This window comes from Lemur catta, chromosome 3 (assembly GCF_020740605.2).
Source record: "Lemur catta isolate mLemCat1 chromosome 3, mLemCat1.pri, whole genome shotgun sequence".
In the NCBI taxonomy this organism is placed as follows: domain Eukaryota; kingdom Metazoa; phylum Chordata; class Mammalia; order Primates; family Lemuridae; genus Lemur; species Lemur catta.
This window is the reverse complement of record NC_059130.1, coordinates 68,228,693-68,300,781: the sequence shown is the minus strand read 5'-3', so window position 1 is coordinate 68,300,781 and position 72,089 is coordinate 68,228,693. Positions and strand designations below refer to the sequence as shown.

At 38.0% G+C, this 72,089-nt stretch overlaps 1 protein-coding gene across 1 annotated transcript; it reads left to right on the top strand.

The window, feature by feature from the left end:
• Positions 1 to 32,128: 32,128 nt before the first annotated feature.
• Positions 32,129 to 58,201, top strand: LHX8 (LIM homeobox 8). The gene is made up of 9 exons (XM_045546425.1): positions 32,129 to 32,635; positions 34,359 to 34,445; positions 34,795 to 34,956; positions 38,669 to 38,790; positions 40,815 to 41,035; positions 41,547 to 41,650; positions 46,348 to 46,443; positions 52,573 to 52,756; positions 57,490 to 58,201. The coding sequence occupies exons 2-9, from the start codon at positions 34,371 to 34,373 to the stop codon at positions 57,564 to 57,566; spliced, it is 1,041 nt and encodes a 346-aa protein (XP_045402381.1). The 5' UTR covers positions 32,129 to 32,635; positions 34,359 to 34,370; the 3' UTR covers positions 57,567 to 58,201.
• The last annotated feature ends 13,888 nt before the right edge of the window (positions 58,202 to 72,089 follow it).

Sequence of the window (72,089 nt, the reverse complement as noted above, 5' to 3'; positions counted from 1 at the left end):
TTTTACCTCTCCTGTGGTCCAGAAGCAGCAGTACTGAGCTATAAATCTGGCCTCAGTAGGATAGTATCCCAGAAAGCTGGCATAGTAAACTTGAGTACACCAACTTCCAGCTTCAAGTCTGTTCATTTACCTCAAACCATGCACCAACCTATCTCAGAATGATTGAAGTCAACATAGTATGATCAGCAAACAATCCTAGAACTTCACATCAGAAATGAGGCATAAAGAGTTGCTACTTTTTTATTATAAAATATTAAGAATTAAAAGGCTTAAAGTGATCATGAGAAATGATGTTATAATGACAATGGTGACTAGTTATTGAACTCCTACATGCATCATTTACCATTGTAGGCACTATAACTACATTATCAATAAGAATCCTATAAGGAAAATATTAGTACAAACCCTCTCTCCCATTTGTATATAAAGAAACTGTTTAATGAGTCACCCAAGGTCATCCAGGTTGTGAGTGGTAGAGTTTAGATTCCAGTTCAGATCTGCCTGATGTCAAATCAGTGCTCTTTCCATTTATAATATACAGTACCCTCTTACTGAGATCTACATAAATTATTCTTTCAAAAGATAACATTTCAAATAACTTATAACATAAACAAGTTATTGAAGTGTCTACTATCTCTTGGTCATCATCAATATAGTCTTTTTTTTATAACAACAGCCTCCATAAGACAAAAACATTTAATTAAATTTACCAAATGGATTCATAAGTTCTATCTTCAGAATTTTAGTAAGTAATGTCAACTTAGAGTACTTAATAAATATTAGTGATTATTACAAATACCTAAATTAAAAAGTACCAAAAGAACTAATGAGGTTTGGTAAACTCCTAAAGGATTTTTTTCAGGCCTAAAGATTTTTGAACCTTAATTTCAAGTCTGTTATAAATATTTTTAAGCTGCATATTGCAGGGATGTATCTATTCACTATCTTTTTATCTTTATTCTTAATCTCTTAAAATTATAGGACTCTTAAATATAGTTGACCTCAAGGACAGTTGAAATTCTCAGCCCATAACAGTTTCTTATTGGATTTAAATGATGTCTTTTTCTTAAAATTTCTTAAACTACAGATTTATATATTTTATTGACTGAGCCTGAGTAATAGTTCAAGAGAGAAACCTACTAGAAATTACATTTAAAACTACTACAACAGTGGAGAAGAAGTAATAATACAAGTGAATTTTCAGGTCATAGAATCAGTTTGACTAAAATGTTAGAAGAAATCTATTCCTCGTTGTCCAATTAATTACATAGACTTTAATACTTGATGTGTCAAGGGCAGAAAAATACAAAAACCTAGCCTAGAGGGATTGAGCCTTCTTCTTTTTCTAGCCCCCTTTAAGTTATTTCTGGGAGTCCATTATACCCTAGATTTTGTTTGAGTTTTTCTCAGTATCCTTCATTCAGTACATTTCTAAGTCTTTTCTTGATAATAATTTTAGTCCCCTGTCTGCCTTCTCTTGGCAACAGCTGACCTGGCTGCAAGCCCAAAACGTGGTAAATGACAAATCACTACCAGATGAAGCTGCAAGTTTTACACAGAGTATTTCCTCCAGGCTCAGAACACTTTGAGGCCCAATAAAATTACTGGAGTGATTCAGAATCACAGGGAGATTTTTTTTATGGAAATCCTCAGGTTCTGCTAAATGACAAAGCACTAATGTCTCATTAATTTTCAAAATCAGAAAATAGAAAATAAGTTGCCAAGGGACAGGAAATATTATAATAGTGGCTAGAAAGAAAGTTATTAAACAAATGATGTCATGATAAATTCTCTGCTTTTATTTTCCTAGTAGTTTTTTTTAATTTAAAAAAATTGTTATAAAAATTATGTATAATTTTCATTAAAATATTAGAAATCAGACACCTCAAAGAAAAATTACATACTCTCACCATTAAAATGTCTGACTATGCCCTTTTTTTAAAGTTTTTAAGTTTTGTTACTTTTAGTTTTAAATATTTGTGACTATACAGTATTTGTATATGATGTTCTAATCAAAAAATAATAATGCTCTACTTTTTAAAACATCATTATTTGGGTTTATGGATGGGTTTTTAAGAGTATATGTGTAATAATTTTTCTAGTACCTAATGAATTAAAAAACAAAGAGAAATAGAAAATTCAGTTCCATACCTAAGTACACAATAAAAACAAACCAACCCAATGGAATCATAAAGAAAATTACTTTAGTAACCCTGCCCAATATTTATAATGTGTAATTTTTCACCTCGTAGGAGTGTTAAGAATCTACCTTTCTTAGTCTTCAACTGTAAATATTAGATTTTTTAAATCTTACTTTATCCCACATGCTATATATCTCATTTTGAAAAACAGTTGAAAAACCACCTCCTAAATATATGTGGTATTATTTGGGGGGAACATTTATGACATATTGAATGGTTATGTATACAAGTAGAAAACGTATAAAGTCTACCAAATTAAAACTGAACATCTGTAAAATGCTTTGCAAAAGAATGTAAAAGAGTTATAAATCAATTTGTGGGTGTTTAAAACAATGTACCTTTGCCCTGCACTTCGCAGATTTGATTCATTATCAGGCTTACTGATGCTTACATAGATATAAACTTCAGCAAATTTCAAGGAGCCAAATTTCTCCACAATTCCCTTCCTACCAAGGTATCCCCATTAAATTTTGGTAGAGTGCAAGATCTTGTGATTAAAAGACCTGGTTTTTAACACTTTGCTCCTTACTAATTATACACATTTCAGCATGTTGCTAATCATAAACCTTAATTTCCATAACATGAAAAATGGAAATTTGATATTGACTATTTGATGCTGGCTATATAAGAAGCTTACTTTTAGTATCAAAAATCAAAGTGAGGCCATATATAGGTAAACTGTCTTTTTAAACAGTAGAGCACTCCGTAAGAAAATATTATTCCTGAAAATGCCCTCTCTGGCCAGCCAATATTTATATTGCACCTTCTCTTCCCTTTTTACTTTCCCTTTGATATACAAATTAATCCAAAATATTAACCTTCTAGATCTTAGAGCTCAATTCCATTATGTGCTAATAAGAGACCTACAGCACTACTTGAGAAATATAGATGCGTTTCTTAGGGCTTTCTAAGAACCCTATTTCCACCATGTTGTCTAATTTATTACTAAATTTCCCCTTGGGAATTAAGACTTTGACAAAGGTTTTGGCAAACTGACGACTTCCACATTTTCCCTGAAACTTCAACTCAGCCAAAGCAGATGTGAATTTGAAATGAATAAACTTTTTTCTTACAGCAAGAGGAGCACATGCAAAGGAGTTACTGATATTAAAAAAGAGGAAGGCGGTATGTAAAATAAAATACTAAAGTTTATCGTATTATTAGTAAAAGAAAAATAATCTAGAAATACTATACAACTCCCACCCCCTACTCCTTTCCCTACCCCAAAAACAGTACCATTTGGCTGTGAGACTGACTTCTGGAAGTTGTTTGGTTTTTTTCTTAGGTAAAAGTCTGAAGGAGTTTCAGGGTTTATTATCATTTTTTAAATGTACTCAAGATGAACAAGCCAAGGACTATCCTAAACACAGAAATATCAACCCTCAGCCATGATCTACTATATTCACTGGATAAAGTGGGATACATTGGTGGTGGGACGAGCATTGTTTTGAAGGGACAATTTTTTTTTTTTTTTTTTTTGAGACAGAATCTCACTCTGTTGCCCAGGCTAGAGTGCTGTGGTGTCAGCCTAGTTCACAGCAACCTCAAACTCCTGGGCTCTTTTGAAATTTTGCCCAGTGTAGTAGCATCAAGAGAATTTAACTACATTGATTTATGAGAGTAATGTAACAAGAATAAAATGAAAATGAAGTGAACTTTTAAAATTAGTTAAGAAAATGACTGGAGCACCATTCTTTTCTGTCACTATGGATTATTACTCATTTAAACTGCAAATTTACAATGAATTTTCTATTCCTAAGAAAAACAAAACATAACAGAAAATTACTACTCCATGACTGAGATAAACTCCCTTAACGTGGAGCTTCCCAATTTGCAAAGTACTCTTCCCAGCTTCTCCCTGTCTTTCTCCCTGCCCTGAAACCACTGCCTGAGTTAGGGCCACCCAAAGCTGACACTGAATGAATTCCAGGCAAATTGCCTAGCAAGCCTGATTTTTCTTCCGGTACAGAGTAGTACAGTAAATACTTATAAAAACTAAAGCAGCATCATCCACAGGCTCTGAGAGTTTAAGGTTGATAACCCTCAAAAACAAAATTTCAGTGAGCTGAAGATGGAAGTAAAAGAAACTTCAGAGGGTCATGTCTAGACGACACCTTCCTGTCTCAGGGAATTGCTTGCAACCTCCGCTCCGATGCAGACGAGCGAGGAGGAGAGCCTGTCAAACTTCATTGACCACAGGTAGTGATACAGGGTAATTTCTTCTGATAATGTCACCCAAAAAGGAAATCCTACAGACTAAACCGATTAAGACCTCAAGGGAAATATCATATGAACAAAATTGTTTTTTGTTTTTAGGGGGTTGTTGGGAGGAGAATAGGGTTCTGAACAGGATTATTTTTAATTGACTTGGGCCTTTTCGAGGGAAAGAAAACAGAACTAAATTTGAGAAAAAATTGTTGTGATGTGTAACAAATATGCCTTTTTACAAGTTTCCTCTATTAGATATTTACAAACTCATAAGTCCTTGGTTCCCCACAATCAGAAACCATGTGCCTTTTCAAGAGGAACACAACCATTTCTATAAAAAGAAAAAAATCTGGTTTCGGTAACTTGAGTAGTTTATATTTTAGTGTATGTTTCTGAGATAGAAGGATATGGTTTGTGATTAGCTGAAGTGATTTTATGTGAATGTATATTTAGTATGAAAATATATATTTATAGCATCTATTCATCTATAAACAGTGTGACTAAAGAAGAAATAAGCAGAAATTTAGTTCTCATAATTTCAAGTTAAGATATCTTATGTGAGTAGATGTCTTGTACTTACTGTACATTTATATTTTTATTTGAAATGAATTTTTAAATGAAGACAAAAACTTTATTTTGTGTTTTAAATTATTTTCTTTTCTTTTTGTCCAAATCTCTTTTAAATCACCTTTTTATTTCAGATATTATGGGGGCACAAACATTTTGGTTATATATAATGCCTTTGCTTTGCCAAAGTCAGGGTTACAAGTGTGCCCTTCTCCCGTATCATACAGTGCACACCGCACCCATTAGTTGTGAGTTTACCCATGCCCACCGCCCCCTCCCACCTGACCGGCACCCAGTGAATATTACTTGCACATCAGCACCTTAGTGTTGATCAGTTAATACCAATTTGGTGGCGAGTACCTGTGGTGCTTGTTTTTCCATTCTTGTGATACCTCATTTGGAAGGATGGGCTCAAACTCTATCCAGGATAATATAAGCAGTGCTAGTTCACCATTGTTTTTTGTAGTTGAGTAGTATTCCATGGTATACATATACCACATTTTATTAATCCACTCATGTATTGATGGGCACTTGGGTTGTTTCCACATCTTTGCAATTGTGAATTGTGCTGCAATAAACATTCGAGTGCAGATGTCTTTATTACAGAACGTCTTTTGTTCCTTTGGGTAGATGCCTAGTAGTGAGATTGCTGGATCAAATGGTATTTCTATTTTTAGCTCTTTGAGATATCTCCAAATTACTTTCTACAGGGGTGGTACTAATTTGCAGTCCCACCAGCAGTGTAAGAGTGTTCCTATCTCTCCACATCCAGGCCAGCATTTGTTGTTTGGGGACTTTTTGATAGAGGCCATTCTCACTGGAGTTAGGTGATATCTCATTGTAGTTTTGATGTGGCATTTCCTTAATGATTAGAGATGTTGAGCACTTTTTTATATGTTTGCTGGCCATTAGTCTGTCTTCTTTTGAAAAGTTTTGGTTCATGTCCTTTGCCCACTTTTTGATGGGGTTGTTTGATTTTTTATGTTAATTTTCTTAAGTTCTATAGATTCTTGTTATCAGCCCTTTATTGGATGTGTAGCATGAAAACATTTTCTCCCATTCTATAGGTTGTCTATTCACTCTAATGATAGTTTCCTTGGCTGTGCAGAAGCTTTTTAATTTGATCAAGTCCCATTTATTTATTTTTATTGCTGCTGTGATTGCTTCGGGGGTCTTCTTCATAAATTCTTTGCCTAGGCCGATGTCTACAAGACTTTTCCCAACATTTTGTTCTAGAATTCTTAAGGTTTCACACCTTAGGTTTAAGTCTGTTAAAATGTTCATACTACCTAAAGTGATCTACAGAATTAATGCAATCCCTGTCAAAATACCACCATCATTCTTTACAGATCTAGAAAAAATAATTCTATGTTTTGTATGGAACAAGAGAAGACCTTGTATAGCCAAAGGAATCTTAAGCAAAAAGAACAAATCAGTCTACCAGACTTCAAGCTTTACTACAAGGCTATAATAACCAAAACAGCATGGTACTGGCACAAGAACAGAGACATAGGCCTTTGGAACAAGACTGAGAACCCAGATATAAAACCATCCTCATATTGTCATCTAATCTTTGACAAAGCAGGCAAAAAACACATTAGGGAAAAGAATCCCTATTCAATAAATGGTGCTGGGAAAACTGGATAACCACATGCAGAAGATTCAAACTGGATCCCCACCTCTCGCCTCTCACAAAAATCAACTCACAATGGATAAATCACCTTTTAAAATGTACAAATGTTTTAGTTCTTTATAATGACCAATCAATTAGTGGGCTGATTTATTTTTAAGTACCTGTGTATATTAATAGAGTGTGCTTGACATCCCAGGACAATACATCTGGTAATTTATAGCCATATGAATGTGAACAGGCTGTGAGAGGTTGTCTTGCCAGTCATACCTAGCAGGTTATATAGGTGAAAATAACTGTTCTTTGTTAAGAACATCTAAATTTTTCAGCTAGGTAGCTAGCTTCAACCTACATATGTTAGTGAGGTAGGTCTATCTATCTAGTTGCCAGGTTGTATCCCAGGGTATGCTGCATTGTTGGAAAACAGACTTTGCTGTACCCTTTTTCTCACTCAGTTTGACACCTCAGTAGGCACCCTTACTGATACCTTCATATGTCATTCTGGGATAGTGAAACAGCCACCCTCTACACCTTCCCCCATGAGACGGCAACCTGCTTTCACGCACTTTCCTGCAAAATAAGACTCATGTGAATAGTCATGACTATTTTAAAAAGTTATCCATGATACTCTGGAACTTAGATTTTGTAAGCAGCAGGAAACCATACTGCCAGCCACATTTGCTAACCTTTTTGATTTGGTTTTCTGTTCTTCTGAGCAATTGAACAACGTGAGTCAGGTATCAAAACCCTAACAGTTATTTATTACTACTGAAATTACATGCATCTACAAGAAAACCTCCCTAATTTAGGTTAAGAGAAAAGAGCAATTGCCACTGGTAAAAATCTCATTTGAAACATAAAAAACTGTTATTACTTTTCAAGTTATTACTTAAGTTATAAGTAAGGTATGCTTTATATATTAAGTTATTACCTTAAACGAACAAATTTTGCCTAGAAGAAATCTTTAGAAAACTTGCTTGTTAAAAGTTTCAACACTTATGTTTTTCTGATTATAAAAGTAATTAGAGAGGCATTGTGATAAATTTGAGAAATATAAAAACATTTTAAAAATAAAATAAAAATCACCTATCACCAACATTTTGACACACTTAATTCTATTCTTGTTTTCCATATAGTATATTGCACGTAGTTGAGGTCACACGTTATATATGACATGTTTTTTAATTAGTTACATTATAATTTTTTTACTTAAGTCTCTTCAGAAAAATAATTTTAACAACTATATAACTCTCTATTCTAAAAATATATCTTAATAATTCACTTATTTTGGATATCTTGTTTGCTCCAAATAACTTGCTACTAACAACAAAAAAAATTGTATGCATTCCTTTTGCACAAAATTTGAGGCAATGAGCAGAAACTTTTAGGTCCCTCCTCCGTGATTTAAAAATAAGGTAATGCTGTTTGATTAGTAGTGGTAAACCAAAAAAACAGCAGGAAAAAAAATACCCTTAACTTTCCTCCTTGTGTAACCACATTCTGTCATGTTACCTTCCAGTGTTTTTTCTTTCATATTTGAAATTACTTTGTATATATAATTTTGTATCCAGCTTTTCTCATCTAACATATTAGAAGAATTTTATTGTCATATGACATTAAGATTATTTATACTATTTATTATTATTATTCTTTTAATGGCTCATTAGTAATTATTAATTAGTATATTAGGTTCCATCATTTGAGTAAAGCATAATTTACTTAATCACATCCCTGGACACTTAGGTGGTTTACAATTTTTCCTTGTTATAAATAAGATTGTGCCAAACATCTTTGAGTGTAAACCTTAGTGAGAATTTTATATTATTTCCTTTGCATAGATTACTAAAAAAGGAAATACTATATTATAAACAACTTAAAGCCTTTTTGCTTGATTGTTATAAGCTATACCAGTTTCTACTCACAGCAAGAATGTAAATTACCTTCACCATCACCAGCATTACATGTCTTTTAGGCTTTGCTAATCTGATTTGTGAAAAAAATAATCTCATTACTCATTTGTATTTTTTCAGATACTATTGAAGTATGGGATGGTCATGCTTTTTCCTCATTTATTTATGAGATTTGCTATTTTTCTTAATAAGTTGTATGAGCTTTTTATAGAACAAGGTTATCAATTCTTTCTCACATTTATTGCAAATTTATTTTGTGTTAGAAAGTTTTTTAAGTAATATACAAGACCAATTTTATTTAACATATCATAGTTTATATATAAATGATATGTCAAAAACAGTCCCTGGAATATTTTAAATGTTACTAAAATAATATTGCATAAATTATTCATGAATATTCATTCTCTCTAAAGAAAGAATAATTCCATTTAAATGATTGCCCACTCTAAATTAGCAGAGCTTAAGTTAATAAGGATTTTCTGAAAGTAGATTAGATACCCTACCTATCTTTTGTCACTTTAAAGACTGGGGATGACTATAAAATGATAACAATAATTTACATTCTTTTTCTGACAGAAAAGCATGTGCATATATAGAGATACTACTGGATATGACACTCCTATAGGAATTTCTTTTTTTTTTTTTTTTTTTTTTTTTTTTTTGAGACAGAGTCTCACTTTGTTACCCGGGCTAGAGTGAGTGCCGTGGCATCAGCCTAGCTCACAGCAACCTCAAACTCCTGGGCTTAAGCGATCCTACTGCCTCAGCCTCCCGAGTAGCTGGGACTACAGGCATGAGCCACCATGCCCGGCTAATTTTTTTGTATATATATTTTTAGTTGGTCAGATAATTTCTTTCTATTTTTAGTAGAGACGAGGTCTCACTCTTGCTCAGGCTGGTCTCGAACTCCTGACCTCGAGCGATCCACTCGCCTCGGCCTCCCAGAGCTAGGATTACAGGCGTGAGCCACCGCGCCCGGCCGTATAGGAATTTCTATAGCTCTACAGCCTATTGAGTATAAAAATATTTCCAGATGATAAGAAACAATGTGTAGCATCAACTTCAGGTCCCCTACAGCATCCTTAATTATGAAAGAGTACAATAAGCAAACAAATTTTCATATAATGTATTTCTTAAAGTAGAAAAAACTAAACCAATTTGCAAGACTCTTCATTACATTAATATAGAAAATATATTTCATAAAAATACTATTTCACTTGAATTCACTTAAAATTATAAAAGTTATTATTTTAATCATAGATATGGATATCAGGTCAATATAAGTATTCATTATGAACAAACAAAACTCTTAAAGTTTTTCTAGCTCCACAAATCCTTTTGAATACTTACTTTTAATTATATTATATATTTAAAAAATTATTTTGTAAATTATAAAAGGCTATAAAGTTATTATTCATGCTATTTTATTTCGATGCTTTGGGAGGTTAGCATTTGAGTAAGTTATATTTAAGAAATCTACTTGAGGAAGTTTTAATCATTTATAAGTAAAATATATTAATTTCAATTTACTAGCAACCAGCTGATCAATATATAACAATTTCTACATGGGCAGCACTACCACCAATAAATGTTTCACTCTCATAGAAGTTTAATCAAGCATATATATTAGAATGCATTACATAAAACTTTGCCAAAGAGAACTGATTATTTTCAGGAATAAAGCAATTCCAAACTACTTAGATCTTTTTTACAGTTGAAAAATATATGATACAAATTAAAGCTGATCCAGATATTCTCCATCAGTAATAAATAAGAGGTGAAGAAATGGTGAAAGGTCAGTCATATGTAACCTAACTTCAAGATATGACTTTTCCTAATTTCTTCATTAGAAAACTTCCATGTTGTTCCTTTACAAACATGCTCTATATTAACATTTTGCTGGCTGAAAGCAGGGCCATATTTCTCATTAGCAATGAAATCAACAATATGCATTTTAAGAACATACCTTTTTTCCATGAGATCCAACAAAATGAAGAAATAATCTTTTGTTATTTAAAAATGTAACCTATTCCATATGAGGTTTTTATTTGTATGTTTAATATTTCAATTTTACGATGAATATATATACCATATTTATAGTTATAAAAAATAAAACAATAATTTTTAATTGGCCTCAACATTTTTTCTGATTTGCCTTTATGGAAAAAAAAAGTTTACTTAACACAGCACCACATTTACATCTATTAGGGAGAAAAAAGGTTAGTAGTCTTAAAAATGAAACCATGAAGTCATCATATCTACCATTATAATTAATTAAATCAAATAGTTCACATGTAACAACTATTTCTGGTTCAACACACTTTTTTAAAATAATTACTATAACTAGGGATCCATGTATGGCTTTCTTTTCAAGCATCTTCAGCTAAGTACCTCATGGTCATTCCTGTCCTTTTCTCCATTCAAAGTCAGTCAAACATAAAACAAATCTACCTTGATTCACATACAAGAGCTTTGTGCCTAATGATTTGGACATCACGAGACTACTGGCACCATGCCTTTGACAAAACAGATGGAATGCAGCTACGAAAATAAAACTGAATCTTCCAACTCTGAATGTACTATTACTTTGTGTAAACATAACTCATTATTTTAAATTATAAAATGTAACAATATAGCTAGTGCTGGCATATCTTATAAAATGCAAAATAAAAAATAATCTAGGCTCTTTATTGTAGCGTCTTTGTTGTTTGATTGAACACATCAATTATTTCAAACCGCTTTTCTCAAGATTTTTTTTTTCCCCCTTTGGCCTTGACATTGGCTTTAAATATTTTGGAACATATTTATTTTCTTATTTGTGGTCACACAGAGGAATTCATATAAAATTGCCTAAACTGTAATCCTAAATTTTAATGCCCAGATGTTTATAATGACCCATAATCTTAATAAATATGTATTGATATTCTGTTAGCCAGATATTGGTATAATTAATAATCAGAAATGTTAACTATATTTATAATTCACCTATATGTTAAATATTATCTAATATTATCAAACTTAATTATGATTATTTAAGTATATTTGTTTATGAGGAATAAACCTACATATTCTAATGCCTTTTAAAAGATAAAGTAGTACTTCAATTTTCATTCCTTTAAAAAGAGTTTAAATTTAAAAGCATGATTTTCTTAACACAAAGACTATTTAGTATGTAGATTCTAAGGAGGGAAATATTATTATCTCAATAATAGAAATTAATCTTTGCTGCCTAAATGCTGTATTTCCCTCCGTTGTGATAGGAGGTTAACATGGACAATCAAGATGTTGGAAAAACAACAAAAACCACTGAAACCCCTTGCTATTTTACCCTGAATAGAGGTTTACTTTACAAATACTTTATAAAAATTACGAATAAAAATGTACTTGGGATAAAGAGTCTATTAAAATCTACCCTATTTATACTTTAATTCTAATCACTTTTTTACATTCATAGATAATTTCAGGATATAATACTGACCAATCTTCTAAAAATACTCTAATAACATATTTTCCACAACACGGGTGTTTTTAAAAAAATTTTCCAAATGGAATAAATATCAACCCTTTATTTGTGTAACTTAAATGAAAAGTTGAGTATTTTCACTATAATTTTAATCATTCATAAATCTGTACTTAGCATTTATCTTTGATAATTTAAAACAAGATATTTTATCAAGTGTTATTTTAAACATTTTCTTGCTTTCTAAAGAGGACAGTAGGAAAGAAATACCCTAAAATTGGAGATGTTTTACTTACAATTTAAATCTTGCTGAGATTTTTGGCTTGGTGTTCTCTTAAAATAAAAAATAGCCCCATTTAACAATAGATACAATAGCAAGGTAGCTAAAATAAGTTATACTTGAATATTAAGAGTGTTTTAACTTTATTTCCCCTTTCACTCAGGTTCCTAGAAATCATTTTCAAAGACAAAATGCTGATTTAACTATACTATCTTAGGTAGAACTAACAGTAATTCTAATAATTTGGCTAAAAGAAAAATAATAATGGCACTTGACCCATTATATTTTCATTGAACTTTAAAGATATGAACTATTAGATATGAAGTAGTTAGCTGTGAATATTTTAAATTTATCAAATACAATATTTACTTGTAAATTTCTTGATTTGAAATAAAGTATTTTTCTATACTTAAAGTTTAAAGTTACTAGGAGGGAAAAATACTAGAGTTCTACCCTAAAAAGATCGCCAGTGACCATGTTTAAAACTGCATGTTCTGTTCTATAACAGCTTACTATAAAAACCACCAGTATTCTAGAAAGTCTCTAGAATTATTAATACTAATACATGTCCTTTTGGTCAATTATCTACTGGCACAACAAGTGTTGACCAGCAGAGAGCCTAAGCAAGAGAGGTTGCCAACTGGTAAGCTTTACATGAGCAAATTGTGAAAAGAATCTGAGCCCAAAAAAGGTACCAGGAAAGTCTCCCACCCTAATTGTGTGCCCTAGAGCTCCTTCCCCTTTTTAAAGGAGAACTACAGACTTTCCCACTTAACTTTCCCATTAGATTTTCAAAACCAGAGTCTAAGCCAAAAAGAAGTAAACATCTGAAGATATGAGAGGTTTATTGTAAAGTTTTTTAAATGCACCCCCACCAACAATGAAAATAGTGAAAAAGCTCTAGATAAATGGCATATATAAAAGGAAGTCTCAACTAGCAGAGCTGAAACATGACTAGTTCTGCATTTCTGGCTGGCAAATATCAATGATACATACTTATCCCCTGGATTTCATCATTTTCAAAAGCTCTCAATTTGAAGTTTTAATTTCCTCTTGGTTCTGTTTAGAGTAGATGAACATTTTAACAGACTTCACAAAAATAAAAGATAAATGTGCTTCACTTTAAAACACAGATTTTCATAATTTTTCTCTTTATAATATCAAAATTTATTAACACATCAATATTTATTTTTAAATATTCTCTATTTCTTAAGAGCCAGGAAAAAAGTAACCCATGAGGAGTATTTGTCCCATGTAAATCCACAAATTGGAAAATATCATAAGCAAAACAAGTAAACAGTAATTCAATTTAGAGAAAGAAGACAATATACAAAGGCAAATTCTCAAAAATATTTAGAAGACAGTTTAAAGTTTAGCTAAAAAGAAAATCTCAATCCTTTATTGGACACTCTGAATTAATGACTCAGTAACATACTCAATTGCCCAAAAATATTTTGAAAAGTAAAAAATGGTGGAATTAGTGATTTGAAGTAAAACTTGGAAGTATAAAATACTTTCCTAAAAATGAAAGCTTCAGTTACATCATGACAAGTAAGCCAGTTTGATTATTTATTTTTCTCTAAACTACCAAATTAGCTAGTAGCTAGAAATAATTGACAGATATGGGAAACCTCTTTGTAAAACAGTTTTGTAAATAGCTTGTTTGTGCTGAAAGTGAGATAGGTAATAAATACTTAAGAATAAGCATTCTGAGATGTACAACTGACTCTGAAGCCAGCAACTTCTAAATAGTGTTTATTTGCCTTGGAGTTTTTGTTTTAATTCTTGCTGTCCTGTAGACTATCAAGTCTTTTATGTTGTTTTTTAAATTAAAACTATAATCATCAGCCCTATAGGGTCATAGTCTATAAGAGAAAAGTAAAATCTCTTTTTTTCCCCTCTGTATTTTTCTCATCCTTCCAGGATCTGATCATGAATTTATTTAATTATGCAAAAAATATTTATTGAGCACCCACAACAAATAAGAGATAAGAAATAATATGTTTTAATAGACTTCACCTTATAAAAAAATCAAAAAGATTTATTTAAATTAAAAAGTTTAGAAGAGGATATATGGTAAAAATATTTAGTTTATCTTGGTTTTGTTCTTATTTCTTTTGTTTTTTAATTATTTGTTTTATTTGAAACTTTGGAGAATTTACCTATGTCTATTTTCAGGGTTGAATTAAGTTCTACATCCTTAAACAATCAGACTTAATAGTAACCTTGAAGAATAGAAACAAAGAAGCATTCTAAAATTTATTTTGAAGAATATAAGAAATTAGTTTGGAGAGAAAAGATGAAAAATAGTATTATTCTACATTAGAGAACTGGTTTGTAAGTATTTTTGTATTATCTATTCCCATCTGTGGGAAAAATTAATTGTAGAATGGTTGCTTAATGTCTATCTCAGCCACCTGCCTATAAGCATCAAGGGATGAGGAAGGACTGTGTTTGTTCTGTTCATCAGAGCATTTCCCCAGTGCCTGTCATGGTGCTTAGTACGTAGCAGGCACTCAATAAATATAACTGAATGAATATTCACAGGCCATTTTCTCCATTATCTTGCCATCAGAATAAAGGGTCTACTGCTGCTCTCCTTATCAATCAAGTTGTCAAACTCTATATGTTTTTAAAAAACAATTATGTCTATCGATTCCCCAATTTGGAAAGAACATCATTAAAGCCACAGCTTTTTCCTTCTCCACAAAAGGTTTTTAGACTTCCTTTTCCTAAAGTCTTGGCTGTGAAGGGCAGACCAACAATTAGCACAAATTTGTTGGGAGATACATAGTTAACCTCTGTAGGTACATTACCTTTTAGTTTAAGCAGTTTCTTTTTTTTTTTAATTTCAGAATATTACAGGGGTACAAATGTTTAGGTTACATATATTGCCTTTGCCCCACTGGAGTCCAAGCTACAAGCATGTCCATTCCCTAACAGTGTGCACCATATCCATTAGGTGTGAATATACCCATCCCCTCTTCCCCCCTCCCACCTGCCCGACATTGCAGTTTCTGACCCATTTGCCATTCTGCCAGAACTTCCCAATGTGTTTTCTTTATGTAGCAAATCTTTCTGGGCCTCATCTCATAAACAGTTCTAATCCCAGGGTTCCACACTATCTACCAAAAGTGAACAATTAGATAGTAATTAGAATAGAATAGAAACCACTATCAGACTTCCTCATTATGGTCCCTAAGTGCAAATGAGCCCTTATTACTGTGGCTTTTTGTTTGTGTTTAGAATGTCTGTCACAATTCATGCTCTAGAAATTCATAGCTTATCTAACATTTATTACTTTACATTTTTAAAAATATCTTGATACATTATCTCATTTGATCATTACAATGACCCTATGACTTAGTTAAAGAAGTCATTATTATCTGCATTTTCCAAATAAAAAGTAGGCCTGGAAAGGTCACAAGGCTAGTAAGTAGTAGAGCTGACTCATATTATTTTTAAAGATGACTTAATGCAAGGATCACAAATTAGTAATCTTCCTAAGTGTCTTGACACTCAGTTTTTTAAAACCAAAATTAATTTAAATGTGCATAAGCAAGGTATGTCACAGGTGCACCATTCCCTATTTTATTTTATTAGGCCCCTTCCCACATTTATATTATTATCTGATCATTAAAATTATTTGTACTGAGATCCCATCAAATGCAACAGTCATTCATTTGCTCATCCATACATTCATTCACCAAACACAGTGCAGTCACTATTTGAGGCACTGAGAATCTCAAATTCCATAAGACATGGTCACGGCGGCCCTCAAAAAGTTTTTAAGCTAGTGAAGGAATTAGGTATGCCCATTTGAGCAACAAAGTAGAAGACAAAGGGATACACAAAATGCCATCCAAGCACAAAGGTCAGATATTTAAATAAATCATAATGTGAGGATCAGATCATGGAAAGTATTGTATATGGCTCGTATAAGTCTCCATTACCGCTCTCACTGTGGTTTTCAAATGGCATTACAGAGTGTAGCCTTCAAAGTTTAAAATCTGGGTCCTTATTAACATTCTGTCATATGGAACGATAACTATAGACTTAGCTTCAGGTTAAGCTCAATTCATTACAGATTTATGCTAAACATTAGTAACTGCGTTTTGGAGGAGAACCTAAGGCTATAATTCCACCATAGATTTAAGAATTTTTAAAATAGATTTTCAATATATAATAAAAAGGTAGATAAGAGAGATGCCTTATTTCTGATCAACCAAGAAAATTATATTCTATTTTATAGGTCAATTAAAGCCACTTCAAATGTTTTATTTAGCCATATGTGTACCATTGGTTCTACATATACATGCTTTTGTTATTTCAAACTCAGTGAATGTGTAAAGCCACATAACCAAAATTTACCTAAAAGGAACATATCAATTTTTCTATGTATTGCCTAATACTTACTAAGCCTCTGGATATAGAAAAACTGAATTATATATTTTAAACTATTTGTTGATTTGTTAAAGGGAATCTGGCTCAACAACAACATGAAAACTGTTTGGATGTCATATATCTTGGAGTTTTCACCAAAAACCTTAATTCAGTCCAAGAATGTCAAAACTGCCAAAAACTGTAGTAGTTTTGTATTTAAATCTTTAAATTCTTGGCCTCAAGAATCAGTATGTATAGGAAAAGAGCTGATGAAGGACCAATTGTTCTCGGCTATACACCTTGGACCATTCTCAGTATATCATTTAAGATGCTCTTGGCTGAACAAAAAAAAAAATCTAATTCAAGATAGTTTAAATCACAGAGGTAATGTAGAGGTACAGGTTAACAGAGGCTCCTCCGTTTCTCGTTCATTTTCTCAGCTTTGACCTCCTTCCTCCATGTGTCAGTTTCATCCATGGGCATTTCCTTCCTGGCCACAAGATGGCTACATTTGCTACATTCTCCCTAGTTTATGTCTGGGGAAAATACAGACTGTCCAACATCCTGAGAAGCAAACAAACATCCTGAGAAGCAAACAAAACTCCTGAGGATCATTTTGAACAGACAATCTTGCTTCATTCATTCTTTCAGCAATTATTTGTTAGGTACTATTCTTAGCACTGGGAATACAGCCATGAAAAAAACAGAGTTCCAATCTGTATGGAGCTTCAGTTCCTATAACCATTCCTGAATCAATCACAGTGAGATAGAGGATTGATTTACCTCCATTGATTTACCTCTTGGACCTAGGGTTAGGATCAATCCCAACTAAACCACATGGCTACAATAGTACAAGGAATAGAATGGATGTTTTTGCAGCAACTGCAATGGTTATTACTGTCATCTGTCAGTGTTTTGGCGATGGGTATTGATAATCAACTAGATTAACTTATATACAAATCTATATGAGCTTTTAAAAGATGTATATACAGAAGTATTTTACATGGAAATAAACTATATCTTGGAGAACAGATGTAATCCCCTGCAACTGTAAAATGGGCCACAGATGCTGGCCACAGATAGAACGATGGGACTTCTGTTCTACCCAGCTGCTCTGAAATGCCAACCACCCCCAAAAAATTACCCTTGCCAATATTTTTACCACCATAGTTAATATCAGGGAATATGGTAGGAACTTTTTAAAAACCATATATTTTTGGAAAGTAAAATATCATCACATTCCAGACCAAGACTACAGGGTATTCCTGTTCCCTTTAGTCTCTTCCATGCCCAGAGCCTTCACCTGTGATTTTAATACCACTACTTTGCAAATAGTCACTAAGGAGGCCTAAATAGAGGATGGCCATTTCAGTCCAAATCCATTATGACTGCCAGAAAACAAACAACATGCATGTAGTACTCGTAATGAGTGAGACATCTCCTTGAAAGAAAGGACACAAAATAGAATATATTGAGCTTATTAACAAATGACCTATGGATCATGTTACCACTTTATAGCTCTGCCTCAACAGCATGAATAGTGGGGTTTATTTAACACCAAACTCTAAGGCTGAATCACCAAAAATAAGACAGAGATACAGTATTAGGAGAATCACACTCGGAGGGCCTATAGTAGGCATGAACTAAATACCCAAGCAAATTCCCAATTCAATAAATAAGAGTTCTCAAAGAAAAATCACCTCCAGCTTAAGTGAAAATGCTCAGGAAGCATTTAAGGTAGTCTTTAAAAGTTGAAGGAGGAGAATTAGAAGAATTAAGGAGGGCTGTTTGAGAATATGAAAACATTTTGATTGGTTGGAGTAAGCAGATTATCAACAGCCGCAATTAGCCAACTCTAACAAATGTTTGAAAAATTCAGAATTGCCAGATTTAAAAATAAAAAAAATCTTTGTAATTTCAATAATTTTGTGGAGTAGGTTTGCTTTAGGAACTGAGAGTCATTGTTTTGCTCTTATTTTCCAAGCTTTGAAGAATAACATTAGATATACTTCTCATTTTGTTAGACCTGGATTCATACTCTGAGCTGGAGTCAATTTACCTTCTCTTCAGACAATTTTGATTAACTTTGAAGGAAAAACTCCTGCTAGTCTAGAGACCAGAATTCAGCCTCAACTTCATTTCAGCAAATAAACTATGACATGATGGTACTCTAAAAACAGAGATATAAAATGTGAAGAAAAATTTATTTCTGGAAGACTATCATAAATAAGATTTCAAAGCTGGTTTGAGAAAAGTTCTTGAAAATCTGTGAACAGTGGTTTATCCCTAAAAGCTAGAAAAATTTTCAAAGGGTAATCATAACTTACAATTATGACCCTTATCTTCCAAAACAATGCAAAAACTGGGGCTCAGAAAGTTAAGTGATTTCTGCAAGGTCATCGCTCAGCTAAAAACTGAAGGGACTGAAACTGAAACCCAGGTCAGCAGAATCCAACTCTAAACAGCTTTTTCACTTCAGTATTCTGACTTTCTAAGAAGCAAGAAGTTGAGGACAACAGAATCAGAAATGAAATGTATGACAACAGGGAATAGGAATCAATTGATCCTGTAGACAGATCTGTGATTATGGTGAGGTAAAATGAGACTCAATATTCTCTAAGAGGAAAGCACAATATGCACTTATTCAAAGAACCATGGTTAAACAAGAGACAATTAAAAATGCAATGTTTCTTCAAAGGCAAAACTTATTCAATTAATTCAATCAAATGATTGCTCTTTTCTCTCCTGGTATTTAATATCAATGTAAAAAGGAGAAAATTATACTTTGATCTCTAAAATTATTTGAGATAGTAACTAAACTTTGCTGTAATTCTTTTAAGTGCTAAAAAATCTTAACATCTAAATTTTTTATTCTAAATTCCCAAAATTTTCCATAAACAAAAAATTTCAACTTTTTAAAAAATCTGCTAAGCAGTTTATCTTCAGTTTTTTTGTGGGAAAAATAAACTCAGCCTCGCAGTTTTAGGAAAATTAATCCCCAAAGCTAGTAAATATATGGTACAAAAAACAGCAAATATTGACTTCAATCATCTATTGCCTTGAATGATAGTTTTGGCGGAATCTCCTCCTCTCCCTCAATCATCTATAAAAGTTTTCTGTAATAAAAGTATAAAATTATTTTGTAGGACAGTGAGAGGAAAAAGGTGAGAGGAAAAGAGCTGTTTCATGTTTTAAAATTTAATAAATAAAAAAATTATCTAGCCCCAGTACTGCAACCAATCACTACTCTTTCAACAGATTCTACAACAGACTAAAGGAATAATTTTGATACAAGATTCAGCACAACTGAGCAGATGTTCCAGGAACAGCAAATTAATGCTGTCCCCTTCCATACCTGAAAAGAGGACAAAAATATAGATTATTTCAAAATCCATAAATTAATGTCCAGTAGCCTTCTAGGGGAAGTTTGCTTTTGCTCCATACAAATGACAACCTTGAAAAATTGTAAAACATATACAAAGTGTTGTGATGAGATCATCTTATACTTTACTAAGTCAAAGCACAGGCAGTAGATAAAAATCATTAAAGAATTGTAGGGATGAGCTAGTTGTATTTTTGTCAGTTTTCTTAATGGATCAGGAATTTTTTGAGAGCAAGGACCACCCATCTTCTTTGTATCTCCAGCACCTGGTTCATGGCAGGTGCTCAACACATGCTTGATGACTTGAACTCACAAAGATGTACATAGTTTTCTTTCAATAATCATTGACATTAGTTTTGAGACTCCCTTTTTATACTGATGAAACTGCAAAAAAAAATTTTAAGAAAATGGATCTAGTTAGTTATTCTTCCAATCCCAGGTTTTATAAGAGCATAACCATGAACTAAATGTGTGTAGGAAAAGGCATTAGACCTTAAAGAGGTACATAGAAAATTGGTTTAGAATTCCAGATTGACTAAATCAGGTTTGTTATTTTATCCATTAAATAGTCTAAGCAGATTAATTGAAACCAGACATGTGAAGATCCATGAGGTTTGCTTTTTAGTAACATTAGTTATTTAAAAGGAAAGTTATAGGTTACATTTCAACACATCCAAATTAAGAATTTAAGGAAAATATATATCTTGATAAATAATTTTTTTAAAGTATATATAGGCAGAAATGTTATAAGATTCATTCCCTTTCTATAATCAGCTTTACCACACAGTAACAAGGTATTCAATTCCAAATACCTTGCATGAATAATGTCAATTATCCACATCATCATGGATACATTTTATTTAGAAATTAAATATGAGAAAATAAAGATTTGTTTTCCTACAAAAACAAACAGAAAAAATGACTATACATACCTAAGTAGTTATTTAATGGACACACCTTTAATCACAACATCTGATTACAGAGCAATAAAAGCAGTCTGTCCAGGTAACAACTGAAAGAATATGACAAACTGTTTTGGCTAGATCTCAGAAGAAAATTCTTTGCCAGTTGAAGAATACTGATTTCTAGAAACAGATGTCAGAAGCTTATTAATCTAAGTATCAAGGTTGATATTTCTGGGCTTATAACTAAAATATCATGAGACATTATCATCTTTAAAGCTTTACACTGCAATATACATATTAGGTGTAAATAAAATAGGTCAATGTTATCAACTAGAATGTTACATTTTAGAAAACATGTTTGAAAACACACAGCCAATATGCACTTTTTCAGGTCAATCAATTCCAGCTTTGTAGTTATTCCATATATACACATGCTTAGCCATCAAAAAATAGATACTTGAGTATGTTTTTGAATTGTTACAAATATCTCTACTTTTAAAGAGCTCAGAAGTAGGCAACACTGTCTGTGTTCACTTTTCATAACAGAATGGAAAACCTTTATGAGTGGTCACAAGATTAAAAAAAAATACCACTTTAGATAGGCTCAATGATTGTCTGAATGTGTTACATTTAATATATATTTGAATAATCTCATGACAATGTTATTCTACTTTGTTATTTTTTAAACCAATTATTATACCCTTGGGATAATGTTGGAAATACAAATTCTTAAGTTTAATATATATAATGAAGAAATATACAAATCATCAGAACTATACATTAACTCCCAGTAGCCACATCCAAATTCTGTGCATGTGTATGTGCGGCAGTTGTTTATATGGGTGATTATTTGATTTTAATTTAACAGTTTTGTTTCCAAATATTTTTCTTTTTCAACATCTTTACTATTTTAATATTGTTCCTCCCACCCAACACTTAGCTCAATTGCTGTTGACCTGGGCAAATGCATTTCTGATGTCTGTCAGCAAGTACAAAAGCATAATTTCATTAAAATGTATTATATATGCTCAGGACTGAGAGAACATTATAAAATGAAGAAGTTTGGCTAAAGTTCAACTGGGCATCAAATAGCACTGGCAAGAATATTTTTAAACAGATGGTGTAAAATCTTGCTAACACAATAGTGTGTGCTTAACACAGGAACAATATCAGAAACAGATGTGCTACAAATGACCAAAAGTACCAAACAGAAACAATAAACATTGGATATACATTAAAAACGATGCCATTGCCAACAGGGAAAAAAATGAAAAAAATGCATGTCTTTGTGAAATAAGAAATGCTACTGATATTTTTCCAGACTAAAGTTAATATACAAATATTTTCCTTTGGCTTTCTGTTTTGCATTGGTATTAAACCTCTATTAGGGTGGCCAAAATTAATAATATAATTTTTAATGCACATTAAAAGAAATCATATAAAAGGAAAATACGTCCTTGGTTTAGCCTAAGAAATTTAGGGGCTCTAAGGGCCTCTATCCATCATTTGGAACGGAAAATATTCTCCTCAGCCCAAAAGAAATCTCCCTCTTGCACACACAGCCCTTTAAAAAGAGCTGTACACAATGCTTGATTAGTTACAAGTATTTGCCCAAGCATTGCACAGCGGTATTAAAAGTTGCAAGAGCCAACTCCAGTTACAGCTGGCACAGGAACTAAGGCCAAGTATAATAGAAAAAACTCAAATCCCTGGGGAGCCCTCCCAGAGGCTGAAACCGCGCCCCTCTGGAGTGATGAATGGGTCCAAAGCGCCTAGCACCTCTTGGGACAGGGCCCCTGCCTGCCCACGTAGACACTGCACAGGGGGAAGGGAAGTCCGCCATACTTCACAGAATTCGCAGCAGGCGGCCGTATCTCCCCTACTCCAACCTTCATTCCCTACGCGGGAATCCAGAGCCCTCCACTTTACCGACAGCTCAGGCACACATTTGTTCTGGCCATGGCCTTGTTTGCTGTTGGCTTGGGTTTTTTGGCTTTCCCTCTTAACAGCTTCGGGGGGTGGGGGGATGCTGGGATGTGCACTCTGGGGCCTTTGAGGTGTTGAGCAAGAGTTACCTACCTATTTCCTGGCAGATACAGCTGAGGGGAAGAAGGGCTCGGGCCTTGGGTCTCCTCCAGGCGCTCTTTCTCAATAAAGAAAGGTTTTAACAACTTCTGGAAGACAGATCTGACTCCAGGGGAAGAATGTTTCGCATTTGAAATCCGCGCTTCCCCCTGGGGTAGCCCGCTGGAAAGGGCGCAAGGAGGGTGGCCGTCCAACCCCCAGGGTGATGCCAGGACCTCTCACAGCCTGACCTGGGAGAGGCAGCCCCAGCGGCCACACACTCCGAGTTTGGATTAGATATGAGGTGGGGTGGGGGGGAGGTGTCCCCGCAGGGCCCCCCCGCTTGCTTTCGGATCAGAGCGTGTTTGGGGCGCTCCTGGTCGCCCGGGACCCGCGCCCTGAGGCCTTGCCGCCTCCCGGAGTGCACCGCGCGGTAGGGAAGCTCCCGGCCTGCCCCGGGGCCGGCGCCGGGCAGGGGCAAAGACGCCGGCGGAGAGCAGGGCCCTGAAAGCCCTGGGAGCCTGCACGGCTCCCGGGCATTTCTCTCGAGGATCGCCCCCACAGGCAGGCGCTGGCCAAGGAAACCCAAGCGTCGGTGGGGGTGGGGGCAGGGGGAGAGAAGGGCCCCAACTCCCACAGGAGGCGGCCTGCAGGCCTCTGCCGCTGGCGTGGGGGTTACCAAGGAAATGCAACAATATTTATGACCAGCAGGAGATGAGAAAGTGTTCGCGCAGCACGCGATCTAACTCCCTCCCCGGCAGCTTGCCATCCCGCGGCCGTCCTCCCGGCGCGCAGGCGCAGGCTCCACAGGTGCATCAGCCGTTCCTGCGTGTCTGCCGGTGCACCGCGCTCCTATCCCCAGTCCCGCCGCCCCCAGGATCCCCTAAGAGAATTCCCACTTCTATTACTTCAGGAGAAACGGAGGAGAGGAAACTGCTTCATACCACGCAAAGCTCAGAAAATATTCTTTCTGTATTAGCACAATGATTAAGACCTTGAAATGGGTTCGGGTTCAGCCTCTCGCTAATTTGTCCTCAGAATTTGTACCGCCTCTAAGAGATTCAAGTTCCCCATCTGTGAATCAGGGATAGTAATATCTACCTCATAGATGACTATGAGGACTTTATATATTGGGTAATGCTAAATAATCGTTGGTACTTCTTTTAAAAAGGTGCACATTTATCTCTGAAAACATGAAGTCTTGTTAGGAAAACAGTTACCTCAGCCTGGGGGGAGGGGTGGATTAATGAAGCAGAAATTCTGGCTTAGTTTACAAACTACCTATTTCTTTCCTCCATCCTGACCTTTAAAAGACAGATTTACATAGATTAATACAGATTTTTTTAATGCGGAAGGTTCCCCCCCCCCAATATTCCTAAAATTACTGAAGCAGGGCAAAAGTATTCTGAAGGGCCGGTAGGAGGAAGAAACCTTGAAAAGGCATTACATATATTAAATCTTCAGAAGAAACTGCTGCATATTGCTTCTCCTGACTTTAAGACTCAAAACCAATAATGGTGCAAACTGAAAAACTCTTAGCCAGATCAAGGTGTTATTACTGAAAGATGGTGTGATATAAAGATGCCCTTTACAAAAATGCCTGTCAGAGTTTCTCCTGACGAAGGGGTGGCTATTTGATGGATGAGTGGGATATACCACTTCGAAAATGAGTTTTGCCATGTTTGTAAGCCTGTAGCACCTATGTCTGAATTTGCAAATCTTCTTAGTTTTGTCTGCCAGGAAACTGGAGCCTTCAGGATAAAGCCCTAGTGTTTTCACTCTTCCCTCTTAGTGTTGGGTAAATTCAACACCTCAGAGGCTGGTTCAACCATTCCAGGTCTCCAGGCCTCTTCCAGCCCTTTTCCAGGACTTCAGGACTCCAGCCATGGAGTCGCGTGGTGAGTCCCGGACAAGGATGGCAGACCAAGGCACCCAGGACACGCAACTGGGACCTGGCACAGAACAGGGACCTGTCAGGCTCAATAATTAAGACTCTGTCCACTGCCTGTGAGTTCCTTGGCATTCTTTCTCCGCCTTGTGGACTGTAAACCAGGGTACATCTACTTTCCAGGTCAGGAATGATTGCTTGCAGCAGTGCCTGGCTCTGAATGACCTCGGCTGCCATCCAGATTGTCCACCCTGGTCCCCTTCTTATCCTGGAACAAGCTAAAACCTATGTCAACATCCAGTCAATGTGCACATCATTTCCCTGTGGGCATTCAGAGTGGGTCCATGGAAGCTTGCCCCAGGCTTCTACTGATCCAGCACATTCCTGCTCCAACTTCTGATAAGCTCCTCTATAAAAAGAGACTCAGACTGGGATAATCTCTTAGGCACTTCGAGCAGGTTTCCTAATTTAATTGCAAACATGACGTCTGAGGATCCATTGGAGGTTATAAGCCCCTCATCCTAGGTGAAAAGTGGAGCCCAGAAATCCCCTCAGTTATGTCAGAACTTTTGCATCCTTCCTTGCCTAGGCTCTTCATGGGATTAAAAGTTGCAGGAACTAGGCAAGAAGGTAACCAAAGCAAAGTAAGAGGTGCTAGAACAAAGAAGGAGAAAGGCATGAAACCCTCTATGCCTGCCAGCACATACTTTCTTTCTCTTATTCAAAAAGCAAACCTTTATTGTCTGATGCCTGTCATTGAACCGGGTGGGTTTTGGAGAGTCAGAACTGCACAGGGCTCCTCCTGCCTCCAGGGTGCTCAAAACCTACAGCTGCAGGAAAACCTGTGGAGGTCAATTTTATTCACCTGTTTGTGTTGTGGAACCCATTTATAAAGACTTCCTCTCCCAAGCGGTGACACAGGGTGAGATGCTATGGCCTTTGCAGTCTGAACCAGGCACCATACATAACATAGCTTCTGCTTACTTCACACAGTAACCAGAGTTTTGTCTAGGTGGAAAGGAACTGAGCCCAGGCCTTTGAATCTCAGCCGGTACTGTTCAATCCAGGTTTTGATCTATTCACTGATAATTAGACATTGTATTCTATAACCTGCAAAGAAAAGGAAAGAGAAAGATTTTACCACCGATTTAAATGTTCCTCTTTGTTGCTGTTTTATTTGGCACTTCAAGTCATTCTGTGCTGCAGCGAGAGTAGAGGTGGGAAGGGGGCGCTCTTCCCCACCGGATCCCAGATGCCTGCCTGCTGCTGGCAGCCTGCAGCCCCGCCAGAAGTGGGCAGAAGTGAGGAGCTGGCAGCTGGACCAACTGCACTGGAACCACAACCCAGGTCGACTGAACTCTGTAGAGAACCATGTTATGAATCCATTAACTGAAAGTATCCGTTTCTGAACTCACTGTAAAGCGACAACCTAGTGAAGTGGTTAAAATTCTAAAAGTCAGGCCTCTGCGTTGGGCATCTGGGTTCGAATTCTGACTGGGCCTGGTAAAATGTGGCCTTGGGCAAGTTAAAGAAGTAGGGTTGTACACCACAGCATCAGTAGAGAGTTTGATAAGTAATAAGCAACAGCTATGGTTACTGCCATTTTCACAATACTCAGAAGGTTGCAAAAACTGACAGAAGTCAGGGTACCAAGCATATAAATGTGCCAGATTAACTTCCCAATAACCCAGTGAAAAAGGAGGAGGAAAAGTTTTTTGTGCATCCTTGGGCCAAGAGGCCACGATAGAGGTAGCTCCAGGCTGTGTACTCTTCTCCAGAGCCTCTGCAGCCCAGGGAGGTGTGTCTGGCCTTGGCCATTGGGTCTGGTGAAGCCCTAGAAATGGGCAACTGGAATCAAGATTGATGCTGAATAGCATTGGCCTGGCCCCTTCACTTGGTGACTCCATATCCAGACCTCCCTAGGGAAGGAAAAGAGGATGCTAAAGGAGAAGAAGATTGCAGTCATTGAGAATCTCCTGTGTCAATGAACACTTATTTCAACATCATTGCGATTTTTGTGGCAATTTCTAAGTGATTCATCTCCATTTTACAAATGAGAAAACTGAGGTGTTAAAAAGTCACATTGCTCAAAATTCCATTACAGGCTTGACTAACTTTAAATCTCATGCCTTACTATAATAAATAACAGGTTGCCTAGCTCCTAAACCTTGAACTCTCATGAAAGAGGGAAAATGGAGGGAAGGCAAGTAAGAAAGGAAGAAACGAGGAAGGGAGAGGGGGAGGAGAGGAAGGAAGGGAAGAAAACATTGCCACAGCTACAAGAACCAGTCTCCTGTAGCAGAAATCCATATAAAATTATTCATCTTTTAAAAATTATGTCTCAAGATTATTCCCCAGACTTTTCATTTTTGTAAAAACATCATTTCACAAAATATATCGGATAAGCAACAACGGGAAGTGGATGTATTGCCAGGAAGAACCGTAGACCCATAGACACTGAAAGTTGAGGGCGAGATGGCGGGGGCTCTTGTGGGGGCACGAACACTGGCTAACAAGTGGAGCTGCGCGTTCCCTTATCAAAACCTCATCCAAGCATGCGAATAGGAGGCTCACACCACCCTCCTAAACCCGAGAAACAGCGTCTGACGCCCGCAGTTTTGCACTGAGAGCAAATTTGGCTTTCCTGCCACCCTGGCCAGGTTTTAGTTCAGCTTTCAGAGATCCCTGGGGAACAGGGTTTGGGGGGCGGGGAGGTGCAGGAGGGGAAGAGAAGCCCACAGGGATTGTGTTCTTCCTCTTTCTAGATTAGTGAGCTCCGGATCAGATCCACCCGATGTGCCTAGGACAGTAGGGAAACCGGGTACCGGGAAGCGGCTAGAGAGTTAGATTTTTTGTTCTCTCCACTTTGTACTTAGACACTTCTGTAGAAACAGGTTCAGATTTCCGCTGACCCTGCTTTGTTGCTCATTCTAAACGAAAAAAAAAATGCATTTAAAACTGGCAGCTTCAAACCACAGGCGTGCTTAAAGCGAGATTGTCGAGATTGTCGGCTTGGAAATGTCACAATGAGTAAACGGTGTAATGGACTTGCGTTTCGCGCCCAGCGTTTAGGCCAGAAGCGTCCCAGACTGCCCCTCCTAATTTCTAATTTTCTCTCTCAGATCCTCTCTCCTATCAGGCGGGGAACGCTTCCCTTCACTCCTTTCGCAGCGGGCCGGGAGCGTTTACCCGCGCTCCAAGGGGAAGACCCAACCTCTGAAAAGAAATACCCAGTCCACACGTACAGGGTCTCAGGCGCAGAACTTGGTTTTCAGTTTTTGGGTCTGCAGAACCACTGGAGACAACTAGCCCCAGCTGTCGCATCCGACTGCGGTTATTGAGGCAGGCGTCCCGCGGGGCCGGTGGCAGAGGCCGGGTCTGCGGCGGAGCGCGCTCGCCTAGCTGGGCCCATCAAGCGTCTCTCTTGGCCCCCAGTGGGAGAGAGACCTGTGGGGCCCAGACAGATGCCCTAGCCACCTTTAGGCGACCTCCACTAGCATGAATAAACGCGCCCTTCCTTTTCCCTCGGAAACTGTGGATGACAAGGTCTAAGAATGAGTCTGGGACCGTCAAGTCCCTAGGTAAGCGCGTTTGCAGCTATGCTATCTCTGAGGGGTTACATGGGTTCTAAGGAGCACAAATTCGTGGAAGGACCCTCTAGAAGTTTATCTCCTTCAGTCTCTTTTCCAGACTAATATTAATAATGGTTAGGAGGAGTGGGCAAAAATCCAAAAACACCCTCTCCTAACCCTGAACCAAGTGTGACAATCGCAGTTTCAGAGTGGTCTTAAGAGTTTTCACCTTCAAGGCTCGAAGCAGCCGCCACCAGAATCAGCCAGAAGTTGCAACCTTCTTACCAGCAAGGAGGTCTCTCCCTCCGCCACCGCCTCCTACAGTCCTCGGGACGGCTGTGTGCGCTTGGCCAGGAACAGCGTGGGCCAAAAGAGCAGGCACTACTGCTGTATCTGCAGGCCCCGGAGCCCTGGGTGCACCTTCTTGGACCTCGTTTTCTCCCAGGACCCTGCTGTGCCTCGCCCAGGTCTCCACTGGTCTGACTTGGACAAGTCCTTGCAGGTGGGCATGAGGGCTGAGAGCCGGAGCAAGAGAGCCGAGACTTTGGAGATTGCCTGAGCACCGCAGAACCTCCAGGTTAAGTTTCCTCAAACATGTGGTTACTCACCGCGAGGAGCTCAGAGGCAAAGGGTACAATAGTCAAGTTGGTGAGGACTTTCCCCACTTAAAGTTATAATTTGCTAATTCAGATCTATTGCTTTTAAATATCAAGTTCCGGAAACCTCTGTCAATGCAGGCTTAATTTCATCCCACTGATGAAGGATGTTTATCAACGGCGCCTGCGGTGCAAGCTGAGTGTGAAAATATCAGTTTTATGCCTTTTGATAAGAATTACCGAGGTGGAAGGCTTATTAGACGATTACAAATTTCGCAGCTGCTCGCAGCCCAATTAGGCAGCTCTTCGAGGTGAGTGGAAGCTGTTGGGGGTCAGGGCGGGTTGGTGTTCCTCTCTCCAGCCCTGGACCTCCAATCAAGGCCTGGCTCCATGGGATCCAGACCCCTTCCCTGCCCTGCTGGAGTTTTAGAGAGAGAGCGTCCCAACTTGTGCAGCAGCAGCACTGTCCAGGACAGGGCTCACTCCGAAGTCTCTCAGGCTCTCTTCCCTTTCTCCTTTCTTCCCCTTCACACCCTGGGGCTGCAAAAAGCTGTTCGATCCAGGGGTGTTGGTAGTTTCCCCTGGGTGGACCTGCGGTCTCTGATTTTCATAATTTCAATTTAGTAGGTAGGAACCGTCAGGATGCGAGTGATTGCTTTCCCACCTGCAGACAGGCAAAACGATGTTTTTTGGTCTGTCCTGGCTCGTCCAAAATTGGTATCAATTGGAGTTAGGGCTAAAAACCCTCATTACGAAGAAAGAGGTGAGGAGAAAAAAAAAATCCTTTTGATTTTAGCCCAAGCACACAAAGTGGGAAATGGTAGTCTGCAAACAACAGGCAAACTTTTTCTTTGCCGGAGCCCAGGAAGAGCGTGGGTAAGAAGTGTGATGAGAGCCTCAAGGAGCCAGGTCACTAAGCAAGAGCTATATCTCCATAGCTCGCTCCCTGACAAGGGGTCAGAAGGTCGTTGGGCCCAAGGCGGGCGGGGCACTCAGCCTTGACTTTCACAGCAAATATTGCGCATCTTCCTCCTCCCACCTCCACACGCGACCCCCAGCCACAGGCTCATGCCGCCCAGAACACAGAAATTGATTCGCCGCCCAGAGGCCTACAGGGCAAAGCTGGGTGCGCGCAACTCACCAGGGGACGGGTCAGCATCTTGCAGAGCGCCTTGAGTAAAGCGACGCCAGACCAGTCTTTCAGGTCTTCTGCTCATGTCTGACGACCATTCTTCTTCCCCAAGCCCAGAAGCCTCTAAAAATGAATCATTTCCTCCACTTATGCAGAGATAGGCGCTCTTAGATCAAGATTAGTATTTTGAAAACCTGATTGAGAGCCGCCTGATTAGGCGAGGGTCGGTGGAAAGACTGCATAAACGCCGGCGCCCCCGCCCTACTTCCCCAAAACAGCTCTAGCGCTCTCGGGATCTCCAAATGACCCGCGCAATAAATTCTCCTAGATAGCCAAAGAGTATTCCAGATTCACTTTGCAAACTCCAACACAAAGAACTGTAATTAAATCTCCAAACTGGACCTTTATTTTAAATTTCACTTTCGATGAAATCCTGCTCAACACACGGCCTGATGGCGCCAACAATCTGCACGACTCTCTTTCCATTCGGAAGAGCCATCTCAAGAACTATGTTATTTCATGGAAAACGCATTATGTGGATTTTTTCTCCCAAATGCTGATTTTTGCACTTGATGAAAAACACAAGTCTTTCTGGTTCCCACGCACAAGTTAGCATTTTGAAAAGTCAGCCCACCCCAAGCTTTCATTTTTTTAAGAGGGCACATATTAATCATAGCGTCCCCTTTCCTCCACTCCATAAATTTAAGCGAGGTCTCCTAGAGAGGACCGACAGAGGGATGGTTAAGATTAACATGTGCGCAGCTGTGCGAAAAGGAAAACAATGGTGGTAGGAAAATGCTCTGAAGAACTTAGTGTTTATGGAAGAAAAATGCAATTGAAGAAAAACTAAATATGCAGTAGTTACTGGCCCCAGACTGTTACATGGGAAAGTCTACCTACCCCCTCCGCTAGCCTGCCCTCCACTTGTCTGCTGCTGACTAGTGGGGCAAGATAACTTGGATCTTCCTCTTCTAGACAAACAGGGCAAGAAGATAAGATTATATGTGTGTATACATATATATGCTTATACATATATATTTCCGTCTAACTGAAGCAACATACGATTTTGTTAAAGGCCTTTAAGAGATAGAGACTCCCAAATCTTGTATTACTTATGTTTCAGAAGTTTTTGTAAAAATTGGAAATAAAATCATTTAAAACTAATCTTTTATCAAATTCCTCTTCATACACAAATGAAGTAAAATTTATACCATAAAGAAGCTATTAAAACAAACACACCCTCCAATTTTAATCAAAATTACTGGGTGTGAGTACCTCCCTCACCCTCCCGCCTCCCAACCCGCAGTCGGAACTTGAGGCAGCAGACGACAGCTTCTAGGGTTTAAATTTTGTCTAGGACTAGATGAAAGAGTAATACTCATTAGCGACATACTTTTGTCTTTCTTGTAGCCTTGATTTCAAATCTAGTCGCAAATCATAAGCGTTTGTGCTGAGCAGATGTCCCTTCTTTATCTTAATGAGAAAACTTTTTGCAAAGGGAGCGGGAACCGCTAGATAAGTCAGCCCCCTGGCTGCCAAGGAACGCTCACGTTCCCCGGCTAGACCTGAGAGCTGCGCCTCGCACGAGAATGACTAAAACGTTCATCCAGACCTCCACTTCCCCTTCTGCTTGCTGCAAAAAGAGATGTAACATGAATCTTTGTTTAGGTTTTGGTTAGGGAGCGAGAATTTAAAAGTCATGGCAAATGCAGAGAGATTTTTTTTTTAAGTCAAGTTTACAGGCCATCCCCATTTTTTTTTCTTTTTAATACTAAACCTGGCGTGTCCTGATAAAGATCTTAACATGTAGGGAAGGCGGGCTTTCCTTAAGGAGGTGAAGCTATTTCTCCAGGAAAAGACTTTCCCCCACAACCCCCCCCCCCACCTTATGTAAGGTCCCACCCTCTGGAAAACAAAACTTTTTTTCTTTTCCTGGAGGGACAGACCGCGGTGAAGTTGGGAAAGAACAGTCCATCAGAGAATGGTCACGGCCACAGCGGCCTCTTGGGTCGAAGACACACTTGTAGCATTCTCATCCCTCTCGGTGTCAGCTCTTATTAGTGCATTGGGGTGGGGGAGGGGGAAAGATCCGCAGACCCGGACAGCCTCTGACCCTCCGGAGTTGGTATGTGATACGCAGCCCTAGCAGTGCCATGTATTGGAAGAGCGATCAGATGTTTGTGTGTAAACTAGAAGAAAAGGACGTGCCGGAGCTGGCAGTTCCCCCTGAGAAGGTGAGCAAGCCGACGCCTGACCAGACCAGCTTGAATTGTCTAAGCAAGGTTCAGAAACTACCTGTAACGGCCTCATCTTTAGACCTGGCAATTTTTTTTTATTTATTACGTAGTAGCTTTAGTCAGTAATCATTGCCCTCCCTCCCCAAAGCTCACTTAACCTGAGGCATGGAGCCTGTAATTTGGGAGAGGAAGCCTCGAGCCTAAGGCGCTCTAAGTCCATGTGAGTCGTGCTTTTGTACTATTTGCCGTGGCGATCGTGGCGGTGCAGCAGAGGGGGTCGGGAGGGCTGGGCGGCTGTCTTGGGGAGCCAGAGACTCTGCTCCCTGCGCTCGGCTTCGCGCGGACACTTGCTGGCCCCAAGGCGCGCCTCTGGCCGCAGGACGATCCGCGCTGCCGAGGGCCCGCCGCGAGAGAGAGGGAGAGGAGGCTGTGCGAAGGCCTCGGGATCCCAGCGCGAGCCAGGAGAGCCATTTTACTTAAAATACCAAAAGCAGCAAACTGCAGGGTACAAAATGAGTCACAAGGTTCCTCAGAGTAGACTGGGGGACCTGACAAGTTCTCACCTCATTCCGGAGACAGGACTCTTGGGCGTCTCGCTTTTTTAGTTTGAAAATCATCTGCTGCCTGTTAGAAGGCCTCAGCGGGACCCGCACCCGGCGCCGCTGACTTTGGCTTAGCTCCGACGCTGGCTGGGAACACCGGGCGAGCGTGGAGCTTTTCTGCTCAAACTCTTTGTGTGTGAGAGGACGGGGCCGCAGTGATTCTGCGCCGAGGCCCGCGTAGGGAGCGCACCCTAAAAAGGGAGGATCCGGGCAGAGGGGCCGGGAGATCCCCAGGTTGGGCCGGTATCTCGCCTGGTGCTTCCAGAGGCGGGGTGTGGGAAAGGGAGGTGAAGAGTCAGAAATGCAAAGGTGTGGGCCGCTCGCGTCCCGGGGACTCGCCCGCCCCCAAGCTAGAGTTTTCAGAAACGAAGGCAGAAAAAGCCCAGAAATGCTGCGTTTTCGTTTAAGAACAAAACTCCGGCAAAGACTTGAAAACACTTGAGTAACGCGCGTTGTTGCTTTAAAACATTTTGACCAAGATTGGGTGAGTTCTTTTAATGGCACAAATTAAATTCAGCTGGATATTTTCCATTATTCTACCCGCTTTTTGCGCTGGCTAAAAATAATCCTTTAGTAGCTCAAATGTTGACTTACTGAGCAATAAGTGGCAATTTACACCTTAAAGAAACGACTGTAAATCACTTGCGACTCTAATTGCTGTAAGTTTACGAAAGAGCTGCTGGCTCGGTTTAATCTGAAGCATTTTCATTCAAATTGTCATCGGAACAAACACCAGGCTTCTTAAATCCCGCTGTAATTAGCTTTCAAGTATCCTATTAAACCTCTTCACCTTTTGGGCTATCCTATTCAAAAAGCCCCCTTTTAAAAATATATATGTGTCTTGCTCTTTTAATTGAGGTTATTAAAGAAATCAAGTTTCTTCCCCCACCCCCTCCTCAACCCTCTTTTCTTCTCTCCCACTCCACCTCCCCCCCGCCCCGCACCCCCTTTAGCCCGGTGTTCCCCGCTCCGCCGTGATTGACGTCTAGAAAGAAAACGCTTTGTGCGAGGATGATTGTTATTAACTTGTTATCCCCGGCGGGGGGGGCGGAGAACCGACGGGCTCGGGTGAGCGCTGGGGACCCGGAACCCCGGGAGTGCCGCGGCGCGCCCGGCGACCCCTCAGCGCTCGGGCGGCGGCCGCCCGCGGCCGGCGAGAAAGGCTGCGCGCCCTCCCGCCCGCGGCGCCCGAGCTCAGGCGCCCGCACGGCTGCACGCGCCGCGCGGCGCGCTGGGGGCCTTCATTACCTCGCCCGCAGCGCCGAGGCTCCGGGTCGCGCTGCACGCTCCGAACTTCTGATATCTGTTTCTCCCCATTTTCTCCTCCCTCCTACCGCGCAGTGCCGGGGTCCCATGTCCGAGGAGTGCGGACCGACTGCAGCCCTGGCGACCGGAAGGACTCGGAAAGGCGCCGGGGAAGAGGGACTGGTGAGTGGGGAGGGACTCTGGTGCTGGCGAGACTGCCCACGGGGAGATGGCACACGACTAAGGACTACTGTCCCGGCGCTCCTTCCCGGGCCCAGCTGCCCGCTCAGGAAGCGGGTGGAGAGCCGGCGTGGCGGGGCAAGGCTCCCGGGTCCTCAAGGTCAGGGATGGGCAGCCCCAGCGGGTGCGTGGCCAGAGGTTGGACCCAGGGGACAGGGAGAGAAGCGAGACCTCAAGAAATGGGGGGGGACCGAGGGAAGGGAGGGGAGGAGATGGGGGCGCCCCCGGGGGCGAGGGGAATGCGAAGAGGAGGAGGGGTCTAGAACCGCCTTCGCCTCGCGCCTTCCTGCAGGTGAGCCCCGAGGGAGCGGGGGACGAGGACTCGTGTTCCTCCTCCGCCCCGTTGTCCCCGTCGTCCTCGCCCCGGTCCATGGCCTCGGGCTCTGGCTGTCCCCCTGGCAAGTGTGTGTGCAACAGTTGCGGCCTGGAGATCGTGGACAAATACCTTCTCAAGGTAGGACGGTGCCGCGGGCGCAAGGCCCAAGGGGAGCGGGTCAGCGTGTGAGTTCTGGAAAAAAAGAAAAGTACCCCCCCCCACTCCCTTTCCACCCAAGTTCTGGATGGAGTTTGTAGTCTTTCTCTGCAAATCATTCCAGTCTGGGGCAGTTCATGGGATAAGGTTAAGTGTGAGAAGAATCTTAGACTCTTCCATGTTTTTGCAAAACAGTTTGTGTGACACATCGCAGTCTAGAAGTTGCCGATTCCCGGGGTGGATGTATTGGAGCCAGCCACCGACCTGTAGAGGAAGGGAAGTGGAGAAAACGTCACCCATTCGGAGACATGAACTTGCCTAATTATTATTATTATTTACCAAGCCTCGGATTATTACCTTCTTAAAAGTCTTTGTTCCCTCCAAATTGACTGTGGCCCCTCCACCCAATAACTCCCGCATTCCGGCCTGCTTAGCTTAAAATTTTAAGTCGGTCTATGGTGATTTCCTTTTGCAGTGTCTCTGTTGGTGAGAGCCACTGTAAAGTGTATTACAGGATCTTTTCTGGACAGATCTTTCAAAATATAATTTTATACTGATTTACAGTTAGCTGAGGATTTTCCAGAGTAAAAGTTCCTACGAACATTTAAATAAAAACCATTTCAATACCTTCCTGCTCTTATTAAGGACACCCAATGCTGTTATGTCTTCTCTAGTGCTTGGGAAAAAATGGAAATTGATGTAAAGTTGGACACACACAAGCCTGGAATTAAGTGTTTCAAGTGGTGGTTTTAGAGTGGACTGTCTGTCTTAATTCGTTTTACTTTTCACTTAAAATATTGTGGGGGAATTTTGGAGTAGAAATTCTGGCAGGCCACAGTTATCCATGTCATTGCAGACAGGATCATGGTCCCATGTATCTTAATCCTAATATCATGGGTCTTCAATTTAAATTGAATTTTTAAAACACTTTAAAATAATGGTCTCTCTACACTGAATTTGTAGCAAACCAATTGACTTTTTATTCTCTCCCCACAACGATTAGATTCTCAAAAGGATTAATTAAAGAGAGTATGTGTTTAAAAGTCCAACTAGTGGGTTTCTTTAAGTTTGTATTAATACCTCAACATACAAAGCTGCTTCATCTGTAAAATGGGAATAATATTCCATAGGTAAAATCCAGATAAAGCACCAAAAGAAGCTTTAGTGAAAACATTAAAAAATGACTGTTACTTGGTTATTGATTCTTAAAGCTGGCAAATTAACATAGCTTTCTCTTTAAATCTGCTTTCTTGAGATTTTACTTTCAATGTTGCTAATCCTGAGCCTTTTGGATATTGAAAAATCTTTCGGATTAAAACTGGCTTCTTATTTTTAATGAGCCCTCTGAATAATTAGCATAATCCTAATATAGTGGATCAATGAAGGCTTTTAACACTTCATGGCAGAGAAGATGTAGAAAAAAGGTTAAGATGAAGTGACACGTAACACACTCTGCAATAGATAATAGTTTCTAGTGTTAATCTGGTATATATTAAAATATATTTACTTACTACATATCTTTGTATTATATGAAATATCCAAGTTATTTTAGTGAGTCATAAAGCTTTCCTTCATAATAGGACAGAAGTCCTCCCAGTGAAATCTTCCATGTAGAGTCTTACTGTACCATTTGTACAGATTAGTGTATAAATTCGAACTAAAGTTTGATATTTTATGATTATATAAAGTCTGAGTTCTTAACTTTTTTTACATTTAAACTTCCAAATAAGTTTAAATTCAACGCGAATCACTAACAAATATAGACCTAGTACAGTTTCATCCTAGTCTTTGAGGATGAAACTAATGTAGAAAAACACCATCGTGTGAGGCAAGTAAAATAGAGTTAGAATGGAAAAGTATGAGAGGAGTTAGATGTATCTATTGCCTCATCTAATACTTAGTGCCCTCTTCTTTGGGTAGTTTTGCTGGCTTGGTCTGAATTATATTTAGGAATCTGTATATTTAGGAATATACAGATTGGATCCGTACCAGCCAATACCAGATTTATAATTTCCAGAATCTTCTCTGTTCATCTTACTTCTTGGCAAATAAATGGAAAATGAAGTAGCATTCTTGGGGGGCAAAGTAAACTTTGAAGAAAGGTAGCAAACCCGGCATTAGGTCTGGTTTTAGTAGAGAGCAAAAGGGAGGCCATGGCTCTGCTCTAAAGCTTTGCTTGTAAAAGCAAAGGAAAACAAAAACCTGTGTAAGACTGAGATACAGAAGGTCCTAAACAGTGGAATCCTAAAGGAAGCCTGTACTTCTAAACTTTGTCTAGTTGGGCCCCTCTTGGGGAAAAATATGAGTACATCTTCATTTCCAGGACAGTATTCACCATTGTTAATATTTTTTATTCCAATTTCCTCAGATTCCTGTTATTTCTTTGCTATTTTCTAGTTGTTTTAAAGAAAGACCCAAAATTTTAAAATTTCATAAGAAATGAGACTCTCATTAATGTTTTGGAAAGAGGCACATAACTGTAATTAGAAGCCAGTAAAACTTTCTTTAGCTTCGAAGTACTTTCATATTTTATGTAATAGAAAAACATGTTGAACACTAGTTCTAATCTGACAGAATCATTGGACAGATAGTATTCCTTATGAAATAGTGTAGCAAAAGTTATATCTCACAGTCATTTACTTTCCTGTTTTAGTCATTAGATCCATTTGTAGGGTGTAACTGGTGTTTTTGTGTATTGCTAATCTTTTACGTGGAATTTAAACATAAAACTAGTTCTGTGTCCATTTAACAAGAGCAAACTTTAGTAACCTGCATTGCAGGCCAATTCAATCTAGCACACATCTTCAAATCTAAAGATAAGGTTGTGGTACTTACAGGATGATGGTAACAGTGTAAGATGAGAGTCATTGTGATTTGTTCCCTGAATTGACAATATTTAATGTTCATATATAGAAAGTATAAAGTGCTATGCCATATTAAACACCAGCTCATACTTTACTATTTGAAGTATAAATGGAAAACAATGCTTGGGTGCCTCTTTAGAACTGCTTATAATCAGATTTTTTTTTCCTCCTATAGCCAAATCAGTAAGTAGGTTTACCAACATACTCCTCCTTGCTTCTATTGTTTCTGTACAGCTGTTTAATGTTAGAAGGGAGCCTGGGCTTCTGCCATATCAACATGTAAATCTACCTTAGCAATTTCTGTTTTGTAAGGGAAATGGATTGCCTAGCTTCTTTATGAGGGTAAGTATCTTACAGTGCTTTTTCACTTTCTTTTTTGCTCTCTTCAGTGAGTACAGTTTATAATTGTTTAGCCAAAAAGTAGGTCGAGAAGGTGTCTTCTTTAACTACCAGGATTCATGGTGGAAAGAATTTGGCTCAAAACAAAACCACGCTTGTATGTATGACTTTAAAGTGACCAGAATTTTCCCTGTGTTCATAAAGGTTCAATTTGAGAAAGAAAAAACAACCTGAATTTTTCAAAGGGATAAAAAAATATATAAACACAAAATGTGGCATATACTAGTATAATTTTCTGGTTGGACTCTAAAAAAGAATATGTCCAGATGCATATTTGTATAAATGACACCTTTTCACTGAAAATGTTCAGAGTATGTATTAAAATATTAAGGGACCAGTGTTTTAAATTGCCATATGCACAGAACCAGTGAATACTGTTCTTAAGTGTGATATTAGAATAGTTTCTCACCCTGCCCCTTTTCCCTTCACAGGTGAATGACCTGTGCTGGCATGTCCGGTGTCTGTCCTGCAGTGTCTGCAGAACCTCCTTAGGAAGGCACACCAGCTGTTACATTAAAGACAAGGACATTTTCTGCAAACTTGATTATTTCAGGTATGCTGTGAAGCTTTTTCTTAGTAGATATGTAAAGAAATTATTATGCAAAAAGACTTTTGTAAACAGGCTTTTTCTTGTTCAATTTCATTTATTGAAGCCCAGTTTTTCTTCCATAATAGATTTCAGCATAAGAATGCTTTCATATTTGTTGAGGTATAATTAGTATTAGAACAAATCAAATACATATGTTTACCTCCTTTACGAATTCAGTATACAAAAATTAATTTTAAATAATACTTTCACTTTGGGAAATGAAAATTTTAGGCTTTAAAAACAGAGAACCTTCTTTGCTGTGCATAGGTATAAAGTATAAAAATATAAGATGACTCATTATAACAAAGCCCCTGTTTGGGGAAGTGGTAAGATGAAATAAAATCATTATGGGGGAAAAAAATCAAGATTTTGTTATGCATTTACCAATTTACCATAGAATGATTCCTAGTTATAAACCAATAAAATGCTAGGAGTTTGGAGACTATGGTAAACCATATTATTCAAAAGAATTGACCATCCTGGTATCATAAATACGCCAAATCTAATTATTCTGCCAAAAAATCATGTTCCTTTGTATGTTCAATCTTTAGTTTGTGAGGTTATGTTTGCATAATATATTAAACATAACATTTTCTCTGTAAAATCTCTTTATAATTGTTTAAATGTAAGATTACTTCTAGGATATAATTCTTTATAAACAGCTGCGTAGAAATTGAAATAATTCTTAAGCATGACTTTTAAAAATTGTTTTTTTCTTTATTTGTATTGCTGAATAAAGAAGAAAATGTCCATTGTAAAATTGGGAAGTTAATACTATATAATGAAGTTTGTGATATTAATTACATTTATGCTCCATCTCTAAAAGTGATTTCAGAGGGTTTAGTGATTGATTTGAAGACAACTGCTAGGTAATTTAAAGTACTTCATGAAACCCAGATTCCTTTATTTTATAAAATCACAAAATTTCATAATTAACCCAGAATTCATATTTCTCATCAGATTTACAATCCATTTCTTCAACAATAGTAAAATTTTGCTTCCTCTTTTACTTAGGATAGGCTAATCTTAATTTTTTATGGTAACTAAAAGCCCCTTGAAAGGTTTGGTTTTAAAGATTTATTGAAAAAGTTCTTTAGGATTTTTTTGATACTTCATATTTTATTCTGAAATTTGTTTTTAGGATTCAGTTTTTCAAGTAACTGAAAGAACAAGTTGGCAATACTTCTAAAGATGTATCTATCAGTGAATAGACACAAATCTAGTGTGATCTGGTCATGCCAGGCCATGACTGTGATTGCTACAGGAGACATGACAAATAGTGTCTAGTCACTCACACTGGAGGAAAAAAGAAACATTTACATCTTGCTTTGGTATTTTTTAAGATTGATCTGCATTTAATGTCCAGATACGTCTCTGAAAGTTTTAGGCACTATTTCCTCCCTCCTGTGGATAGTAATGCAGTAGCTTTTTCATCAAAGGAAACATTTCTGAGTTTTCCTTCCTCACCCACCAGGGTGAAGAATATTCTACACATTCTTTGATAATATCAATTTTAAATGTTTAAATGTTTTAACATTCTAAAAAATGATATTTAAATTATTTTCTAATCATCTCAGCTTGGGTTTTAAGAAGTCGTCATTTATATCATCTGTTGGTATACTTTTGTACTGTTAGGTTTTCAATCTGGAGAGTATGTGTTTACCTTGAGTCTCTAGGTAAATTTATAAATGCACTGATATTTGATATAACAAAAGAAATATTGAAATATTTAACTCATTTTTGTATAAAAATTCAGTGTTCTTTTTGAGGAAGAATGAGAAGGTTTTATTTTTATAAACAGGTTTGAGTTGTGACCCTATCTCAAGTCCTAATTGCTTACTGCATTGATTTTTAGAAATATAACTGATTCATATTTAAATATTTAAGTTATCCTATTGGAGTAGCATAATGTGTTAGTGTAATCTTATACTGGTGAATGTCTCACGAAGCATTAAAATCTTCCCCTCCTACCGTTCTATTTACTGTAGAAGGTATGGAACTCGCTGCTCTCGGTGTGGGAGGCACATCCATTCTACTGACTGGGTCCGGAGAGCCAAGGGGAATGTCTATCACTTGGCGTGCTTTGCCTGCTTTTCCTGCAAAAGGCAACTTTCCACAGGAGAGGAGTTTGCTTTGGTGGAAGAGAAAGTCCTCTGCAGAGTGCATTATGACTGCATGCTGGATAATTTAAAAAGAGAAGTTGAAAATGGTAAATATATACTTAAGTACTCTTGAGTCTTTTGGGACAGTAGATACAGGAATAAAAACAATTTTTCCTAAGGTCATCTTAATACATTATTTTGTATAACGTGTAATTGTGGTAAAACTCATTAAGCAGTCCACTGTTAGTGATGGTCTCCTTCTGTTTATGGAGAAAGCCATGGTGTATGTATTAGCTTTGTGCCATATTCACAGGCAGCAGCCTTGAGTTAGGGTTCTGCTTTTCTTTTTGTGAATAATTGTTTCCCTGTATTTGCCTTCCTAAGTATGGGCCTCGGATGTGCACTTCTAACTTTTTGTACTTTTCACTAAATATACAAGCCTATAAGTAGAATATTGCTTGTACAGTATATTTGTAATATGTTTTAAAATTTAAGGGGTTTTGCAATCTAGAAGACATACACAGTTTTCACAAGCCAAGAGATGCAAGCAACCTATTATTGTAAGATGAGTGGACCCATTTGAGTTACCAACATGTATAGTATGTTTTTTTAATACAGGTAATGGGATTAGTGTGGAAGGCGCCCTCCTCACAGAGCAAGATGTTAATCATCCAAAACCAGCAAAAAGAGCTCGGACCAGCTTTACAGCAGATCAGCTTCAGGTAGACATGACAATGAATTTATGATTTTTGAAGCCTTTCTCCACCAAAAAAAAAGAAAAAAACCACCTAAAACAAAAAGCAATCTCTATGCTGCTCTATGCTGCCTAAAATCATTTTTATGTTTTCTAAAAAGTTACCCTACGCTTTTATGAAAACTAACTTGGTGAATATTTGAAAACATACTTACTGCCCCAAAATGTTTGTCAGTATTTCCAACACCATAATATGATATGAACTAGTCGTTCAAGCTTTGTTTCCCTGGGATCTCTTGGTATCAACATCAAAGTTGAAACAAAACATTGTTCTGTCCTGATTTCCTGATAACATTATTCTTATCTAGGCATTTATATTATTATATATAATTGTAGTGGAAGGCAAGATATTTTGAGACACTGAAAAGAAAGACACATATAGTATATGGGTCTATGGGACACTAATGTGTTAGTCTTTTTAACAAACTGCGACGAGCCTTTTAATGGACAAGATTGTGTGTTATTTGAGTAGGAAACAATTGAAAATGTCTTAATGTAAACAAGAAACTACTGGTTGACTACAACTGAGTAGACCCTTTCTTGTTTATAAAGGGGGTAGAAGGAATAATTCTATTATTTGATACTAAAGGTTGATTATGCCCCCTGAAAAGGGAGGGATTCTTTTCAGCTTAGTTGTCCTAAGTATAGTTGTTATAAATTTGATTTATACAGACTGTCAAGAAAATAATTAATTACTCATTGCTTTATATTTAAGTCTACACATATAATGATTCTTTCTGGCATTTTTGCAGATAATGAAATCATGTTTTCTAAAAGTTTAATGTGGCTGAGGTATTTGTTTTATGTTAAGGTAAAGTAACATTGAGCACCTACCTTGTGCTGCTGGGTGCTTTACACATAGTATCCATTTTAACTAAGACTTTAAAGGTTAAAGTGTTAGCAATGTTAACCATGAATGAAAGAAACTTCTTGAAAAATAACATGTATCCTAAGATCTGTCAGTATTTAAGATGGGTACAATAAAAATGTTTCAAGAGAGAATTTTTATTTTGAGAATGATTAGGAAAGAAATCTTGATGTGACATGAATATTCCAAGAGAACTTGGCATTGGAAAGCACTCTAGTGTTAAAAATCTAGATCCATTCTGAAAAAATTTTCAAATAGATGATTATTTTGGATTTCTTAATTTAGGTACAATGTATATGGTCAATAAGGCAATTGAAAGACATATCTCTGTTTGAACCTTGCTTTTCCGGATGCTTCACTGTGTTATAATAAAGATCACACAATGCCCTAAGTTAGAAAATGTAAGTACTTACGGGAGATCTGGAAAAATACTCAGTCACTAAAAGGTATCTGGGTTAAAAATCTCTAATATAAATATAGTCTATTGTTAAAATAGGCTGTCCCCCTGAAGGGCTGGTGATAATAATTAAAAGGTTGATAACTTAAATTTGCTGTAAAATTTATTAACATTCTAATTGTGAAAATTTGAAACCAATATAGGTAGATATACAATCTCCTATGAAAAGATAATTATAGATAGTAATTAAATGAAAAAAGGAATAATATTTGTGGGGTCCTTATGTGCTAAGTCATATGCTAGGTATTTCATCTACATTATCTCCTTTAATTTTTCGAACAATTTCTTGATATAGATTAGCCCCATCCAAGAGGTACAGGAACTCCCTCCCCTCAAGGCAGACCACCAAAGGAATAGCAGAGAAGAGACTTGGACCCTTCTCCCCAAACCTCTGGCTTTCTTTTTGCTTGGACTTCTAGGAGACCATGAGTGGAACTGTGCCTTAACAAAACTCCACTTAATGGAAGCAGCAGTAGCTAAAATGAAAGAGTGAGATTCTGAATCTTATAGCATTATGGTTTTAAATTGCAAACATGCATAAAATATTTAAGCCATGCATTATGGCATGGAAATGTGATCTGAATTATAAGTTTTTAAGAATATATATCAGAATCATAGGTTTTTAAAAATGAAAGCATAAGTAATGTGATTTCAAAACATAGTCTCATTTATTTAATATTTATTAGCATTTATCTTATGCCAGAGCTGGCTGAAACAAATAAGGTATAATAATTGTCCTCAAGTGGTTCTTTCGGAATCTGGGATAGGTATCCCAGAGTTTTTTAGTAAAGTTGAATTATTTATTTTTATCAGACCCACTAATAAATCACGCAGTGTACCCTTATTGTCACACTGTCCTACCTTTCAGAATGCTGAATATATTCAAGTAGAGCTTGAATTTAGCAAAATAATAAAATATTACAAGTGACCAGTGACTATCTATTCAGTACCTGCTTTGAACAGAGGAGAGTTAAAATGGAAGGAATAAATAAGATAATTTTCCAAAATTCTTCTTTAGAAACTCATGGAAAGAAAAAATAGTTTAAGACTCAGAGAATGTGTCGGCAGATATCATGTCTATAAATGTGAAAAATTTGAAATATATTTAGGAAGTTCTTGCCAATATTATGTTTTGCTTATTGTAGTTGGAAGCACTTGCTCAATGATTATTAATATTAAACATGCCAAAGTTAGCTCCTACTTTAATCTATTTTCAGATCGAGTTGGTCATCTGCTGCTATGCAGACTTCTGACATTTCTGGTAGAACTCCTGGCCTTAAAATGATGAGTGCCTGCAGAGTTTCACTCCTTGGCCATTTTACAAGAGCTTGGAAAAGGAGTGGGGTGGGTTTCAGCAGTGTTAGTGACTGGAGAATAGTGAAACTAAGTAGAAATTAAAAAGGTCTTTTTTTCTTTCTTTTCTTTTCTTTTTTTCGTGAGACTAAACACTGATACAATTAAAAGGAAGATCAATGAATACATCTTTTCCTTTATTTAGAATATTCCAATTCTAAATGATCAGTATTGATTTAACTTGTGCTTTATTCTTCGATGAGAAATTGCTTTATTAAATGTAATTTGGTTCCATTAAACTTGTGAATTTGAAATGCATCTGTGAAAGCATGCTGTTTTGTTTTATAAATTATCAGTAATAACAAGCAAATCCCCAAATATGTGCTCAAGTTTTTCTATTTGAAAAATTAAAAACAAAGATATAATTAATTTGCTCATTCTTTTTTCTCTTCGGGATGTTATGTGTCCAACTGCATATAAACACAGATCTATTTGCACAGGAAGATATTAAAGTAACACATTTGGAGTAGGAAAGAAAAGATGAAGTGAACTGAGTGAGATTATAAACTTTTAGGCCAGTTCTGCCCTTTTTAAAGCAAAAATACATATTCTGTTTATGGTGAGTAAATGGATAAAACATAGTGGGTAGGAAGCTAAGAATACTTAATTACAGAAGAGTCACTAATCAGAGAGAACTTAAATGAAAATACAATTTTTAAACCTCATAAGGTTTCCCTGAACAACATTGTCCTTTTTGTCCACACTGTCTTTAGATTTTCCTCACATTGTCAAGTTTCATCTGTCACAAACTCTTAATACTATTGTATACTATGTGTTAGGGAGTTTAGCTTTTAGGGATATGAAGAATAAGACACTCCCCCCTCAAGGAACTCACTTTCTGCTATGGAGAATTGTGAACAAATTATTGTAATTGTAAACAAATTATTTTAGCTACACTGTGACAAGTGCAGTGGCAGAAGATAGTATCAAATGAGGACCATAGTGGAGAATGCTATCAATTAGCCTGCTGGAAAGGGTGTATAGGCCAACAGTGCTTGAGGTCCTTAGGAAGGTTGGTTACCCACATCCCATGCCTACATACAAGCACAATCACATTGGATGCCAAACTCCCCTCCCTCAATCTTTATGATACATTCCTTATGTTTTATAATACTTCCCTCAGTTGACTTTTAGTAATAAAATTCAAGTATCTTACTTGATTCCCAGAATGATTCCCTTTTCTGAAAGAATTCAAGGCTTTTGGCTTGTGCTTTTATTCTGGTATCTCCCCCTCCTCCCTTTACCTTTTATTATTGGTAGTTATTGGTATGTTTGTATCTTTCCCCCAAGAAATTAAGACCAGGGACAGTTTTTTCATGTGTCCGTATTTCATAGCACTTGGCATAGTGATTCTACCCCAAAGATTTATATCAGAATCACCTGTGAGCTTTTTCAATATGTAAATGTTTAGACCCTGTAAATTCTTCTTATTCAGTGGGCTGATGGGTTTCTCTTTACAAGATCCCAGATATTTTGCATAGAGCAAGTGCTCAAAACAATGATGGAGTCATTACAATGGCTACGTGTTATTTGCAGACTAATGAAAATTATTTTAGGGCCCTTAAACCTGTTTAGCTCATCAGAGTTTGGAGATAAATGTGATGTGATTTTTGTATTTTATTAAGTTTTCTAGTACTGGCAATTTTTAACAAAATGGAAAAAAATAGTAAATGAGACTCATACTGTTTGTGCATTTCATTTTTGGATTATAAGAAAAGGTGAGCTTATTTTTAACAGCTTAGTTGAGAGAGAAGGTTTTATGTTGAAATGGATTTTTAAAGCTCTCGGTGTAGCAACTTGTGTGTAAATTTACAGAATATCCCTTCTTTTTCACTTATACATATTTCTCCATATTGATTTTCAAGTAATAAAATACAAGTATACCATGTTCTTGTGCATGTCTTATCTCTCTTGTAATTGAAATGCAGAAAGAAGACTGAGCTGCTTATTTTTAGCTATTTACAACTTAACATTTTTTAAAAAACAGGTTATGCAAGCACAATTTGCTCAGGACAACAACCCAGATGCACAGACCCTCCAGAAACTGGCAGAAAGAACAGGCTTGAGCAGACGTGTGATACAGGTGATTATTTTAAAGGCTAATCAAGAGATACTAAAACTTCTAATTCTGGGTTTTTGTGCATTTTTTTGTGTGTAGAAATGTCAAAATATTAGTTTCCCATTTTAGTTCTCTTCACACTCTTAAATCAATTTTTAAAACCTGATAATTAACTTACTTGGGCTAGGTTGTCATTTGTCAAATTACTCTGTGCACACCTTATCTCATTCAGTGCTCACAGCAATCCTAATATCTTCAAGCTAAAAAAGACAACTGCAGTTCCAAGCTAAATCAGGTTTTGAAGCCAGTGTCTTTCTCTACTTTTTCTGTGATTATGTATGTAGGGAGATGTCGATGGTCTTTGCTAAAGATCCAGGGAGAGGGAGTGATGAGAACAAAGCTAGGGAGGGATGAGTTAAAGAAAATGTATCGGAATGTAAAATTTATGTTTGGAAATTATGGGAAATGAAATTGTTGAAGTTGAGAGGCCTATAAACGCAGAGTTCTCTGCTAAGCCATGCTATGTGATTTTAGGAAGAAAGAGCTAGTGATGGTACATGGGAAGCGTTAGATTTGGGAGAGGATTGCTAGAAGTAGGCAGTTTAGTTGGGATGCCCAGCAAAGTAGTGATTTTTTTGAAAAGAGATCCTAGAATTGATCTGAGAGACATTTTATTGACTGTGCACTGACAGCAAGTGATGGATGCGAGAAAGACAAGAAAAGGACTTGGAGGCTACCATGGGGAAGCCAAGAGTAGTTGAAGAGTCATTGACTCTTAAATTTGAAGTCAAAGTATCCATGGGAATGGTACCATTGACAGGAATATGAAAGTCAAAAGAAAGCTGGATTGGTAGCTGGGAGGAAGAAGTCTCTTTTAGCTGTGCTCATCATGCAGTGATGGTGGCAGTTGAGCATGTACACAGGCATTTGAAAGGATGAACAGGACTCAAGCAAATAAGATCTTTATTTTATTTTTTTTAATTGAGATGGAGGGTCTTACTATGTTGCCCAGGCTGGTCTTGAACTCCTGGCTTCAAGTGATTCTCCCACCTCAGCCTCCTAAAGTGCTGGGATTACAGGCACAAGTCACCACACTTGGCAAGGATAAGATCCTTTAGAAAGAGATCATAGAGTATAAAAAGTGAAGAATAGACTTTAGGGAGAGAGTAGGGTAAGAGACTGTTCAAGTGGACATAGTAACAGCCAGAGTCAAGGAGGTAGTTGGTGGAGAAGCAGCATGGATGTTGAAGATGTGGAGTGAGTTCAAGAAGGAGGTGGCTAACTACATCAAGATATTATAGAGAGACCAGGGAAATGGGAAATAATTCTAGATAATGCTCAAAGTTCAGAGAAGTTTAAGGCATGAAAGCAAATAACCATAAAAGGCAATATGAAAGGGGGAAAAGGGTAAATTTCTTCATTGTACATATATTTTGTTTCTTAAGGTGGTTGATTGATCCACATGTGTTTATTCTTCTGTAACTTTGAAGTGTTTCATAATTAACAAATCATCCATACAAAGAAGCAGGTGGCTTTAAGACCTGATGGTACAGCGGCTTCTCTAAAGACCTAGGTTCCCAGTGGTTTTAGTTGACTGTCGTGTAATGGGGCCCTCGTAGGAGGTGAGTTCTACCATGTCAGCACTTTTCACATGTCCAGAATATTATGTTTATTTCAGAGTGCCAAATTTTGAAAAGGGACTTACAAGGAACCAATCTGAAAGGAGTGCTGCCTTTAAAGAAAGGCTACTAAGGTCCTGAAAGATCTAGAAATCATGTCATAATAATAAAGGCAACGTGGATATTTATCTGGAGATAAGGTCAGAAGATGGTAAGGGTGGGAATGGTACATACAGAGCAGGTGTCTTTAAATATGTATAGAAGGCTGTCTTGCAAGGGAATGTAGGAAAAGGCACTGGTGTTCATTCATAATGAACTTTCCCAGTATTGAAAGTCTGCACAAATGGCATGGACTACCATTGACGGTAATGAGTTTCCTGTGCCTAGAGTAAAGTTCTTTTGTGAAGTAGTTCAGACTCAATAGGCCAAGGATTCCTTCTAATTTAAGACTGTACATTCATGGTAATGACAGCCTCAGGTAAGTCAGATTCATCACTGTTATGTATAACACTATCCTGAAGTTGGAAGCAAAGAAAAATCGAGGGTCTTCTTAGAGCTTTTCTTGTTATTTGAAGGAATTAAGTACCCCAGATAGGCATCTGTCACATAATTTCCAAGTATTTAGGTCACCAGTATTATAAGCAAGTTAACTTGATCCTAAGCACTAAAACTTGGAGAATATATTTTTTTCTATATTGACTTTAAATATGTGAACATTGAATGTTAAGTATTTTTGATATGATGGCAAAGGAAGAAGTACTACTAGCTTGTAAATGTATATATTATTTGTATATATGCATATGTGTAGTATATAATTTAAATAGCCCTTCACAATATTTTTGACAAATTAATTACTGTGATCTCTAATAGTAATCATAACCTCTTTCCCCTAGACTCTTTCCTAGCATTGGGCACAACACTTTAGAAAGGTTAAAGAAAAGAGTTCTGATTACTAAGCCTAATATGCAAACTTGGTCAACCATACAGGGAGAGTCTCACCTTTCCTAGCTACAAATCTGCCTAGTAAGATATTTGTAACAGAGCAAAATGTCATTGTACTAAAGCCAAAGAATAAAGATGGGGGATTTCTTTTACACTCTGCATCCAGATACAATCATTGTTCATATATCCTTTCAGACAAGTGAATTATGAGTTTTGTATCTTACAGAGTAAAACATTGCTATTTCTTCTGATCAGTATAGTGGGAATACCTTTCCATATTAAGATCGACATCACTTTTATTTTTTTTAATTTTTTTTTTTTGAGACAGAGTCTTACTCTGTTGCCCGGGCTAGAGTGAGTGCCGTGGCGTCAGTCTAGCTCACAGCAACCTCAAACTCCTGGGCTTAAGCGATCCTACTGCCTCACCCTCCCAAGTAGCTGGGACTACAGGCATGCGCCACCATGCCCGGCTAATTTTTTCTATATATATTTTTAGTTGTCCAGCTAATTTCTTTCTATTTTTAGTAGAGACGGGGTCTCGCTCTCGCTCAGGCTGGTCTTGAACTCCTGACCTTGAGCGATCCACCCACCTCGGCCTCCCAGAGTGCTAGAATTACAGGCGTGAGCCACCGCGCCCGGCCAACATCACTTTTATTGCCTCATATGTTGAGCGTAGCATGATTTTAGTTTACAATTTTTTACATCATAAAATGCTGCCAGGAGCAACATTGTATTTCTACCTTGTGTGCTTGTTCAATAGTTTCCTTAGGATAAATTTCTGGATGTGATATTGCTAAATCAAAAGATAAAACATTTTTAGGTTTTTTATGCAAAAGTAAACTTTATACACCTTCCAGAAAGTTCATACCAATTTATTCTGCCAGAAACTATATACAAGAATTCCTTTTCTACCAACTCATGAGATTCTTGGATACTGTATCATTCTTTTACATCCTTTCCAGTTTGAAAAAAATCTCATTGTTTTTATTTCTATTTCTTTTATTATCAATGAACTTGAACACATTTACTTAATTGTAATTTTAGAAATTATGTTTTTAGTCCAGTTTTCTGTTCTGTCTTTTTCTCTTCATCTTACTGATTTTTATTAATTCTATCATATTAACCTTTCATGGTTTATCAATTTCCTTTTTATTTTTTCCACATAGAACTTTCATGTTTTTATGTATTTAAATCTCTTAATCTTTTGATAGTTTTGGCCTGTGTTATACTTATCTATCTAAAGAGTATTTTAATATTGACTTTCCTTTTCTTAAACACTTACGGTTTCAATTATTTACACCTGAGCTTTAATTTATCGGGATTGATTCCATGGAGCTAGAGATTTCTCTATTTTTTCTCTCAGATGATAAACCAGTTTTCCCTAAATCCATAAGCCATGCTTTCCCAATAATTTAAAATCTCATCTTTGTCATACACTAAATTTTTACATTTGGCTTTATGTCTGGGCTTTGTAAAGGATTCATTCTATGTGTTAGTTTTTTTCTTTTGCAGTATATCTATATGGCCTGCTTTTAACTTAGGTAGCTTATGATTTAGAATGCAAAACTTTTAAAGTATGTTGCTCAGAGAAAATTTTAACTCTTCTGGAGGTTTGCAAAGCGGAAGGAGGAAATTTTAAGTTAATGAGCAGAGTCAAAAGGACTTGTATTTGAATTCTGCAGCCAGATAGCATTCATGGCAGAAGTTAGTTATTTTCCTATGTCTAGAATCCTTAGCTATGTTTTGTTCTGCAAGTTTCCAGACACCTTGTGTTTGCAAACCTTTCTCTGCTTGATTACCTGTAGGTGATCGTCCCAAGAAACTATTTGAATTAGTGTTAAAGTAGTTATTCTGCTGTTTATGTCACATCTTTTTCATATTTATTTCCAAAATCTGGGATTATTATTTTGTCTCAAAAAACAAAAATGGAGAGATAGTATTTGTTTTTTTCCCTTGCTTGTTTGTTTTACAACGAAGCAGGTTCCATTCAATGTATAATTTATTGGCGATAAAAAGATACCTTAAAGAAACTCTGGGAACCATAGTGCAACATATATTAGGTTATCTGTAGGCCTCCAGGGTGCGTGTCTTCTGTTCACCATAAAAGGAAAAGGAAAGTGGCAGCAGTTCCCCTGTACAAGTTGAGAAATGTTTGAATATGTCTTCTTGGTTCGGTGAGGCTAGTAATAATAGTGGCACCTATTGTTACAGAGCCTGTGGGCAGAACTGTGACTGGAGAATACGTAGATGGTCTCTCTCTAGGTATCTCAGGGTCTAATATCCCAGAGAACAGTGATGGGAGGGACTTCACACTCCTTTTCCTTAATATATGCCTAAGTCTTGTCCCAGAAACATTCCCTAGGTGCTGCCTTTCAGCCACTTGCTCAAGGCTGCATTTCCCATTAAATTATAAACTTTTATTCCTTTAGTTTTCATCCCTGAGTTTATACTTTGTCAATGCTCTATTTTTGAGTCCCAGGAGCAGGGTGTGTCTTTAAAACCAGGCCAACTTTTTCTTATAAATTATTTGCAGCTTCCTTCTGTTTCACATTAATCAGCCCTGATTTCCTAGTGCCGTCAAGTCACTGCCCACCAGCCTTGAACGGACTTACTCCCCTGACCTTTGTCTGGCTTTCTCTCCCAATCACAACATGTTCTTACTTTAATTCCCTAAAGTTTTTATTCCTTCACTTTTATTTCCTCTCATGACAGGATTGTTTGGAGCAATGACAAATAAGTGATATAATATTTTAATAGAGGAATGCTCTGTGGTCAAGTTTTATCTCACCCTGTGGTCAAGTTTTATGTCATGGCGGGGAATTCAAACATAGGTAGCTTAGTTACTAGACGCATTCTGGGCAGTCTGGCCTGGCTTGCCCTGGATTTGCTTCCTTTATCTCTGTGGTAGAGTGGACAACATGGTAGTTAGCACTTTACATTTTGTGGACTTTCTCACCAGTGGATGTGTTTGTGTTTAATTCTACTTAAATATTACAAGTTTTTTCTAATTATATACCTGACCCTAACATGATTTTTAGGGACTAGCCTACATAGTTAATAAGAGAAATTGAACTCAGCAGGTTAAAATGTGACTGGAATAACTGAATCAAGAGGGTTGTAGAAAGCTTTAAGTTCTCAGTAGGGATTTTAGTAATTTGAGCAAGGATTTGAAATAAGTCCAGCAGGTGTCTGAGAACACATTTAGTAGTGTTTGTTGTTTTTTTTTAAAGTTCTGATTAAAAGGGCTTTTTCTGTTTTTCTTTGTATTCCAAATGCCAGTAGTAAAACTTAAGGAGACTTCTTTGGAATTCTTAACTCCCTCCCCCCAACCTTTTTTTTGAAGATGCTGGTTTAATATAGAATTGGTGTTTAAATAAATCACCAGAGAGTTATTATCTAAGCAGGAAAAATGGCCATTGTTATTTGAACTAAAATGTTTCTCTTCTGTCTACAGAACTTTTTAGAAGCTTATTTACACTTATACAGTGCTTGTGTGGTGGAGTGATTGGGGTTGTATTCATTTTTAAACTGAGTTGGTAATATGCACAGAGCTGGTGTGTGACCCAGTTCCCTTGCTTTTTTCCCTGCTCAGGTGTGGTTTCAGAATTGTAGAGCACGCCACAAGAAACACGTCAGTCCTAATCACTCCTCCTCCGCCCCAGTCACAGCAGTCCCACCCTCCAGGCTGTCTCCACCCATGTTAGAAGAAATGGCTTATTCTGCCTACGTGCCCCAAGATGGGACGATGTTAACCGCGCTGCATAGTTATATGGATGGTAGGTATCCCAACATTTAATAGCTGTCTCCCAAGCACTCAACAACTGGTAACTTTTAATATTAGATTATTGATCCATTCACATTTTGAAATATTACCTCAGTAGTAGCTGAAAAATATTGTGGGGGGGTGGTACAGCAGGGAGCAAAACCATCCAAACATTCTTATTTCTGTGATAACATTGTAAGGGACAAGTTTAATTCCAGCTTTACAGCTAAAATACAAATATTGTGATGATGACCCTTAGTGCTTGATTTTTACTTAGAAATTTTTTGTTTTCACCTGGTAAATATTTAAATAATTTATTTTCCTACAATCAGAGAAAAATATCCACACTCAGATCTCTAGATTGAGGTTTACTAAGTTTTTGTTAAAGAAACTTTTTTATAAGAAAATCATACCTATAGAAGTTTGATGAATTAATAAAGTGAACATATCCATATAAATACTGTCCAGATGAAGTAGTAGAACATAATTAACACCTCAGCAGCTTCTCTTACGTCTTCTGCCGATCATTATCCTTTTCTTCCAAAGTAATATAGCCCTGACTTCTAAAACCATGCTTTAGTTTTGCCTTTCTTTGGACCATACAGAATGCATTGTGTGTCTCACTTCTTTCAATTACATTGTGAGATTCATCTGTATTGTTGCAAGAATCGGTAGTTTGTTTCCATTGTTATATAGAATTCCACTGTAGGAATATACCACAGTTTATCCATTTTATGGTTGATAGACATTTGTGTTTTTCCCAGTTTGGGCTTTTATGAATATGCTGCTATGGACCTCATTATACATGCCTTCTGGTGCACATTAACTCACACTTTTATTTGGTATGTACCTGGAAGTGAAACAGAATCACAGGCTATACACATGCTCAACTTTTAGTCAGTTCTGCCAAACAGTTTTCCATAGTGGTTAAACCAGTTTACACTTTGACCAGCAGCATATGAGAGAGTTCAAGGTGCTCCACATCCTTGCCAACGCTTGGTATGGTGCAATTTTTTTACTTTTAGCAAATTTAATGATTGTATAGTGCTGTCTCATTTTCATTTGCTTTTCCTTCATGACTGAAGTTGAGCATTTTTTTCATTGGGCATTTATACGTCCTCTTTTGTAAAGAGCCTGTACATGTCTTTTGCCTGTTGGGTTACTGGCTTGTCTATTTTTTTTTAATTGATTTGTTTTAGTTCTTGGTATAATCTGCATATAAAGCTCTTTGATAATTACTGTGTCGAAAATATTTTCTCAGTAGCATGGCTTTTTCTACTTTCTTAATGGAATGCTTTGTTGAGCACAAGTTCCTAATTTTTAATGTAGTTTATTTTACCAGTTTTTCCTTCACGGGTAGTCCTTTTTTTGGTGACCTATTCAAGAAATTGTTTCTACTCAAAGATAATGAAGATATTCCTCCCATGTTATCTTCTAGAAACTTGGTTTTACCTTTGGTGTTTGACTGTGGTGTGAGATAGGAAGCAAAGCTTTTTGTTATATTGGTGAAAATACAAATTTTCTATCTCCTCTGTAGAACCACACTTGCCATAAATCAAGTGTCTACATATTGTATGTGTCAACTTGTGTTTATTTTTGTGTTAATATCTAACTATTTTAATCACATTAGGTCTATAATTCTTAATATCCAGTAGTACAAATCTTTCTGTGTTGTTGTTATTCAAGTTTGTATCACCTATTTGGGACCCTTAGTATTTTCATAAGTTTACCAGAGTGTCAATTTCCATACAAAAGAGAAAACAATTAAGATTTTGATATAACTTAATACAGTAAATATATAGATCAATTTTAGGAAACTGCCATCTTAATAATATTGTCTTCCATACTATGAAGTTTAGTATCTTTTTCCACTTACTTAGGTCATTTTTAAATTCTCTCTTATATTTTAGAATTTTCTGTTTAGTAATCCTGCACATCTTTTGTTAAGTTTATTCCTAAGTATTTCTTTTTTTTTTTTATTTCAGCTCATTATGGGGGTACAAAAGTTCAGGTTATATATATTGCCCATACCCCCCCATCCCCCCGAGTCTAAGCTTCAAGTGTGTCCATTCCCTAGACAGTGCTCATCGCACTCATCATGTAGGTATGCACCCATCCCCTCCCCCCATCCCCCCCAGTCAGAACTTCAAGCATGTCCATTCCCCAGACAGTGCGCATTGCACTCATCAAGTAGGTATACACCCATCCCTTCCCCCCAGCCCCCACCTCTGTCTGATACCCAATTGGTGTTATTCGCAAATGTGCACTTAGGTGATGATCAGTTAAGTGAAGTATCCCAAAAATGGAAAAATAAGCACCACATGTACTCACCAGCAAACTAAGTATTTCTTTTGATGGCAGTTGTAAATGGTATTTCCTCTATATGTAGAAATCTAGGTTGGCAGTTATTTTCTTTCAGCACTTCCAAGATATGATTACATTGTCTTCTGACTTCCATTGTTTCTGTAGTTTTGCATATGGATAGCTAATGACCTGGCATGATTTATTTTGATTTTATTTGTATAATTTTAAGCTGTACAAGTGCAGTTTTGTTACATGGATATATTGTGTAATGGTGAAATCTGGGCTTGTAGTGTAACTATCACCCAAATAATGTATGTTGTAGCCATTAAGTAATTTCTTATCCTTCTTACCCCTCCCACCATTCTGAGTCTCCAGTGTCTATTATTCCACACTCTGTGTCCACATGTACACATCATTTAGCTTCCACTTATAAGTGAGAACATGCAATATTTGACTTTCTGTTTCTGAGTTGTTTTACGTTTAAGATAATGGCCTCCAGTTCCATGCAAGTTGCCGCAAAACACTTGCTTTCATTTTTTTATAGCTGAATAGTATTCCATTATATATACACACACATTTTCTTTATCCATTCAACTGTTCATGGACACCTAGCTTGAGTTGATTCCAAATCTTTGCCATTGTGAATAGTGCTACAATAAACATATGAGTGCAGGTATTTTTTTATATAATTATTTCTTTTTCTTTGGGTAGATACCCAGTAGTGGAATTGATGCATTGAATGGTAGTTCTATTTTTAGTTCTTTTTGTTGAAGTCAGCTGTTGATCTTCTTCTTGCTGCCTTAAAAGTGTATGCCTTTTTTTCCTCAGCTTTTCTTTGTATTTGGCTTTTACAAATCTTACTATAGTATTCCTAGGTGTGCTTCTTAAGTATGCAGTTTGAAGTCTTTCATTAGGGAAAATCCTCAGCTTTTGTCTTTTCAAATATGGTTTCTGCCCCTATGAAAAAATTTTAAAAATTTTAAAATTTTCAGCTTTTTGAGTTTACATGTTTCATTCTAGATATTTTTTCTGAGCTACCTTCTAGTTCATTAATTCTATGTCCAATATTTTGTAAAACTCAGCCATTAAGTTCTTAATTTCAGTTATTATATTTTTTAGTTTCAAAATTTCCATTTATATGCTGAAATCATCTATTTTGTCACTTTGTTTAAATGATTATTATATTAGTTATACTTAAGTTCTTGTCTGATAACTCCAATATCTGGTTCTTTTTGGGTCTGTTCTATTTAATTTTTTCCTTTTTGTTTTTAGCCAAGTCATGTCATCTTATTTGTCTTGTTATTTGTTATTGCATTTTAGATGTTGGACATGAAAAACTAAAAATAGTTTTAGAGTCTGGATTATATCTTCTACCAGAGTGGATTAGTTTTACCTCTGGCAGGGAAATTAGGCAAGTGGAAGATTAACTTAATCCAATTAGGCATCAGTCCTCATGAAGGCTGGTATATTTCTGTTTCACTATTCCTTGGATTCAGCCCTTTGGGATCCCAAACGAAAGCCTGTTTGTTGTTGTTGTTGTTGTTGTTGTTGTTGTTGTTGTTGTTGTTGTTTAACTAGGGCCTCTCCTCTCCCATAGGCTCTGATCTTTAATTTTTGTTCCCCACCATCCAGCCAAAGTCTAAGTTCTGAACGTTGTGCTAAACTTCTCAGCCTGTCAGACATTCCTTTTGTTTTAAAATTGTTGCTATCTTTGTGGAACAAAAACCATCCTTGTTTTCTTTCCCTCCTCCGGGACTTGACTTTGTAAGTTCTCACTACTTTGGTATCTTTCAGATGCCTCCAAACATATTTTTAAAAATTTTGTTCAGCTTTCCTCATTGCTCTCAGAGGGAAGTTTGGTTTGAAGCAACACAGCCCAGGGTGAAAGCAGAAACTTCATTTTAAGTTTCAGTGAAATAAAAAATCAGAACCTGCACCATTGTTGCCAGTTACTTAGACTAGTATTAAAATCGTGTGTGTTCACATGAAGGACTGTAGTGTTGCCTAAGTCAAGTATGGTTTGATGTATGTTTAGGGAGGAGGTAGTTAAACATTATTAAAGGGCAGTTGGGAGACCATCTTACAGACACCTTCACGTGAATGCCAGCAGCATCTCTACAGACAGAGCTCCTGTCTTTCTGTAATAGTTGCAGGGTAAAGTGCAGTGAATGGGGTATGGATGGAGGACAATTAAAGTGGCAAAAGTGTGTGGCCCCAAATAAAGATTAGAGTGTAAAACCATTTCTAGATTCTTGTTTAATACTATACTCATCATCCTAAATTAGTTATTGCTCCTGCTGAGGTGAGTGGAATGAGTGTAGCTTGGTGCCCTCAGCTGTAATGAGTGATGAACACACATTGCCTTGGATTGTTTTTGTTTGTTTTTAAATCAGTTTTATTCACCCTACAAAACTGATCCACACATTTCTTTCTATTTTATAGCTCATTCACCAACAACTCTTGGACTCCAGCCCTTGTTACCCCATTCAATGACACAACTGCCAATAAGTCATACCTAATTCCTTTTTTCAGGGATAGAAATGATTAAGGATATAAACTTGTCATTTATTATGTATAAAATACCATTGAAAAATATTAATGTTAATTTTTTATTTAACACCTAAAGCATTTCCAACATCACTTTGCTGCCCAGGTATGTATCTATAGTTGGCCTGCAAGACACTTTTATTGATTCTTCATTTTTTGTAAAACTTATGTTTACAAGAAGAAAACAAATCAAAACATTTTTTTGTATTGTCTGGAAATAGTTCACTCTAGTGTGTATCTGTTAATTTATTTGTCATCAAAAGAGCACTTTGCCTAAAAGAAAGGACTGACAAGTGTGCAAAATGTTTACAATCTTTTGTGAAATTGTAGTTTATCATTAGTTTGTATCTGTAAGTTATTGTTATAAATATTACCTGTATTTTTTGTTATATACAACTTTATACTTTGAAGCTTGTATCTGTGAATTTGCAACTGAAATTTATTTTGCCAATGTTTTCTGAATGAACTGAATAAAGCTTCTGTTGTAGCATGCCGTGCAAACACATTATTGTGTTTGTGGTTGATGAATTATGGCTGTAAATAACACTATAGTTTAATAAGCCCACCATTCTAAGTTTATTAAACATTTTCCATTCTTGTGAAGATTTCAACCGATTTGTCCTTTTTGTGTGTTTTCAGCAGTAAGTTGACTTTGTTCTCTTTAAAATATAACAACTCTTAATTTTAAAAAATCATTTTGTTTTGAGCTGTATTGTGCATACATTTGAATAGGAAACTCATCTGTGGAAGATTATGCTTACCCAACAATAGAATACCTGAAAACATCTAATTCAGCAAATAATCTCTTGAATCAGCTAATAAAATTAATGTGAAAGAGAAGGCAGAACACTTTTCAAAATGACCTTTGGGGTATCACAACCCAGAAATGAAATATGGGCCATAAGAATATATTTCTTCAAGGGTGAAAAAGGAGAACTCTGAGTATATGGAGTTTGTAAGTCAGGTTTCTAGAGCAAAGGACTCTTTGTATTTTCTTCCTAGTGAATACCCTTTAGGGATTGTGATTCTGAAAACTGAAATCTAAACCTCAGGAGTTTATCCTCTGTGGCAGTGGAATTACAAAAGTGAGTAGTACCACCCTCACTAATTTTTGGATTTAAACAGTGTCTTTCATATACTAGTTAGGGGGAAAAAAGGTAATGAGAAAAAACCTGAGAATCTTAAGTTTGTCTTTGTTTAACTTAGCAGATTCACATCTGGCTGAGGACTGGAAGTAATAGTGAAGCATTTGTAATTTTATTCTGGTAATCATAAATGCAACCAGAAAGCAGTCATGTGGACATAAGTAACTTCTGCCTCAAACCAGAAGCAACAAGCCTGCGTCACTATCGGAGAAAAGAGGAAAAAAAATTTTGTTTGTTTTTTTAAAACCTGTTACTCCACGAGTTAAAGTTTCCTTTGACTAAAAGCAAAGAAGGCAGCCAAAAGTCACTCCATCTGACCCTGTGAGATTGATATTAATCTCCTTGGGTTTGTGTCTACCTGTCCTAGATATGAAGTGGTGAGGTCAGTTTTACCTTTACCAGATGTCAAGGAAAGCTCTTGTAGTCTAGCCAAGTTCTGCACTGTTAGCAGTTCACAGCATTTCCCAGCTGGATATAATTGGCATTTGGGAGGTGCTGATTATGAGTTTCGGTTTTCTCTGCTGTCTTTTTCTTGTGTTCACCACTCTGACTCTGTACAGAGTTTTTACATACCACATCACTACCTTTTTTAGCTCCAAATATGAATGCCCAAAGTTGAAAGTAAAACTTCCATAACAGAGAAGTTCAAAGCTATCAAAATTAATGAGATTTATGTATTCTGCTTATAAAATTGTTAAAAATGAAATGAGGCAGATATTAAAGTACTTACAAAAGTGATATGTGATACGAGCATCTGACTATGCTCTTTTCTATTGGCAGAAGTCAAAGATCCTAATTTTAAGTTTTAAAATTAGGAAAGAATTGAAGTATTTCCATGCTATTAATATTCAGTGAAAGCAGGTGGACACAATACTTATTTGCTTGAAATTGGGAATGATCAAACAGCCTTTGTGAAGATTGGAGGAAGAAAACTTTTCATTGTTGGAGTAGCAAAGACCTAGGTAATAAGTAGTTATCATTTAGGTGTTGAGAGATTCATGAGCCATCAGAGGGTAGGATATCTTTTTTGCAATGCAAATCAAGAACCCTATTCAAACATCAAAACTGAAGTCACACTAAATACTCCTTAAGTGATTCTTGTTAGTAGGACAAGGTAGGATTAACATTTCGCAGTTATTTTACATTTTACAAATGTCATTCTTAAAATCCATTTTATTATAAATTATGAGTATATCTGTTTTGAATATCCCATAATAAACATTGTTAGATAGAATCACAGTTCATGCTTTTAAAAATTGCTATAAGCATTTGAAAGCAGAGAACTGTAGCATTTCTTGACTTGGTATGTTATATATATGTATAATTACTCTAGTAGCATTATTGGAGTAGGTGGGATCTTGGGACTTTTGTTATGGCATGGAGGACTTTACCAGTTAGTAAAAGTAATGCTTCTATTTTGCTATACCAGTTAGCAAAAGTAATGCTGCTATTTTGTTATTTAGGACAGACGTCATTTATATTGTAATACACTAAGTACCAAAAGTATATTAGCACAGGAAAAATTCTCAATGGCTCCTACCCCAGGAAGTAAAGACACTGATATTAGCACTACAAAATATTTGCTCTTTTGAAATACAACTAAATTTTTAGAGAAATGGATCTGAATTCAAAACAAGTTCAAGTGCACTGGATAACACCTAATGAACATCTACTTGGATTTAGGCACATAGTAAATATTATTTTATAGCCTGGTTTTCCCTTTTAATAAATATCTTTCCAAGTTGAATATTCATCTACAACATAATTTTAATTGCTATATAGTGTTATGGTCTGAACATGCCTCCCCACCCCCGAAATTCATGTATTGAAACATAATCTACAATGTGGTGGTATTAAGAGGTAGGGTTTTTGGGAGGTGACCAGGTCAGGAGGGCAGAGCCCTTGTGAATGGAATTAGTGCCCTTATAAAAGAGGTCTAAGAGAACGTGTTTGCTCCTTTACCCTTCTACCGTCTGAGGACATGTAGCAGGTGCCATCTGTGAGGGACAGGCCCTCCCCAGACTGAATCTGCTTGTGCCTTGATCTTGGAATTTCCAGCCTCCACAACTGTGACCAATAAGTTTCTGTTATTTATAAATTACCCGGTATAAGGTGTTTTGTTAATGCTGCCTGAACACACTAAGATATATAATATTATGTTGCTTGGACGAAACAGTTCGTAAGATATGTAGGTTGTGTCTAATTTTTCACTGTGATGAACATAGTCTAACATTGTGAGTACTTTCAGTGTGTCCTGCCTGAGTGCTTCAGATGTATTTTGTTAGATATTCACAACAACCTGATGAAACAGGTTCTATTTCACCCTTATTTTACAATGTGGAAATTAAAAAGTTAATATTTTCAGTATCTCAGTGACAAGTAACAATGCCAGAATTTTAATATAGCAGCTCATTGACTCCAGATACCATATTCTTAACCACCATGGCTTACTATTTTAAACAACACTAATGAGCATCTTCATAGCTACCTTTTTATGCACATCCTTATTTCCCCAGTATGAATTTTTAGAAGTGGAATGGATGTGCATGCATAGTTTTAAGACACGTGAAATGTATTGATTACCCCCAGAATGTGGCACTAAATTACATCACCAGCAGTATTTGTGTTTCCAGAACCCTTGTCTATCCTGCCTACCAGTGGAATTAATATCGTAATTATTTTTTCTGATCTTACAGACAAAGGTTTTTTTTAAACTTTATAATTAATTTATAACTTGATATGAAATTTTAGTTTGCATTTCAGAGAACTAGTATCTTATAAAGGGGGTAAACTTAAACTGATGCTGCTGCTACTTTTGTGACTTTTATTCCTTCAGTTCTGAATATATAGCTAAAATGAGCATTATTTAGGATTTTTTTCAGCTGAGGTTTCATTCACTTGATAGCAAATATTTTACTTTAGTACTTGGCACTGTTTGTACCCTCATATTCTGTTAGCTGTATTGATGATTATAGTGATACTTTTATTACATGGCCCTTCACACTTGCAAATGCTTTTCTGTATGTCATCATGTCCCCATTCAGTAGATGAGAGAATTTAGGGAATTTTCATTAAATAATTAGGCCTTTGGTTTTAATAGGCAAGAGTTCTCCAGAGCACCAGATTATTTTTATAAATATATAGAGATCTTAGGAGAATAAATTCATATTGCTTTAGTGTCATAAGAAATTTCAAAGAAAATAGACTTCCATAGGCTCAGAGGATGTGAAAACCACTGCAGGAAACCCCCTTCTCACTTTCTAAATTGTATCATCAAGTACAGTACTTACAGAGTATCTACCAGGGATCTGAACTTGAGGGGGCTGAGGGTAGGGTTTATGGGTGAAGTGTGTGTGTGAGAGAGAGAGAGAGAGAGAGGGAGGGATGTAGGGGGGGGTATCAGAAGAAGAAAGAAAGATGTTAAGAAATAAAGAAGAGAAGGGGTAGTGACTCTTGGGAGGGTACAAACAACATCTCTCTTGCTTTCCATTGCATTCCACAGTTCCTGCCACCAAGTAGGTAGCTAGTAAGCGCTCAGTTATTGAATGAGAGTGGTAGGAAAACAATCAGAGTACTACTCCATGCTTGAGCATCCTAGGATAACTTCAAATTCCAAAAGAGCTCTTCTCAGATCCTTAAAGAAAATATTCTCATTCCTTTGCTTTTTAGCAAATATCTTATATACCTGTGGAATTTATATTCTTTTTACACCATTTAGTGTGGAATGTGAGACACCTGGCTTTTAGCACATTCCCTGACATCAATTAATTGTATCACAAGGGCACTTAGCCTCTCTTGATGCTGGTTTCCTCAACAGGAAAAGGAAGATTTTTATGAGGCTAAAGTGAGATGATAAATGGAAAAGACATGGTAAAAACATGATCTGTTAATTTAGAAGGGTGAGGCTAGCGGCAGGAGATCAGGCAAACTGAGTCTGAGCTGGTGGAGCTGAGGGAGCGCCAGGAGTTTGGCAAGCACTGCCCTACCCCAGGCAGCCCCGGGAGCACAGTGCTTTCTTTACTCAATGCTTTAAACAAAGAGGTGGAGCATCTATGCTGGTAATGAGTTCCACGTTCTCAAATGAAGTGCTCTTATTCCAGCCTCAGTACAAATAGAAAACATCCATCTGCTGTCTATATTAACTCCCTTCTTGATCTTAAAGTTATTCAGTCAAGTAGAGGTATCACTCTCTCTGATTTGGATGTAGAAAATCTCTATATAATTTAGCTTGCAGAGGTGATTTGAATGTTTGCAAAAATGTTTCTTTAAACCCAAAGGAATTGTGACGCCATATTTGAAAATGGAAACCATTGTTACAAACTCAATTTCAAAATATTTACTTCCTGGAACCAGGGTGAAGTCTCCAGGGAACCCCTACTAGTTATTAGCTCATTTCTTTCAGATGCATTGGAATGAGTCTGCTACTTTGCCAGCATGGTTCTCAACCACAAATTTCATCTTTGGTTGAAACTCCTCCAAGCGAGACCATGTGCAGTTTTCCTAGTTCATCATTTATCTTTCATAACAGCCTGGCGCATTTATGACAATGATAAAAACTTGTCTCAGAAGCCTCGATGGGCAAAGCTAGCCTCACAGGCTCCTCAGCAGAGCCTGACACTTGCAAGAGATCAGTAAAGGAAACAAGGTGAGAGAAGGAGCAGGAAAATACTAACAGACATGGATCCAACCCCATCATGGGCTTTCACTCCTGTTAGGATGGATGGAGAGAGTCCGTGGTGAAATTAGATGAAGGCAGCCAGAGTCTACAGGGAGTTCATGGGCTCTGAGCATGCACTGAGCTCGTGTAGGGCAGGAGACACAGTGTCAGCGACCAAATAGGGTAGAGGTGCCGAGGTGGTGCCCAGCTGGCACAGGTGCAGGCAGGGCAAAGGCAGGGTTGCAGCCTCTGCATGTCATTCACCTGCTGGGGTTCTACTCTGAGAGCAGACTTGTGGCCTATGTGAAACATCAGTTTATTCTGATCTGTCATGGACATCTGCAGGAACTGCATGGCTGAAGCTGTTTACAGACCAAACCAAGACAAGGAGCAGTATCGCAAAACCTTTGAAGTCATACAGTCTGGTTTTGCCACGTACCACTGATGGAACCATGGGCAAGTTATTGAACCATTCTGTGCCTCAGTTATACATAAAACCAAATGATAATAGGACCTTTTCCAAATGGTTATTGTGACAATGCAATAAGATAGTGCATATAAAGTGCTTAAAAAGGTGTTTGGCGCATAACAAACTGTGAATATTATCTATTATTATTATTTGATAAACTAACTCTTATACCAAAGATGAAAAAAAATGCCATGAAAGTTTCAGCCAAAGATGAAAAATAATGCCACCATCCTTCATAGCCTTCCCTTGTCTTTCCCCATTTCTCTTTCCCTGGCTAATAACTACTCATTATCCAGGACCAAGCTCAGATACCTCCTCCAGGAAGCCTTCCCTGATTGTTCCCCATCCCAGTGTGGGGTAGTTGCTACCTTTGTGTTCCCATCATTTCCTCAAAGGATATCTCTACACTTAACACATTTTATTATAAATTCCTCTCTCAAGTTTGCCTCAAGACTAGACTGTGAGAAATACCAGGATCGGAACTGTTCATCTTTACCATGAACAGTCTCTTTACCATGGTTAACACTTCCATGCCAGCTTGAAGGCTGGCTCCTGGGGAGAGCCTTTCCCCCACCGGCTCCTCAGCTGGGGCAACACAATGGCCCATGGAAGGTCTCTGCCTGGGGTGGACCTGTTTCTTGTTCTCTTCAACTAAGCAAAACAGACAGTCGAGCCATTATCGAGTAATTCAGGCAAGAGAAGCAGCCAAACACGTTTTTATCTGAGTTACCCAAATTGGCTGACTCCCCAGCCTGTAGTTACTGGGTAATTGCTCAATCTTCCATTTGGCTTTTGCTGTGCAAATGTGGCCACAGAGTCTTTTCACTTCTCTGGAGCAGATCCTCCCATGTTTCTATCTAAAACAGTTTAAAATGTAAAATTACTCTTCACTGTGCCCACAGTAGCGGTTCCAGGTCATCCACTCGCCTTGCTCCGTGGGTCTTCAAAGTGGGCTGGGATGTTTGGATAGAGGGTTGGTAGTAGTTTTCTATCCGTGTTCTGGATAACCTGCTGTCAGCTCCTCTTTTTTGGTATGAAGAGGACATATATAATCTACACACAGACACACACAATTCAGTCGTTGTAAGTTTTACACACTGGGAACTTTTTATATTGTGGCCTCAGGTACAGGAAATCTAAAATCCCTTTTTTAGTAACCTGGGACCATGGCTCACTGTAGTTAGTGGAAAGATCACAGGGTTTGGTTTCAGGTAATTAGAGCCTTGTTCCAATTCCACTGCCCCCCACCCCAGCCTCTAACTACCTATGTGACCTTGGGCATATCACTTACCAATTCATCACACACTGTCTTATTTTACCTTTGAAATATCTCTAGAACCTACTCACTTTCCCACATCTTTACCACTAAGACCTAGGGCAAGCCATCATCTCTCATCTGGACTCTTAAAATAGCTACACAATTATTTTCCTGGCTTCTGCTTCCTTTCCCCCAAAACATGTTCCAACAGATGTCCTTAAAATCTAAGTTAGAGCTTCTCTACTGAAAACCCCCCAGTAGCTTCCCTTCATATTCAGAAGAAAATACAACACACTACATGGCCTCGAAGGGCACTTATCATGGGGTGGCTACCTCACCCCCACCCCATGACTCTCTGACCTCATCTCCTACCCTGTCCCCTACTCACTCACTCACGCACTTGCTCCCTTGCTCGCAGCCACACTGGCTCCCTGGGCTACACGCAAGTGGGCAGGATAAAGTAGTGTGTAGGAGATTTGCAATGAGACAGATTGACTGCCATTTTCTGGCCGTGTGACCTTGTTGCTTAATCTCACTGAGCTTGTTTTCTTTCCCATAAATAAACATGCCACTACCTACTTTGCAGGGTTACCCTGAGGATTAAGTGAGATAGTAAATATGCAGCAGTGAGCACAGTATCTGGCGTATTGCCAACCCTACAGCAAGAAGTGGTGGCCACGGGAGTGAGGAGCAGGGAGAGGTGGAGGGGAGTGGGTGCTCCAGAGTGGAAAAGCAGCACTAGCTCTTTCCCTAACACAGGATAACCCTTTCCCTCCCAACCATGACTCCAATTTCAAGCCCAATTTCTGCTGAAGTTCAACCCAATCCCTTTCTTTTGATGTTCTTAGTAGAAATATTTAAACTCCTATCACTGAGCCATCTCAAGGCTCTGTTGATTTTCCCTGCACACGACTCTCCCGGCCCACAACCCAATCGCTCTGGTATAAAAGAGGCCAATCCCTTGAGGAATTTATTCCTCTGCAGCCTGATTGATCCTGATTGCCTTCCATGGCCTCTGTCCAAGTCCTCCATATCACAGCTCAGCTGTGGGTCCCATTTAGTAAAGGTTCCACCAATGGCGAAGGAGAACTCCCAGTCTTTGCCAGTGAAATTGGCTCAATTTTCAGGCTTCATGGTGCTTCCCTGGTTTCACTGTTGGATGAACCCTCTGGTAGCCTGACAGCTCTGCCAACTCCATTTTTGCTTTTTCAGCAGATGCCTCTGGGCTGAATTGCCAGAGAAATAGCCAATGTTTGCTGGTTTGATTCTCACCTTTATGCTAACATGTATCCACACTAGCCCAGTATGTCATGCCTGCTCAATACTTTTTCTCTGCTCAACTGAAATCTCAAGACTTCAGTGCTCCTGGGTTAAGAGTTCTTTTGGACTATCAAATACAAGAATGAGTGGATTTTAGACCAGACACTTTCTATGGTAGTTGGGGGTTTTTTCAAGCTAAATAAGAAATATAAAATTCAGTTTAATATCCCAGGGAATTGAGTAGCCACCCCTTAGGCCTATATAATAGCACAAAATTACTCAGTTGCCCAGCAGGTCGAGTGAAAAATCAAAAAACCAGCTCCCTTATGAAATACCTTGACTGTTTTTTTTAAAATTCCCCAAACTGACCAGAGTGTCTAATTGTTCAGAGGGTCCGTGGACCTGTGCACTTAGGAACTGCAGAGAGTGTTTAAGAATCACTGAAACATATGAGCTATTTGTTTATAAATCCATGACTAAAAAGGGTAGTAAGTCTGACATAGTGCTCTAATTCATTTGCTCTCAAATTTTAAGATGCTCAAAGATCATCTGGAGACTGTGGGGATGTTAGATATGGTGAATTCTGATTTGTCGCATCTGGGGTGGGGACCAGAAATCTCTGTCTCTCTTAAGCCCCCTGGAGGAATTCTGCAGCAGATGGTCAGAGATCACACTTTGAGAAACCCTGGGATGATAGGAGGGAGTTTAAATAGCAGCTTTGTGATGAATGATTGTGCCTCTTCAGGTGCTAATTCGTACTGTGTTTGCCCTCATTAATCTACTGTTTATTTGTCCAGGGTCTGCTGAGAGCTGTGGGCTTAAAGTACACTACTGCATTTACTCCTCACAACATTGCCACAGGGTACGTTATTATCGTTCCCACTTCATGGATGACACAATTGAGGCTCAGGGTGGCCAAATAGCTTTCCTAGGGGACTGGGATTTAAACCCAGGTCTTTGATTTTTTTTTTTCCACTGCATATGTTACAGCAAAGGTTGAGAAAGAGGGAGGCAGGTGGCCTGGGAGTAAGCCAACTATGGCACACTCAGAGCTTAAACAGCCTTGGAGGTTCAAAATATTATAACAAATAACTGGATCTATTTTGTTTACACCAAAATTCTTTCTGCTTGTTTTTTTTTAATTTCATGAAATCTTTGACCAAAATGCTATTTGACATTACACAGTTGCCAAAATGTGAGTCAGTCATTTGGACGAGTGAACTTGGTACCCAACATCCACATATTTTCAAATATTCAGACATTTTGGCTAGTCACAGAGACATTGACTTGAGCCTAGTTTTCTAATTTTCAGGTAGGAAATCTGAGTCACTGAGTGACCAAGAGGTGGGACCAACACCTTTTTTTTTGTTTTGGTAAATTTTTTCTACCTGGTGTGCTACCCTGTGTGGATGCAACCGCTTCTTCCAAAATGGGAAGAACCCAGTATATTTGTTGTTGTTGGAGGTCATTCTCATATGAGAATCCCTTTCCCAAAGAGGCTGACAGCTGGGGATACAGGTAATCAGTGCTAACAGATGTGTCCTCTGTCTCAAGAGATGATTGCTCAAGCTGGAGCCATAACATGAATGCTTGTGCTATGCTGTTAAGATGGTGAAGCCTGGTGTGAGCAGCAAGGCAGCACCAGGGAAGACTGCTATCTCAGATTTCAGATGATGCCTTAAGAGGTTTCTCTGGCGGAGAGAGGAGGAGCATGGTGAGTCTGAGGCTTTGCTGACGAACAGAATAGAGTGGCTCAGCTCCTATACTGACTTTTGAGCCACATCTTGGCACAATGATTATTATTTGTGTAGGGCAAGAAATCCTGGCCTGGAAACTTCAGGGATGCTCTGGTATAATAATAGCAAAGAGATTTTTGCACAGCAGCTGCTTGTCTCGTTCCTAGCTCTTCCCAAAACTTCCCCCATCTTTCATCCCTTGAAGCACAAAAATTCCTCTCTTGCAATAATACTGTAATTCCATTTTAATATCCTTATTCATCAAATGAAATTTTACAACCTAGTTTCATGACCTTATAACAGTGGTCCCCAACTTTTTGGCACCGGGGACCATTTTCATGGAAGACAATTTTTCCACGGACCTGGGAGGAGGAGGATGGTTTCTAGATGATTCAAGTGCATTACATTTATTGTGCATTTTATTATCAGATTGTAATATATAATGAAATAATTATACAACTCACCATAGGTTGGTGGACCCCTGCTTATAACACGCAAACTCTACTGCATGTCACAACCATTTGGACTGCTTCTTAGAGATATGTATGGCCATTATACTAGTCCTGAGATCCTCAGACAGCCATGCTTAGATATAATTCATGTATTAATTTGCCTTTGTGAGCCTGGGCCTAATAACTATTGCTCAAATAGCAGATTTCAAAAGAGAAAAGGGATAATTTGATTGCAGCCACTGTTGAACTTGTCCATCCAAATTCTTTTGAAACTTCCTTTGACAAAACATACCTTGTAGCTGTGGTGAAATGAGGAGACACTGGCTGAATAAAGAAGGTTTTATCTCTGCCAGTGTAAGATTTTCCCCCAACCTTATGTGCTTCATTGTATTTTCCATAACTCCGGGTATGAAATTCACATCATTTCCCTTACCAGGGTATTCCGAAGTTCAGCAGGAATTTGTTTGGGACATATTTTCCTGAGCATCTGCCTGAATTCTCCTGCCTTGAATATTTTTTAATCTCTCTTCTTTTAGTCATGCTCATAGATTCAGTGCCTTGCAGAATGCTGGAACAGTCTTTAGAGATCATCTCATTCAATCCCTTCATTTTACTCTCTGAGTCCAAATTCCCCTCCCTTCCAGCTTCTCCTTAGAAATGGAAAGAAAAATAATTGAGTTTGGGCCCCCTGCCTGAATCTCCTAGGAACCCTGGGCTCTGCTAAATGATGTGCTTGCCAGTGGAGTGTCTTTTTGGCATGACTGGGCTGCTCCCAAGTCTTCATGACACTACCTGCTTGTACCTTAAAATAACTCTCAGCTGGAACTCCTCAGTCAGACTCTGAACTCTGGCATTCTGTTTCTTTTCAGCTCAGTCCCTTTCTTCTGAAGAAAGGGCTCCGTCATTAAATGCTGATGGTAAGTGTGCTCAGCCTGTTCTGGGAGTCTTTTGGGAGCCCCTATTTCCGCTGAGGGAAGCAAAATCTTTAGGAAAAAACCCGAGCCAAAATGAATGCGAATACCTGACATTTAGTGAACACCTAGTATGTGCCAGGCACTGTGCCAAGTGCTTACACATGTCAACGTCCTTCAACCCTCCCTCCCTCCCATGAATTAGTTATTACCATCTCGATTTCACATTTGAGGAAAATGAAGCATAGGTCACAAAGCTTGTAGGTGGCAGAGCCAGGATTTAAATCTAGGCAGTTTAGCTCCGGAATATATGCTCTTAATCATTATGCTATCTTATCTCCAAAAATCTAGGGTATAAGCAAGAAACCATCTTAATTTACCAATTTGGGGAATAAAAAGGGGACTTGATCTTTTAAATATTCTAGTGGCATAACTCTGCCACCTCATCCTATCTACAAATGTGTCATTCTTCCTTTCTATCATGGTAGCTACGATACCATGCAGGGCACTTGACATATGCAATTAAAAACAATACTACCGGATAGGTATTTAGCAGATGAGAAAACTGAAATATAGAAAATTTCAGTAACTCCCCTAAGTTCCCTCAGTGAGGAAGTGGCTGACCTAAACAGGCTTATCTTAAATTGTCATGGAAACCCTGCTGACTTGCTGCGCTAGCAGTTCTGACTCCTAGGATCAGAGTAAAACTGCTTAGAATGAGTCAACAGTCAAGATGAATCTATCAGGTAACCAGCCTTTTTTTTTTGGCAGCATAACCCTCTCCCAGCGACATCGTACATTAAAACTCTACAAATAAAAATCAAAAGCTGAGCTGCTTCAGTTGACACGACAATAGAAGAGCCAGAGCACCACTTGAGGCTTGCCTCTTGTTCCTACCTACAGTCCCCAAAGCACTGCCATAAAATTGCAAAACTTGGCCACCGGAAAGTTTGAAAGCTACCAAATGAGTCCAGCTCCCAACTCATCATGTAAATATTAATAGTATACTATTTATCTAAAAAGCCCTCTCTTGGGTAATAGGGCGTTAACATGGAACTTTTCTTTCTTCAGATTCTGTTGACAATAGATGCTACAGTCCAAAATGAATCGTGAGACAGACCACTGTGGCTGAGAAGTTGTTACCAGCCTTGTCTGCGACACATAGGGTATAAAAGGCTCAACTTGTTGGAGATTGGAAAGGATCTTATGGGGAAAGTGTTGGAAAGTCCCTTCCTTCCCATCATCTCAAATCAAGGAAAGGCTCCAGTGGGTCCATGTGGAGAGTTAGGCACTTGCTTCCTCTAGTTGGCAGGCACCGTGGATCAGGAGATGACAAGGAGAGAAAGATCTGGCCAGCTACTTTGCCAATGTAGTGAAGAGATGCTGCTGTCTTGGGAAGGGTCTGCACGTCCAGATTGTATGTAAAAGCTGGCCAGCATGGGGGTTGTCTTAGGTCTCGTTCAATGAGGCCACTCAAAGGGCACTAAACCCTAGCATAAGAGAAGCTGGAGGAAGGTTTGTAGGGACAGAGGGGAAAGGAACAACAGTTAGACTAGATGGCATTCATCCAGGTCAAGGGAGCTGCAGACAGGAGACCACTAGGAATAGGGAAGGACCCCTGAGGAGGACACAAAAGAGTCAGCTTAAACACATGCCAGACCAAAGGAGTGTGAAGCCACTGTAACAGGGCGGCCACTACAGCTTCCATGCCCCCCTCACCTCTCCACCCTTTCCTTGCTTCTGCCTGGAAGGGTCAGGCATCACAATGAGCAAACTGTGGAAGGAGAAAAAGCATAAGGCAGAAAAATAGAGAAGTGTCATGCCTCCCCGACATCCCTGTCATTTCTAATTACTGGTTTGAGGCTGTGTTTTTTACTTTAAGTGGCTGTAAAACTTTCTTTTACCTAAAAGAGAGCAGAAAAGACACAGGCTTACCCAATTTTTTTTTTCAAGGGCAGGGAAAGGCCACACCCTATGAGCAGGTTTAAAGAGATTGTGGGACTCAAAAGTCAAATTTAGTTTATATTTATACTCCCACATTTTGCTTATCCAACATACTGGTTTTACTTAGGCTCAGATAAAACATATGCTTTGTAACTTCTTCCTATAGATTCTTAGTCTAGACTTCTGGAACTCACAGACCAAGACTTTTTATGACGGCTCTTGAAACATTTGAGGAAAGCTTGAACTGTTTCCCCCGAACTACTCTTCTCCGTGCTGGTTTTTCATGGGCCACGGCTTCACGATTCCCTCTCCCCTGGGCTCCCTCCGCTGGAACTGCTGCCTCTCATCCACATGGAGCCCAGGCCTGGGTCCAGCGCTCCATTTATAGAGGCACTGTTCTTTGGTGACTGTGGCGAGAGTTCCTTACTGTTCTTCATTGGAAAATTAGCCTACATGAAATGACTGAGCTCCAAGCATGTGAGGTCTTCTGAGCTTTTCTTTCTTTCTCTTTCCTCCAGCATCAAGCTCAGATCCCAAGGACCTCTGTCATGAAAACGTCTGCTAAGATCTGGGCACCAGTAACTGTGTCCACAGCTTTGAGCTTTCAACCCCACTATCAGACTGTTTCACCAATCCCTCTCTCAACACACTCTGTGTATACTG

Coding starts and splice junctions, on each gene's coding strand:
- LHX8 (XM_045546425.1), top strand. CDS start 34,371: ATGTCCGAGGAGTGCGGACCGACTGCAGCCCTGGCGACCGGAAGGACT. Junction 41,036..41,546: donor AAAAAGAGAAGTTGAAAATG/GTAAATATATAC, acceptor TTTTTAATACAG/GTAATGGGATTAGTGTGGAA. Junction 46,444..52,572: donor TGAGCAGACGTGTGATACAG/GTGATTATTTTA, acceptor TTCCCTGCTCAG/GTGTGGTTTCAGAATTGTAG.